The 56,530-nt window shown below is 43.0% G+C and overlaps 4 protein-coding genes across 6 annotated transcripts; 2 read left to right on the top strand and 2 right to left on the bottom strand.

Annotated features, from left to right (window-relative positions):
• Positions 1-6,597: 6,597 nt before the first annotated feature.
• LOC120021217 (ribosome biogenesis protein NSA2 homolog) lies at positions 6,598-11,412 on the bottom strand. The gene is made up of 6 exons (XM_038964878.1): positions 11,272-11,412; positions 10,508-10,695; positions 10,041-10,191; positions 8,714-8,893; positions 8,210-8,402; positions 6,598-7,064 (listed from the first exon to the last, which is right to left on the bottom strand). The coding sequence occupies exons 1-6, from the start codon at positions 11,272-11,274 to the stop codon at positions 6,997-6,999; spliced, it is 783 nt and encodes a 260-aa protein (XP_038820806.1). The 5' UTR covers positions 11,275-11,412; the 3' UTR covers positions 6,598-6,996.
• Positions 11,413-11,672: 260 nt separating this feature from the next.
• On the top strand, positions 11,673-19,977 carry gfm2 (GTP dependent ribosome recycling factor mitochondrial 2). Of its 2 annotated transcripts, XM_038964565.1 has the most exons (21): positions 11,673-11,984; positions 12,103-12,181; positions 12,280-12,325; positions 12,438-12,535; positions 12,690-12,815; positions 12,948-13,036; positions 13,243-13,331; positions 13,461-13,521; positions 13,644-13,829; positions 13,982-14,062; positions 14,276-14,424; positions 14,755-14,895; positions 15,155-15,254; positions 15,664-15,847; positions 16,005-16,081; positions 16,247-16,385; positions 16,500-16,691; positions 16,833-16,948; positions 17,791-17,973; positions 18,267-18,433; positions 18,935-19,977. In XM_038964565.1, exons 1-20 carry the CDS (start codon positions 11,925-11,927, stop codon positions 18,393-18,395), a joined length of 2,325 nt encoding a protein of 774 aa, XP_038820493.1. In that variant the 5' UTR covers positions 11,673-11,924; the 3' UTR covers positions 18,396-18,433; positions 18,935-19,977. The 2 variants fall into 2 exon arrangements, with proteins under 2 accessions (XP_038820493.1, XP_038820492.1); XM_038964564.1 differs by lacking the exon at positions 18,935-19,977 and having other exon boundaries at positions 18,267-18,555.
• A 304-nt stretch (positions 19,978-20,281) lies between these two features.
• LOC120020927 (beta-hexosaminidase subunit beta-like) lies at positions 20,282-30,956 on the bottom strand. 2 transcript variants are annotated; one of them, XM_038964567.1, is made up of 14 exons: positions 30,647-30,956; positions 30,206-30,354; positions 29,446-29,511; positions 28,964-29,010; positions 28,543-28,653; positions 28,281-28,382; positions 27,802-27,934; positions 27,419-27,599; positions 26,961-27,047; positions 26,722-26,794; positions 24,448-24,622; positions 22,518-22,608; positions 22,288-22,392; positions 20,282-20,628 (listed from the first exon to the last, which is right to left on the bottom strand). In XM_038964567.1, exons 1-14 carry the CDS (start codon positions 30,898-30,900, stop codon positions 20,565-20,567), a joined length of 1,638 nt encoding a protein of 545 aa, XP_038820495.1. In that variant the 5' UTR covers positions 30,901-30,956; the 3' UTR covers positions 20,282-20,564. The 2 variants fall into 2 exon arrangements, with proteins under 2 accessions (XP_038820495.1, XP_038820494.1); XM_038964566.1 differs by lacking the exon at positions 24,448-24,622 and adding an exon at positions 23,158-23,338.
• A 3,691-nt stretch (positions 30,957-34,647) lies between these two features.
• On the top strand, positions 34,648-51,015 carry LOC120021771 (ectoderm-neural cortex protein 1). The gene is made up of 4 exons (XM_038965620.1): positions 34,648-34,988; positions 41,478-41,705; positions 41,859-43,468; positions 47,355-51,015. Exons 2-3 carry the CDS (start codon positions 41,484-41,486, stop codon positions 43,410-43,412), a joined length of 1,776 nt encoding a protein of 591 aa, XP_038821548.1. The 5' UTR covers positions 34,648-34,988; positions 41,478-41,483; the 3' UTR covers positions 43,413-43,468; positions 47,355-51,015.
• The last annotated feature ends 5,515 nt before the right edge of the window (positions 51,016-56,530 follow it).

The following is a 56,530-nucleotide window of genomic DNA, read 5'->3' as shown; positions in this document are numbered from 1 at the left end:
TATTTAGAACCAAATACTTTTAGACTTTTACTCAAGTAGTATTTTACTGGATGACTCTCACTTTTACTTGAGTAACTTTCTATTTAGGTATCTATACTTTTACTCAAGTATGACAAATGGATACTTTTTTTTTTTTTTACCCCCGGATACATGAAATATCAAAAAGGTTAAAGGAAATGTAAGAACTCCTACTCTCTTCTTCCACCTGGTGGTCTTGAAGAACGGGACTGTAATGATGTTGGTCATCACTAACATCTGCAGCACTACTACCAGTCTGATGGTAAAAGATGTCAGAGGATTGGTTGCAATAGAAACACAAAATGAGGGGATTGATCATCAGAAAAACTGATCCTAGGTCAGCACTCATTATCAGCAAAACATCCTATTTCCTAATTAAAGCGTCTCTTGAGTAGGAGTGCATATTGAATAAGATTACATGGGCCGTGGGGACCTAATCTTAGATAAGTCTCCTACTCTTAGACTCTATGAAAATGGGCCCAGATCTAAGCATCTGTGGAAATCTGACAATGTTGACAAAGTCAAAAGTTAGTTCCATGTTCAGTTTACCTGTGACAATGAGGGAGTGGAACTCACTGTGAGAGAAGTTATGACGGAAAAAGTAATTCTTATTAACACAGGTGTAGTTCCTTTGGTGGAAGTAATCTGTAGCAGGGAAGAGGAAGGCAGCAGAGTGATTGACAGCTAGCTGGGTCTGGGTTCTGTTGTAGCCGGGGAATGTGAGGAGGAAGGCGACTCCTGGGTAATGTGGAGCAGGTGATGTTGAAGCTGTGGCCCCATAACACCGTTGGCCCCTGGAGCCCCCTCCCACTGGGGCAGTCAGGGCATTATTAGGCTGTAGCAGTAGATCTGAGCAGATCACCTCAGCATAGGATGCTACTGAACCAAAATCAATTACTTGGCGTCCTTTCTACATATGTGGACAATACTCTATTGCCAATTTAGAGGGTGCTGAGGAATATTTTTTGCTCTGCTCAGCCTAGGATTTATTTTCTCCACTCATACAGAAGTAATAAAGGCATAGTTCACATGAGAGATTTATCAGGGGGTCCTGCAACACCCTCAGCACCCCGAATTCCAGAGGCTATGTGCTTGTGTAAAGTACAAAACAATTAACTAGTTTTGTCACATACACATTATAGGTGCAGTAAAATGTGTTGTTTTACAGGGTCACCCATAGAAGTACAGTGCCCCTGGATCAAATTAGGGTTAAGTGCCTTGCCCAAAGGCACATTGAAAGATTTTTCACCTTGTCAGCTCGGGTATTCGAACCAGCAACCTTTCGGTTACTGTCAGAACACTCACCCCTGGCCCAACGCTCCTTTAACTGTTAGCTCCGAGGGTATTGTCTGTAATAATCATATGCACATAGAATTGAATTCCATTGTTTGCACTGAAACTGTCTGCCTTAGAAAGAAGCCCACTGTGGGCAGCCCACTCAGTACCACTGACTCAAATGTAAATGTCACTGACATGTCTACCTAGGATTAGCCTCACAGAATAGCACTAAAAACAAACGAGCAACCCAGAAAAGGACTAAAAATAGCCCATGTGAACATATGTAGCCTGAGAAACAAGGTTAATGAAATCGAAAAGTTATTAACATCAGAAAACATTCATATTCTCTCTGAAACACACTTAGATAATTGCTTTGATGATGCAGTAGTAGCTATACATGGTTATAGAATATATACATCATGCGCCGAATACAACTGCGAAATGCTTACTTAGGAAAGATATAAATGCAAATGGGGGAGGTGTTGCCATGTATGTCCAGAGTCATATTGCTGTTAGGCTGAGAGAGGATCTCATGTCAGATGATGTGGAAGTAATATTGATACAGGTTCATCTGCCTCACCTAAAGCCTATTCTCGTATGAAGTTGCTATATAACACCAAGTGCTAAAAGTCAGTATTTGAACTATATGTGTGAAATGTTGGATATTATACAACAGGTGGGTCTAATCCTGAATGCTGATTGGTTAAAAGCGCATTCCAGCCGGTGTCTATTCCACAAGTTACCACCGGCTAAATCTATGACGTTATAATGCCCATTCACTCTGTTCCATCTGACTGCGCAATCCACTGTCAGCCCAGCCAGGTAAATTATAAACTTGATCTCCACTATAAAAAGTGTCTAGACATTCTCACATTTCTTTTAGACTAACATTTAGTTTTCAACAGCAGAGATTTGTATAAACCTCAATCTCCAACTGTCCCATAGTAGTGAACATGTAGGGGTCGGGACGAGACAGGTAGGAAGCGTTTCTTATCCAGTCGAAATCATGAATCGGCTGGCATAATTTTTATGGATACAGTGCCTTGCAAAAGTATTCATCCCCTTTGTGTTTTTCCTATTTTGTTGCATTACAACCTGTAATTTAAATGGATTTTTATTCTAAGTTCATGTAATGGACATAAACAAAATAGTCCAAATTGGTGAAGTGAAATGAAAAAAATAACTTGTTTCAAAAAAATTCTCAAAAATAAAACACTGAAAAGTGGTGTGTGCATATGTATTCACCCCCTTTGATATGAAGCCCCTAAATAAGATCTGGTGCAACCAATTACCTTCAGAAGTCACATAATTAGTTAAATAAAGTCCACCTGTGTGCAATCTAAGTGTCACATGATCTCAGTATATATACACCTGTTCTGAAAGTTCCCAAAGTCTGCAACACCACCAAGCAAGCGGCACCATGAAGACCAAGGAGCTCTCCAAACAGGTCAGGGACAAAGTTGTGGAGAAGTACAGATCAGGGTTGGGTTATAAAAAAATATCAGAAACTTTGAACATCTCACGGAGCGCCATTAAATCCATTATTAAAACATTTAAAGAATATGGCACCAGAACAAACCTGCCAAGAGAGGGCTGCCCACCAAAACTCACAGACCAGGCAAGGAGGGCATTCATCAGAGGCAACAAAGAGACCAAAGGTCACCCTGAAGGAGCTGCAAAGCTCCACAACGGAGATTGGAGTATCTGTCCATAGGACCACTTTAAGCCGTAGAGCTGGGTTTTACGGAAGAGTGGCCTGAAAGAGCCATTGCTTAAAAAAAAAAAAAGAACAAGTTTGGTGTTCGCCAAAAGGCACGTGGGAGACTCCCCAAACATATGGAAGAAAGTACTCTGGTCAGATGAGACTAAAATTGAGCTTTTTGGCCATCAAGGAGAACACCATCCCTACAGTGAAGCATGGTGGTGGCAGCATCATGCTGTGGGGATGTTTTTCCATCGGCAGGGCATGGGAAACGGGTCAGAATTGAAGGAATGATGGATGGCGCGAAATACAGGGAAATTCTTGAGGGAAACCTGTTTCAGTTTTCCAGAGGTTTGAGACTGGGACAGAGGTTCACCTTCCAACAGGACAATGACCCTAAGCATACTGCTAAAGCAACACTCGAGTGGTTTAAGGTGAAACATTTGAATGTCTTGGAATGGCCTAGTCAAAGCCTAGACCTCAATCCAATTGAGAATCTGTGGTATGACTTAAAGATTGCTGTACACCAGCAGAACCCATCCAACTTGAAGAAGCTGGAGCAGTTTTGCCTTGAAGAATGGGCAAAAATCCCAGTGGCTAGATGTGCCAAGCTTATAGAGACATACCCCAAGAGACTTGCAGCTGTAATTGCTGCAAAAGGTGTCTCTACAAAGTATTGACTTTGTGGGGGGTGAAGTAGTTACGCATGTGCAAGTTTTCTGTGTTTTTTTTTGTCTTATTTCTTGTTTGTTTCACAAGAAAAAATATTTTGCATCTTCAAAGTGGTAGGCATGTTGTGTAAATCAAATGATACAAACCCTCAAAAAATTAATTTTAATTCCAGGTTGTAAAGGCAAAAAAATAGGAAAAATGCCAAGGGGGATGAATACTTTCATAAGCCACAGTATGCCACTAAGGAACATTCAATGTTGTCTTGGTAAGCAACTCCAGTGTATATGTGGCCTTGTGTATTCAGTTATTGATCTGCTGAAAGGTGAATTTGTCTCCCAGTGTCTGTTGAAAACCAGACTAAACCATGTTTTCCTCTAGGATTTTGCCTGTGCTTAGCTCTATTCTATTTCCCTAGTCCTCGCCGATGACAAGCATACACATAACATGATGTAGCCAGCACCATGCTTGAATATATGAAAAGTGGTACTTGGTGATGTGTTTTGTTGGATCTGCCCCAAACATAACACTTTGTATTCAGGACAAAGTTAATTTCTTTGCCACATTTTCAGTTTTACTTTAGTGCCTTATTGCAAACAGGATGCATGTTTTGTCATATTTTAATTCTGTACGGGATTTCTTCTTTTCACTCTGTTGTTTAGGTTAGTATTGTGGAGTAACTACAACGTTGTTGTTCCATCCTCAGTTTTCTCCTATCACAGCCATTACACTCTGTTTTAAACTCACCATAGGCCTCATGGTTAAATCCATGAGCTGTTTCCTTCCTCTTCGACAACTGAGTTAGGAAAAAAGCCTGTATCTTTGTAGTGACTGGGTGTATTGATACACCATCTATGTGTCATTTCACCATGGGATATTCAATGTCTGCTTATTTAATTTTTACCCAACTACCAATAGGTTCTTGGCAAGGCATTGGAAAACCTCCCTGGTCTTTGTGGTTGAATCAGTATTTTAAATTCACTGCTTGACTGAGGGACCTTACAGATCATTTTATTTGTGGGGTACAGAGATGAGGTAGTCATTCTAAAAATCATGTCAAAGACTATTATTGCATACATAAGAGTGAGTCCATGAAACTTGTGACTTAGGCACATTTTTACTCCTGAACTAATTTAGGCTTGCCGTAACAAAGGGTTTGAAAACTTGACTCGCGACATTTCAGCTTTTCATTTTTTATTAATTTGTTTAAAAAAATCTAAAAACATAATACCACTTTGACGTTATGGGGTATTGTGTGTAGGCCAGTGACATCTCAATTTAATCAATTTTAAATTCAGGCTGTAACAACAAAATGTGGAAAAAGTATCTGGGGAAGGGTACAAAACCATTTCTAGAGTGCAGTTTCCAAGAGCACAGTCGTCTCCTTCATTGGGATATTGAAAATATTGAAAAAGCATGGAACTACCCAGACTCTGCCTACAGCTGGCCGTCCGACCCAACTGAGAAACTGGGCAAGGACCTTGGTCAGGGAGGTGGCAAAAAACCCAACAGTCTCTACAGCACTTCACCAATCTGGGCTTTATGGGAGAGTGGCCAGATGGAAGCCACTCATGAGAAACATGACAGCAAACCTGGAATTTGCAAAAAAGCACGTGAAAGATGGAGAAAAAAAGCTAAAGATTCTGTTGTCCGAAGAGACAAAAATTGAACTCTTTGGACTGAATGCAAATCACTATGTCTGGCGAAAACCAGGCACAGCTCATCACCCGTCTAACACTATCTCTTACATGAAGCATGGTGGTGGCAGCATCATGCTATGGGGGTGCTTTTCAGCCGCAGGGACTGATAGACTGGCAAGGATAGAGGGAACAATGAAGAGAGCCAAATACAGGCAAATCCTGGATGAGACCCAGCTTCAGAATGCAAACGACCTTGGACTGGGGGCGAAAATGTACGTTCCAACAGGATAATGACCACAGGCATACAGCCAAAGCAACGCTGGAATGGCTTCAGAACAAGAATGTGAACGTATTGAGTGGCCCAGCCAAAGCCCAGACTTGAATCCCATTGAAAATCTTGAATGTAATGTAAATGTAAAATCTGTGGAAAGACTTGTAGATTGCTGTTGACCACCGCTCCCCATCTAATTTAACAGAGCGTAAGAAAATATGCAAGGAAGAAAATACTCAAATCCTGAAGTGCAAAGCTGATACAGACATACCAAAAACAACAAAGCTGTAATCGCCGCCAAAGGCGCTTCTACAAAGTATTGACAGCACGCCTGTGAATACTTATGTAAATTAGATATTTCTGTATATCATTTTCAATACATTTGCAAAAATAATTTTTTCACTTTGTCATTATGGGGTAGTGTGTGTAGATGGGTCTGGGGAAATAAAGAATTTAGACTGCAACAAAATGTGGAATAAGTCGAGGGGTATGAATACTTTCTGAAGGCACCAACACAGTCCCACATGCAGTAACACAGCTATATATCAGTTTAACACTGTACATTTCAGCACAAATACATGTGTATATAAGTGTAAAAGAGCCCTACATGCACTAAAAACAGCTGTATTACATTTAAGTAATTTAGCAGACGCTCTTATGGTAAAGTGCCTTGCTCAACAGCAGGTACCTAGTTGGCTCGGGGATTTGAACCAGCAACCTCTTGGTAACTGGCCCAACGCTCTTAAACGCTAGGCTACCTGCCGCCCTGTATATTAGCGTAGCACAGCCCTACATACAATACAGGTGTATAAGACCTGTACTCCAGTAGATGAGCATCAGTATCACTGCAGGTATCACATCTGTCTCAAACTGTGGCTCCACTGTGTTGGCCTGCTCTGAGTTGTGGAGGGGACCCCTTTCTCACATTAATAGCGCCATAATTTTTCATGTTTACTGCTCTTTCAAGTAATCTGATCAGTTTTGACCCCTCCCCCCTAAAAAACACTGGAAACTTCTCAGAGCAGTCAAAAACAATCAGAAAACTATTTATATAACAAATTTATGACAAAAGCACAACCCCCTTATATTTAGAGCATGTTTTAGTATTTAGTTACAAGACACCTTGTTGCAAAATACTGCATCTGATCTTTTCTGTGTTTTCTTGATTTTCTCCACGGCTGAACACACATGGTTTATACCCAGAGGTTTCAGTGTTCCTGGTCTGGTCTGTTATACCATGGCAGCCATAGCTCTGGCTGTATGTTACAGGCACAGTCTGTATTGATGGGGTCGTTTCCCGGACACAGATTAAGTCTAGTCCCGGACTATAAAAACACTGGAAAATCTCCATTAAATTATTTTTAGTCCAGGATTTGGCTTCATCTGTGTCCAGGGAACCGTCCCATAGAGTTCTTAATTTACACCAGCAGTACAGCATTAATGCAGCCATCGTTCTCTGGGTTATTCGTCACCTGGGCGTATTTACCTGAAGAGAAGAGAAATAAATGACATTTTAAATCACTACACTTCAGAAGGTGAATAAGGCTGTGTCTACACTTGACACTTACATGTGACTTCTGCTATCAGAATACAAAGATCACATTGAAAAGACATGTCTACATTTACATGACATTTAAGTCATTTAGCAGACGCTCTTATCCAGAGCGACTTACAAATTGGTGCATTCACCTTATGATATCCAGTGGAACAACACCTTTACAATAGTGCATCTAAATCTTTTAAGGGGGGGGGGGGGGGGGGGGGGTTAGAAGGATTACTTTATCCTATCCTAGGTATTCCTAGGTAGTCTAGACACACAAAAGTCGCTTTGTGGTCTGACTGTGTTCAGATCGAGCTGACCACTTCAGAAGATGGTCAGAGATGCATTGTGTGTGGATTTCTCCTCAGTCTGGATGCAATCAGGCTTCTGAAAAAGCATAACGTGGGCAACGTCATCAGCACTCCTCCCACAAGTCTCCAGAAAACGTGTGTTTTGGGACCGAGAGGCGCCCTTTCAATATAACGTTGGAGGAAAAATGCGTTCCTAGCGTGTAAGGAACGCGTTTGCTGGCCTCATAAATGCTAGGAAAAGCAGCCAAAAAATGCTCAGCATATGTGGGAACTCCTTCAAGACTGTTGGAAAATCATTCATCATAATATGCCAAGAGTGTGCAAAGCTGTCATCAAGGCAAAGGGTGTCTACTTTGAAGAATCTCAAATATAATATATTTTGTTTAACACTTTTTTTGGTTACTACATGTTTCCATGTGTTCTTTCATAGTTTTTATGTCTTCCCTATTATTCTACAATGTAGAAAATAGTAAAAATAAAGAAAAACCCTGGAATGAGTAGGTGTGTCCAAACGTTTGACTGGTACTGTGTACACAGTTGTAGCCTAGTAGTGTACTAATTTGTATTTATTTTGAACCTTTATTTAACTATGCAAGTCAGTTAAGAACAAATTCTTATTTACAATGACATCCTACTAAGAAGCATGTTTAATGGAGAATCTCCACAGAAAGTGCTTTTTAGTCTAGGACTAGGCTTAATCTGTGGCCGGGAAACTGTCCCATACTGATCCAGATGACTATCAATAGACATAGACATTTGAGAGGATAGGAGATATCTCACCCCAGATGACCTTTCCCCCCTGCGTGACCAGGCCCAGCTCGCTGACGTTGACCTCTACCACGGTTCCCTTGGTGATGACCCCCAGAGTGGTGTAAAGGGGTGACGAGGGATTCTTCTTCACCCCCAGAATAGGCAGACAGAACGTGGCCTTCAGCTCCGGGTGGGTCACATGGGCCTTCTTGAACCGTAGACCCTGGAGAGAGGGAAGGGCAGACGATGGTGGGACATTTATTTCAGGTAATTTAAGTTGTTTACCTCCTCAAACCCGCAGGAGGAAGTTTGTGAATGACCTATGCTCCCCAAAGTCAATTTAGGTTGTTTTACCTAATTTAGTTGATTTCACTGGTTGTAACTAAGTCTCTCTAGATAGTCTGCTAAATGACAAAAATGTAGTCAGTTAAACTGATGTTCACAGCGATAACGAGGGTGTTTACATATCAGAGTTTCAATCCAACACTGCTATATACACTGTATGCTAGTGAGTCGTGTTTCTTTCCTCCTTACCATGGGTCTGATGAAGCGTTCATATTTGGGAGGCTTGCGGGTGAAGTTGTCGCCTACGAAGCACACTTTGGTGACCATCCTCTTCCAGGCCTTCTTCTGCCTCTTGCCCGTACGGATGACTTTGAGCACCTCCGTCTCCCCTTGGGCTCGAACCTTGGGCAGGGGCACCTCCCATTTACCCTACAGGGAGAAACACAAGATTAGATCAGAGAATATAGCAGGACACCTGTTTTTAACTAAACTGGCTTGGTGCTTTGCACACTTAGGGCCGATTTCATTGAAAGTGCATGTTAATCCAGGACTAGTTTTAATGGGAGTGCGGGAAAACAGTCTACAGTATTACATTGACATTTTAAACAATTCATCTGACAATAGCAGACATGCCAACCTTGAATCATTTTTATGAGTACCATTTCAACGCCGCAGTGGCAATCCCGGCCCTGCGGACCTCACGCGTGCAACACTGCTCAAATCATAGGCAAATGCACCTTTGTTTTGCCTAATAATGACGTTGGCAGAAGACTGGCTCAGTAGGAATGGCAGGCTATAGACTGTTATAGGTCCGGATGGGGTCAGTCAACTCCCCCCTCAGGAAGTTGGAGCAATTGGCTGTATTTTTTTATTTATTTTAACTGTAACTGCCATTTCCTGAAACCTAGAGATCAAGAACGGATGAATTAACGTAGGTCTACAAATCTGTAACAGTCTAACATAACTCTGTGAAAGACGGCATTAGCGGAACAACTCTCCCTGCCATGTCTGTTTACATCCACGCAGCGACGCGCACTGAACTACCGCAACACTGCACATTTCGTTGCACGTCAATGCGCTCGCACCTACTACCGTTGCGGAGATCATAGCATGTGCAGGCAAGAAAGTGTTCTCGCTAAATGTTGTAGCTAACTACCTTAGTCACAATGATGCCTTAGCTAAGGAGCTAACTACGAAATAATAGTGCTTGACTAATACACCATTTTCCCTACCCTTTTTCCTCACACATCAGTGGTACCAACGGAAAAAGTGGAGATCTGCCATCCAGCTCGAGGGAGGAAAATAGTACTACGACTACGGGGGACGGGCCGGAGCAGAGAACTAGAGATTTTTCCCTCCTAGCCCAAGTTCTCTTGAATGGCTCAGTTTTTCATACCAGAGTACTTTGACCTCAAATTGTTTGCATGGTGCGCAAAATGCATGCAGGTTGGCAATAGATGAACCTAGGTGTTGTTCCCTTTTATATGTGATCATATGGCCAGACACTATTACCTGTCTTCAGTGAGACATGGTGGCGAAAACACAAACAAGTAAAAGAAAGGCATTGAATACTCACAGCCTTCTCCTTCCTCTTCTGTTTGATCATGTTGGAGAGGATCTTGGCGCGGGACTGTCCCTCTCTGTCGAGCAGGTAGGCTGGTACTGCTCCCTCAGGAGTCTTGTCATCGTTCTTCTGCTTGGTCTTCCTCTGCTCGTGCATCTTGAGGCTGTGGTAAGACAAGTGGTGTTGGCACCAATAGGTCAACAAACATTTTGGATTGGTGGCAATGGCATATGCCATTTCAATCAACATTTTGACAATAGCAGTTACTAGACGATGTCTTAATTACAATGTCATAACCAAGGAGTTCATTTAAAAATAGGGCATTAAACCTGTTATATCTATCATGTCCCTGAACCTAAATCCTAAGAGTCAATACTCTGCACTCTATAAAAGGAGACCATTGGTTGATCTACTGTAGTGTGCTACACTACTATACTACTGTAGTGTGTACTACTCATCTATGTTTATACTGTACTTACGTCTTTTTCATCTGGATCTTCTCAGAGTGCCTCTGTTTGTGGTAGAGTTTGGCCTTCAGACCAATCATCTTACGGGCTTTGTGTGAGCGCTCGTGGGCCTCACGGCTCTCCTTCTTCCTCTTCCTCTCCTGGTGGTCCAGGCGTTGGCCATGGCGCTTGCGATGTAACTCAATGTGCTCGTTCTGGGGCTGAGGTAGGAGGCACATTTTAATAGTTTCTTTAAGGCTTTCTGAACGTATTAAGTCAACAAACATCAGAAATAATGAATGATTTCTGAACATTCATTTCCAAGGTGGGCTTGAAATCTAATGTATCAAACATCCTTAAAATATGTTTGGCATGACAGGGCGAACATACGTGGGACCAATCAAATATATAGCTGACAGATTAGCCAGCTACGTAAACTAAGGTAATATCAAAACAATTCAGACCAGCGGGCGTATTCTTAATAATTTCGGTCAAATAAATGAACTATAACGTTAATTTATTGGCCATTATGTACTTGAAACAATTCCGTGGTTTTAAATCCAGAGCAGTTTGACCAACATAACGAATTCTAGACACTGCATGTGGTCGGATAGATGCAATTCAACCAATAATTGTCTTTTGACAGGTCTCCCATCACAATGTCAAAAGACAATTCTTGGTTGAATAGCAGCTAGTAGTCGGATGTCTGCCACATGTTGCTAGCCAACTTCGTATGCTAGAATGTTTCCATATCAAATTATGTGTTATAAAGAACGTGAAATATGTGGATATCTTACCATTTTGTGTATTGAATGTTACGTATTCAGATACAATACTTATTTGATCGAATTTGTTGTTTCAAATTTGGATTATTTTCGTTGTTTTTGCTAGAGGCTTGGGTCGTTGGTGTTGTTTTCCGAAGCCAATATTTTAGAGGAAGTATGTAATAGGAGTGTCCGCTTAAACAAATTCCGGAATGAAACCAGGTACGAGAGTTCCTGAGCAGTCCCGGTGCATATTTATTAGTAATTCGTAGTAAGTTGATCAAATCATTATCAAAACAAATCAGCACGGTTTTACTATTTTTTTAAATAGTCAGAACTATTAAACTATAAATACACATGTATTTTAAAAGTCAAAGCCGGAACTTAAATTCAGATAGGACTGCTGCTTGGGGTGTATTTTGAAGATGCACTTTATAAGGAAAGCGTGAATCGATGTGGATACATGTTATTATAATTTTCTGTTGATAATTTGAGATAATTAATACGTTATACGTTATACACATTTAGAGAATGTGTTTACCTTATTTGACAGCCAGTTCAATGCCAACAGGGTTTATGGTTGATGAATGACATTCACACAGAGCAGTCGACATTGCCCTGTCCATGTCAAGACTGTCTACAATATTTTCACTGGAATACGTTTGTAAGCCCGAAGCAGGTTGAAGATGCGACTTCGGGCTGTCCTGGGAATAGGCATTGGGACGTTCAATGTCCTGGTTGGGGGGGTAAGATTTACATTTCAGGGACAAACGTGGTTAAAAGGCTGTGTACTGTTGGCTATTTGTCACTAGTCGCTACTGTTGTCTATGGATAATGTGTATTGCTCTGTGTTGGGTTGCGTAGGGTAAAAGTATACTGAAGAATGGACCACAGACGTGCAAGTGGAGATTACAAGGAAGAAGACAGTACAGCTTTTTGCCAGGTATATCACATGTCCCATTCCCATATTAGACTGAACTTTGATGATCTCTCAGTGCTTTTGTAATACAAATTCGTAAGTTCTTATTTAATATCCTATAGATGATGTCAAATCCCCACGAGCTGTGGTCAATCCAGATATATCGAAGTAAGTGGTAAAACTAGCTCCAGCCCAGGTTTATTACTACTCTATAGCCTACTTCATGGTCCTTGGTAGCCCCTTAATATCAGATGTAATAATCACTATCGTTTGTCTTCAGAATCCGGAACATTGGCATCATGGCACACATAGATGCAGGGAAGACCACCACCACCGAGAGAATGCTGTATTACTCTGGATACACCAGGGCCTTGGGAGGTGTGTAGGAGGGGATTGGGATAGACATGGGGGATGCGCGGGTTGGGGTCAGTAATTCAATTTCAATTCCATGTCCTCTGCTAGCTTTTTCCTGCATTGTTTAACAGAGTCCCAAGCTAGCAACTCAATTTATCTCTCTTTTCTTGTTTCCCAGATGTTGATGACGGGGACACTGTGACAGACTTCATGGTTCAGGAGAGGGAGCGGGGAATCACCATACAGTCTGCTGCAGTCACCTTCGACTGGAAAAAGCACAGGATCAACCTCATAGATACGCCAGGTACAGAGCCAGTCCCATTCAATAAATCGTGCAAAAACACAAACACGAATCCTATAGACAGGCAACCCTGGCACAAAATCAACCCATAGACCCTCCATAGTACAACACTGTGTGTGTGGGTGGGTGTTTCAGGACATGTTGACTTTACTCTGGAGGTGGAGCGAGCCCTGCGTGTGTTGGATGGGGCGGTGGCTGTGTTTGATGCCTCTGCTGGCGTTGAGGTGAGTCAAGCCCTGATACCATGCCATGTTCCCACCCTGTACTGAAATAGGCCTATGCATCTCTGTTTTTCTGACTATTGTCTGTAGAAAAAGATAGTAATTGAACTGACCTAGAATTCGAGGTGTTGATTGTATTGTAAATGTGTGTGTGTGTTAGTGACTCAGTATGGCTGTGTGTTCTGTGTTGTGTCTTGCGATATCACCAGGCTCAGACTCTGACAGTGTGGCGGCAGGCTGAGAAACATCATGTACCCTGTATCTGTTTCCTGAACAAGATGGACAAGCCTGGGGCCAGGTAAAACAACCAGCATCACATAGTGACTCCCTTCTGTTGTAACCAGACATATATCTTCATGCTTGCTGTTAGGATGTGGGACTACAGTGTTCATTTTGATAAAATTGTATTTTCTTTTGTTCTATATAGTTTACACTTTTCCATTGAGAGCATAAAGAAGAAACTGAAAGCCAATCCTGTGCTCCTCCAGGTAGACAACATTCTCAATAGGCCTTCTATGTATTTTACATTGTTCAGCTTCCCTGCTGTGATAATGCCTCCATATCAAATGACATACATTGCAGTATAAATGAGAAACAACCGGTTACACAGATTCCAATTGGCAGCGGGAAGAGCTTCACAGGATTGATTGACTTGATTACCAACCAGCAAATGACGTGGCGGGTGAAATCCAGAGCAGAGGATGGCCGTGTCTTTGAGACCAAATCCCTCAGCCAATCAGATGACCCGGAACTTCTTCAGGACGCTATGGAGGCCAGAGCAGCTCTGATAGAACAGGTAAAGGAAATGACATCATCATGGCAACTGTCATCGAGTGCTTATTTTTATGCTATTGTTGATAGCTTAGATCGCTATAAAAACACAAGTATAGTAAAAACATGTGTAAATGCTATGTGTCATAGTTGGCGTTTGCATTTTTTCCTTGACAGGTTGCTGATCTGGATGATGAGTTTGCGGAGCTGTTACTTGGAGGTTACGGTGAAAATTTTGATGCGGTACCTCCTGCCAAAGTAAGCAAGATTTATCTGAGGAAAATATCATTATACCACACAGCAAGGGCCAACATCTTACCAGAAACCACTCTATGGAAAGAGGAAGCGCAGCAGGAGGAAGTGGTATTTGACCCAGGCTTGTGTTCACAATTTGATCTTTGTGTTTTAGCAGTAGGACTGGGTTCTGCATGTGGTATTGTGTGTGTATCTGGTGTATTGTGTATTCTCCAGCTCCAGGAGGCAGTGCGGAGGGTGACTCTGGCACGTAAAGGAGTCCCTGTGCTTTGTGGGAGCTCTCTGAGGAACAAAGGTGTTCAGCCTCTCATGGACGCCATCACAGCCTACCTCCCTGCCCCCAACGAGAGGCACCACGACCTAGTGTGAGTACATCCCCCAACCTCTACCCCTAACCAGAACTCCATCACAGCCTATCTCCTCGCCCCAAACAGGAGGCACCATGGTGTGAGTAACATTTAACCTTTACCTTGTAGAGTCAACAATATGTGTTATCCGTAATAGCCCACTCTGCTCTAACCCCAATAGGACTTTTCTATAACATTATTTTGTGGGATACCTAACCAAGATGTAATTCAATCTGATCCATATCATTGGGCTGAAGCCACTACTCTTTTCTACCACATATATCAGTCAGGGATTTATTCTTGAATCAGACCCAGTTTGATTCGGTTTGGTCTATTCCCTTCACACAGGCGTTGGTACCAGGATGACCTGTGTGCCCTGGCCTTCAAGGTGGTGCATGACAAGCAGCGAGGTCCTCTGGTGTTTGTGAGGATCTACTCTGGGACCATGAAGCCCCAGTCTGCTGTCCTCAACATCAACAGGAACAACACGTACGTAGGTCCATCACCATCCCACTACTACCCAATACCTGCTTACTGCTACAGCAGCTTGCTGAATGGGATTCAATTAATGCTAATCAATGAATTAACTCTGTATCTCTTAAGGTTTTGTTGCATTGGGTATAACTCAGTCGGAGCCCTCTAAAATGGTGCATCTTACAAATTCTCAGGCTGTGCCAATAAACTCAAGTACTGTTAGTTTTCTAATTACTGTGCTTGTCACTTTGAATTCCACTGTTCTCCACTGTAGAGAGAGGATGAGTCGGCTGCTGCTGCCATTTGCTGACCAGCATGTGGAGATACCTTCTCTGACTGCAGGAAACATTGCACTCTGTGTGGGCCTCAAGCAGGTAGGCCTCTTTGAGAGAATACCTGTTTTGGATTTTTTTGAACCTTTATTTAACTTGGCAAGTCAGTTAAGAACAAATTCTTATTTACAATGACGGCCTAGGAACAGTGGGTTAACTGCCTTGTTCAGGGGCAGAACGACAGATTTTTACCTTGTCAGCTCGGGGATTCAATCTAGCAACTTTCCGTTTACTAGTTCAACGCTCTAACCACTAGGCTACCTGCCGCACCATAAATTGGAATTGAAAACACATCCATTCTCAGTAAAGAGCAATATGTTTTTGAAACTGAAACATTGTTTTGAATCTGTTGGGTGACAGTGGCTTGACAATTAAACCAAACACTTTCACTTCCAAGCAATCTTTCATTATGTTTACAAAAAATCCCTCTCTCACTCCCTCTCTCTCTCAGACAGTGACAGGGGACACTATTGTGTCCTCCAAGGCCTCGGCAGCGGCCGCGGTCCGGCGGGCCCAGAAGGAGGGGGAGGGGAAGATGGGTGGAGAGCAGGCCAGTCTGGTGCTGGCTGGAGTGGAGGTCCCCGAGCCTGTCTTCTTCTGCTCCATAGAACCCCCCACTATGTCTAAACAGGCAGGTCAGTGTCCCTGCAGCCATTACTAAGCATGGGATCCCTGCTCAAATCCCCTCATACCATGCACTGTTCTACAGGCTTGTTTGAGCCACCTGGCCTAAAACTCTTGTAACACTGTTATAACAACCTATGAATGTTATTATCCTCTGTTTTCTATTAGATCTGGAGAATGCCCTGACCTGCCTCCAGAGAGAAGACCCTAGCCTGAAGGTCAGGGTAGATTCAGACTCTGGACAGGTAATACCACCTGTACAGGAGGAACATGTATGATTGATTAATTGCTTGGTTGAAAGTGTTGATTGATTGAATGAATGTTAGCTAGCTAGCATATAATATTAGACTAATAAAATATGCAACATCTGTTTTAATGGTTTTAATTTAACCTACCGTCTCCTCCGCCAGACCATTCTGTGCGGAATGGGAGAGCTGCACATTGAGATCCTCCATGATCGGATCAGGAGAGAGTACGGCATCGAGACCCACCTGGGACCTCTACAGGTGGCCTACAGGGAGACCATCCTCCAATCAGTGGCCACCACAGGTATAGTATGCCAATCAGTACGGAGGAGGAAACCATATTTTCCAATCAGTGTAGATCGTACTGATTCTCCTTATTCTGATTCCTGATTGTGCTTCCTGCTTGTGTGTGTTTCAGACACGCTGGACCGTACAGTTGGGGAGAGGAGACACATGGTGACTGTGAGCGTGGCGGTCTGCCCCATCATGGACTCCTCCTCCTCCTCGCTCACTTCCTGTGAAATCACCTACGATGAGGAAGTGGAGGAGCAGCTGTCCCCTGACGTCAGGGACGCCGTGGAGAACGGAGTAAACAGCTCTTATCTCCAAGGTAACGACATCACACCGACCAGATTATGGAAGAAGGAACTCGACCAGATTATGGAAGAAGACCCCCATTTCCGATGAGTCTTGTACTGTTACAGCCCCTATTCTGATACTCAATAAGTGCATTATGTGCTCACTCTCCCAGGTCCGTTGCTTGGTTACCCGGTCCAGGGCGTGTCCACTATGATCCAGAGTGTGAGCATGGAGCCGGGGACGTCTCTAGCTATGTTGTCTGCCTGCGTGTCCCGCTGTATGCTCAAGGTACATCAACACCTGCACATGATAGTGTTGTGTACACAATGTGAGTTTCGATAGAAGGAGAAAGGCATTAGCGATATGGGTTTCTTTACGCTGCTGCTACTCGCTCTATGCATAGTCTCTTTACCCCTACTTACATGTACATATTACCTCGACTAACCTGTACCACCGCACATTGACTCGGCACCAGTATACCCTGTCTATAGCCTCGTTATTGTTATTTTATTGTTACTATTTTATTTTTGTATTTGTTATTTATTCAATATTTTCTTAACTGCACTGTTGGTTAAGGACTTTTAAATAAGCATTTCACGGTAAGTTCTACACCTGTTGTATTCGGCGGATGTGACAAATAACATTTGATTTAATTTTATAGTAATACTACGCTAGTAACAGTGGCCCTATTACTCTTACTATTACTAATACTATGCTAGTAACATTGTCCCTATTACTCTTACTATTACTAATACTATGCTAGTAACATTGTCCCTATTACTCTTACTAATACTACGCTAGTAACTTTGTCCCTATTACTCTTACTATAACTAATACTATGCTAGTAACATTGTCCCTATTACTCTTACTAATACTACACTAGTAACAGTGTCCCTATTTCTCATATTATTACTAATACTACGCTAGTAACAGTGACCCTATTTCTCATATTATTACTAATACTACGCTAGTAACAGTGACCCTATTTCTCATATTATTACTAATACTACGCTAGTAACAGTGTCCCTATTTCTCATATTATTACTTATACTACGCCAGTAACAGTGACCCTGTTTCTCATATTATTACTAATACTACGCTAGTAACAGTGTTGTCTCTGTCCCCTGTAGGCTCTGAGGCAGGCGGGGGGGCAGGTGCTGGAGCCTGTGATGTCACTGGAGGTGACGGTGGGGGAGGAGCACCTGAGCTCTGTGCTGGGTGACCTGGCTCAGAGACGAGGGGCCATCCGGGACATCCAGAGTCGCCATGACAGCAAGGTGCTGCTGGCAACCGCGCCCCTGGCTGAGATGATGGTAGGTTGGTTCAATGTTGCCGTGGAAACCTCCTGTAGTGACAGGGCAGACAACACCACCAATATAGTATAAAAGTGCATTTTTTAAAATTAGTTTCGCTATTTCTGTTTTGTACATTTCTCATCGTCTTGTTGCTAGCGAATCAAGTCCGCTGCTAGTGAATGGCGCATAATTTTCAGCATATTCTAAATGCATCTTAGCTGAATAATATACTGTATCAGAGTCAAAAAGTGACACTGCAGTATCCCTCCTTTACCAGATTGTAATGGATCTAATCTTTCCTCCTGTTTCAGGGCTACTCCACCGCCCTGCGAACTCTGACCTCTGGCAACGCCACCTTCTCCCTCCAGCTGGACATCTATGAGGCCATGAACCCCCAACACCAGAATGCCCTGCTCAACAAGATGGCTGGCCTCGCCTGATGACATCACGCAGAGACGGAAGAGGAATTCTGGGAAATGTAAGCCAGCAGGAATGTCCATTTACAGTGTCTTCAGAAACTATTCATGTTGTAACAGACTGAATTCAAAATGGATTAAATATATTTTTCTCTCACCCATCTACATACAATACACCATAATGACAAAGTGAAAACATGTTTTTAGAAATTTTAGTTAATTTATTGAAAAATAAATACAGGAATATCTGATTTACATAAGTATTCACACCTGTAAGTCAATACTTTGTAGAATTACCTTTGGCAGCGATTACAGCTGTGAGTCTTTCTGGGTAAGTCTCTTAAGAGCTTTCCAAAGCTGGATTGTGCAACATTTGCCCATTATTCTTTTCAAAATTCTTCAAGCTCTGTCAAATTGGTTGTTCATCATTGCTAAACAACCATTTTCAGGTCTTGCCATAGATTTTCAAGTAGATTTAAGTCAAACCCGTAACTCGGCCACTCAGGAACATTCACTGTCTTCTTGGTAAGCAACCCCAGTGTCGATTTGGCCTTGTTTTTTAGGTTATTGTCCTGCTGAAAGGTGAATTCATCTCCCAGTGTCTGCTGGAAAGCAGACGGAACCAAGTTTTCCTCTATGCTTGAAGAAAATGGACAGTGGTACTCAGTATGTGTTGTATTGGACTTGCCGCAAACATAACACGTTGTATTCAGGACAAAAGCCGTGCCACATTTTTTGCAGTATTACTTTAGTGAGGGTTTCTTAAATATTTATTTATAACGTGCACCCAGGGGGGGCCCCAGGACCGAGTTTGGGAAACCCTAATTTCGTGCCTTGTTGCAAATGTTTCCTTTTCACTTTTGTCAGTTAGGTTAGTATTGTGGTTTAACAACAATGATGTTGAGCCGTCCTCAGTTTTCACCCATCAAACGCTTAACTGTTTTTATGTCACCATTGGCCTTAATGGTGAAATTAGTGGTTTCCTTCTTCTCCGGCAACCGAGTTAGGAAGGACGCCTGTATCTTTGTAGTGACTGGGTGTATTGATACACCATCCAAAGTCTAATTAATAACTTGCTCAGAGGGAGCAAATGGATATTTGTCTGCTTTTGAAAAAATACATGTCCTACTCTGCAAGGCATTGGAAAACCTCCCTGGTCTTTGTGGTTAAATCTGTTTGAAATTCACTGCTTGACTGAGGAATTACAGATAATTATATGTGTGGGGTATAGAGATGGGGTAGTCATTCAAAAACTGTTAAACGGGCTCCTGAGTGACACAGTGCAAGAGGCGTCACTACAGTCCCTGGTTTGAATCCAGGCTGTATCACATCCGGTCGCGATTGGGAGTCCCATAGGGCGGTGCACAATTCGCCCAGCATCATCCGGGTTTAGCAGTCATTGTAAATAAGAATTGGTTCTTAACCGACTTGCCTACTTCAAGGTTAAATGAAAACACTATTGCACACGGAGTCCATGCAACATATGAAAATCTTTCCTCCTGAACTTTAGGCTTGCCATAACAAATGGGGTTGAATCAAGACATTTCATATTTTAATTTCAAAAAACATAATTCCACTTTGACATTATGGGCCAGTGACATCTCAATTTAATCAATTTTAAATGCAGGCTGTGATACAATGTGGAAAAAGTTTATGAATACTTTCTGAAGGCACTATATATATATATATATATATATACACACACACTCCTGTGAGGGTGTTTGCTGTGCAAACATGAAAATCGGGTCAAGAACATGCATGTGGGCATTCAGTACTTCTGTTGAACATATTGTAGAAGTGGCGGTATCAGTCATTAAATGTATATCAATTGTATAAAAGATGATATTGTGATGAAATGTGTAATTTCCATGAATCGGTAAACTGCGTCGCACTTCGGGTGTCCATCACTATAGTGTTTACACACACACACAATTCTGCAAGTTTATTTTAATTCATACAAACATTAATATAAAAAGGTGTTCCTACACACAATCAATTTGTGACATTGATTGGAATGAGGATTGTTTTAAGAAACAATTTTTTTAAAAGGCAGAATTTGGCTCATATCAGTGCATCAATAAAGTCATGAAGACAATCAAGTTTGATTTGTGTTCAAATTTAGATTATTTCTCTCTCTCCCATTGCTCCCATTAACGCTGCTTCTCAGGTTGTAGCCCCACAGTGGCTGTCAGCTCATACCCCTTTGTACTCATGTGCACAGTAACCTGTAAACAGAGGCTCAGCTGGTATACCACGCCTAGTAGAGCAAGAGAAGACAGAGATGGAGTGAGAGGGGAGAGAAAAGACAGGAAGAAAAAGAGGGTGTTACCATATTGTAGTCATGGCCAAAAGCTTTGAGAATGACACAAATATAAACTTTCAAAGTCTGCTGCCTCAGTTTGTATGATGGCAATTTGGAATGTTATGAGTGATCATATGAATTACAATTAATTGTGAAGTCCCTCTTTGCCATGCAAATGAACTGAATCCCCCCAAAAACATTTCCACTGCATTTCAGCCCTGCCACAAAAGGAACAGCTGACATGTCAGTGATTCACTCATTAACACAAGTGTGAGTGTTGACAAGGACAAGGCTGGAGATCACTCTGTCATGCTGATTGAGTTTGAATAACAGACTGGAAGCTTCAAAAGGAGGGTGGTGCTTGGAATCATTGTTCTTACTCTATCAAACATGGTTACCTGCAAGGAAACACGTGCCGTCATCATTGCTTTGCACAAAAAGGGCTTCACAGGCAAGGATATTTCTGCCAGCAAGAATACACCTAAATCAACCATTTATCGGATCATCAAGAACTTCAAGGAGAGCAGTTCAATTGTTGTGAAGAAGGCTTCAGGGTGCCCAAGAAAGTCCAGTAAGCGCCAGAACCGTCTCCTAAAGTTGATTCAGCTGCGGGCTCGGGGCACCACCAGTACAGAGCTTGCTCAGGAATGGCAGCAGGCAGGTGTGAGTGCATCTGCACGCACAGTGAGGCGAAGACTTTTGGAGGATGGCCTGGTGTCAAGAAGGGCAGCAAAGAAGCCACATTCTCTCCAGGAAAAACATCAGTGACAGACTGATATTCTGCAAAAGGTACAGGGATTGGACTGCTGAGGATTGGGGTAAAGTCATTTTCTCTGATGAATCCCCTTTCCGATTGTTTGGGGCATCCGAGGGAAAAAAAGCTTGTCCGGAGAAGACAAGGGGAGCGCTACCATCAGTCCTGTGTCATGCCAACAGTAAAGCAACCTGAGACCATTCATGTGTGGGGTTGCTTCTCAGCCAAGGGAGTGGGCTCACTCACAATTTTGCCCAAAGAACACAGCCATGAATAAAGAATGGTATCAACACATCCTTCGAGAGCAACTTCTTCCAACCATCCAGGAACAGTTTGGTGACGAACAATGCCTTTTCCAGCATGATGGAGCACCTTGCCATAAGGCAAAAGTGATAACTAAGCGGCTCGGGGAACAAAACATCGATATTTTGGGTCCATGGCCAGGAAACTCCCTAGACCTTAATCCCATTGAGAACTTGTGGTCAATCCTCAAGAGGCGGGTGGACAAACAAAAACCCACAAATTCTGACAAACTCCAAGCATTGATTATGCAAGAATAAGCTGCCATCAGTCAGGATGTGGCCCAGAAGTTAATTGACAGCCTGCCAGGGCGGATTGCAGAGCCTTTGACACTTATGAAATGCTTGTAATTATACTTCAGTATTCCATAGTAACATCTGACAAAAATATCTAAAGACACTGAAGAAGCAAACTTTGTGGAAATTAATATTTGTGTCATTCTCAAAACTTTTGGCCACGACAGTATACTTGAGTCAAGAGATTTTTTGCACCAATTCTTATAAGGGGGGCGCACCACAGAATGAAATAGAACAGTACGTTTCTCTATGGGGGCGACTTACTGGACCATGCGACAGCGGTGCTGGATCAGACGACTATAAGCATCGTTTATGTCTTTCACCTCCTTGCCACTCCACAACCGCTCCCCCACAGCACTGGCACGGGGCCTGGGGATAGGAGAGAAACATCTTCACAGACTAATATTACAGACAGTGCAGTGTAAAATGGATGGAGAGGAAAGGTATCCTCTAAAAAATTTTTTTTTTAACATTTGGGTTTGTCTGCAGCGTACCAGAGTCTGGGGGTCAGGTTGGTAGCGTCCACGTATTCCCCCCACAGACAGGCCTCTCCCCCGACCACCAGCTTCTTCTGAGCATCTGTGCCTGGGTTCACAAGGTCAAATGTAATTCAGGGGTCAGGAGGCAATCACATGGAAAGGTTTCTGTATGTGCATTTAATCTTTAAAATGATGGGAATGGAGTTATTCTGTGTTATTCATTCTACTACTTCAGTCAACAGGGTTGCACTTATAGTAAGTTGCACAGAAATAAAAAACGCATGACCATCGGATCACAAGACAGAAGTGGATGGCTTTTGGCACGGAAGGCGTTTTCCCTGTTCGGGCTCAGAGCAGGTGGGTTGGACCTTAGACCTGTGTTATACGAGTCAGCTATGAATTTAGAACAGCATGGGCAGGGCAAAGTCTTCCTTTATCACAAACAATAAAAAGTCAATGTATTGGTCCTTGCTGCCCTAATGTAAATATACAGTGACGTATCGCGATAAGCGTCGCGACCAGTCGATGTAAAATAAAAAAATAAAAACATGAAACTCCAACCTTAAAAAAAAAAAAAAAAAAATCACACAGCAAAGAGTAGTATTTTTTTCAGAAATAAAGCATCTGTCTAAAGTGGCCAGATAGAGACACACACCATTAAAGTCCTGTGGGTCTGCCTTGTAAGCGGCCTGCCAGTCTTGGCCGTAGGAGATGCGGTTCAGGTACCAGGGTGTGGAGAGCAGGGCCTGATAGCCTGATGCTGTGACCCTTGCCATCTCAGCCTGGTACTGCTGCTGGTTGCCTTTCCACACGTGGATTAGCGTGTCAGCCTTCAGCTACATACAGTAGACACACATCACATACTGTAGATACACATGCAACATGTGATTGAGGAGTATCCTTAGTATTTAGGTGTATTAGTACTACTTAGTGTAGAGTAGTATTTTTGGGGGGAGGGAGGGGGGGGGGTGAAGATACTTAAAAAGAAGAAAGAATATGCCACAGGAGAGCCCTCCGTGGATAAGCGTGCCTCCGGGTACATTCAAGACGCAAAACGTTGTAGAGAAGAAATTGAAGTTGTCCCCTTGCAAGATGCTTCCAGCGAGGTGGTTTTCAACGCATGGGTGTTTCTCTCTTCATGGTGGGGCATCACAAAACAAAATGGAGTAAAGTTCTGAAGTTGGCTGCATATGTAAGGTTTCACGTCAACTTCTTGCTTACAAATGTTCAACATGTTACAGTGTTGCTGATCTTGAATGTACCCCGAAATAAGAGCAGCGCTGTGAAGCCATGAATCATGTACGCCAAGTGAGCATGCAAGAGTTGTCAGGGCTAGTATCTGGAAGGCCTAACGCGCTGCAGCAAGCAACAATAATCAAATCAAGAAGTTCAATGTTACAGTACAAACGAGACAGACATAGGCCTCAACCTAGACCAGAACCAAAATGAATACCAAGCAAAAGGCAATGTACAGCCCTAACTGGTTTACCCAACAACAACAATCTCTATCTCTACCATGAACCAAAGCTGGATACAAAAAAGTAGTTTGTCAGGTTTCCCGTGTGTTGGTCAAAAAAAAAAAAACACCTTCCAACAAGAACCATGTCTCTGTACACTACGACTTTGGTCCAGAGAGCAGATGTTTCAATATGATACAGCTGTGCAATATTCAAGTGCAGACCTGTTGAATGAAGTCATTCAAATTTGAAAGGACAATTTTTGCATTTTCAACCGTGGCATGTTAGGCCAAAACTCAGAGCTATTCCAGATCTCCTAGAACCCGGTCCTCTTTTTTTTCTTTTCTTTTTTTAACACGATGTGATTATTAAAACACTATTTGATGATTACATATTTTTTTATTAAGATCCCCATTAGCCAACGCCATAACGTCAGCTAATCTTACTGGGGCCCAACAAAAGGGAGGTGTCTGATGAAGACAACTGACCATTGAAGCTGAGCGGCTCGACCTTGTAGTACTTCTGCCAGTCCTGTCCGTAACTAATGTAATCTAGGTACCAGGGGGCGGAGAGGATGGTGGTGAAGCCCGCCTCCGTCACCTTCTGAAGCTCCTCTTCAAACTTGTTCCCCATCCACACATGCACTACTGTGTTTGACTTCAGCTGCAAGTATTACACTGATTTGTTACTCAGAAAACATGTTTATTATTTGCAGATGTGGTGGTCAGACATTGGTTAGAAATAATTGATTCTAATACTTTGAGCGCTTGCTTGAGTCTGCCTGGAGTGCCAGATGGGCGGGATTTGCAGTTCTGGGACTTTTCTATTGGTTTATTAAGCCAGGCAAGCTCAAACAGGCACAGATAAATACATTTTTTCAGTATTTGAAACCCAGGTCTGGTGGTGGTTAGGAGATAGTATTAGCTTTTACTTTGTTACTCTAACATATATATATATATATATATATATATAGATAGGAGCCAAGCCATGAAGCCACATGCACTACTAAGTAAATAGCAGGTAAGAAGTGAATAAGGTACAGTTGCAGTCGGAAGTTCACATACACCCTAGCCAAATACATTTAAACTCAGTTTTTCACAATTCCTGACTTTTAATCCTAGTTAAAATTCCCTGTCTTAGGTCAGTTAGGATCACCACTTTATTTTAAGAATGTGAAGTGTCAGAATAATAGTAGAGAGAACGATTTATTTCAGCTTTTATTTCTTTCATCACATTCCCAGTGGGTCAGAAGTTTACATACACTTAATTAGTATTTCGTAGTGTTGCCTTTAAATTGTTTAACTTGGGTCAAACGTTTCGGATAGCCTTCCACAAGCTTCCCACAATAAGTTGGGTGAATTTTGGCCCATTCTTCCTGACAGAGCTGGTGTAACCGAGTCAGGTTTTTAGGCCTCCTTGCTCGCACATGCTTTTTCAGTTCTGCCCACAAATTTTCTATAGGATTGAGGTCAGGGCTTTGTGATGGCCATTCCAATACCTTGACTTTGTTGTCCTTAAGCCAATTTGTCATTGTCCATTTGGAAGACCCATTTGCGACCAAGCTTTAACTTCCTGACTGATGTCTTGAGATGTTGCTTCAATATATCCACAATTTTACTTCTTCATGATGCCATCTATTTTGTGAAGTACAGCAGTCCCTCCTGCAGCAAAGAACCCCCACAACATGATTCTGCCAGCAACGTGCTTCACGGTTGGGATGGTGTTCTTGGGCTTGCAAGCCTCCCCCTTTTTCCTCCAAACATAACAATGGTCATTATGGCCAAACAGTTCTATTTTTATTTCATCAGACCAGAGGACATTTCTCCAAAAAGTACAATATTTGTCCCCATGTAAAGTGGCAAACCGTAGTCTGGCTTTTTTATGGCGGTTTTGGAGCAGTGGCTTCTTCCTTGCTGAGTGGCCTTTCAGGTTATGTCGATATAGGACTCGTTTTACTGTGGATATAGATACTTTTGTACCTGTTTCCTCCAGCATCTTCACAAGGTCCTTTGCTGTTCTGGGATTGATTTGCACTTTTCGCACCAAAGTGCGTTCATCTCTAGGAGACAGAACGCAACTCCTTCCAGAGCGGTATGACGGCTGCGTGGTCCCATGGTGTTTATACTTGCGTACTATTGTTTGTACAGATGAACGTGGTACCTTCAGGCGTTTTGAAATTGCTCCCAAGGATGAACCAGACTTGTGGTCTACAATTTGTTTTCTGAGGTCTTGGCTGATTTCTTTTGATTTTCCCATAATGTCAAGCAAAGAAGCACTGAGTTTGAAGGTAAGGCCTTGAAATACATCCACACCTCCAATCGACTCAAATTATGTCAATTAGCGTATCAGAAGCTTCTAAAGCCATGACATCATTTTCTGGAATTTTCCAAGCTGTTTAAAGGCACATTCAACTTACTTTATGTAAACTTCTGACCCACTGGAATTGTGATACAGTGAATTATAAGAGAAATAATCTGTCTTTAAACAATTGTTGGAAAAATTACTTGTGTCATGCACAAAGTAGATGTCCTAACCGACTTGCCAAAACTATAGTTTGTTAACAGGAAATTTGTGGTGTGGTTGAAAAACGAGTTTTAATGACTCCAACCTAAGTGTATGTAACCTTCGACTTAAACTATAACTGAAGATATTTTGAACATAGAAATATGAGAATTTCACTTCAGAAAATGTGTCTGATTTCTAAATATCAGAGAGGCTGCTTTTCTCTCTGCCTGTGCTAATAAATGCTGCAGCTCTGTTACCTTAACTCCATTGTCAATCACCTCCTGCCAGATCATGTAGCCCTTGTTAGTAGTGGTGACAATATCCAAGAGCCTATCATGTGACAGAAAGTAACCACATGAAAATATGAATAATTAATCTTCGGACAATGGTGTGGGACATTTGTAGAATATGCGGAAGTTACTGTGTTTTTTTTAGGTTGGCCGAATGACTTAATATTTTTTTCACTTTAAGGCCATGTCTAACTGAAGCCACACACCTCTGAATGTAGAAAGACTCCAGCTTGCTGTAGTCGGTCCCAAAGCCTTGCTGCGCCATGAACTTCTGGATGTCTGGGTTGGACTTCCTGTGGATCACAGAGGCATAAAGTAGAGTGTTCTTATTGATGTGCTTGATGTTGGCGGAGACAGCCTGCAGTACTATTTTGATTTCATTTCCATTGACTGTCAAACAAGCCAGAGTCACATGGCTGTTGACAATTGTGGTCATATACTGTACCTTTGTAGTGGATAAGGAGTCTGTGGGTCAGTTGGTACTGAATATTTAGACTTTGATTAAGTCACTTTTGAAAGAAATATCTGCTAGGGTCTACTAGCAATGACTTACATGTGGTTGTTTCTCCCTGCTAAACGTAGTTGTTATATGCACCGATTGCCAGTCACCCTGGATAAGAGTGTCTGCTAAATGACAAATGTAAAATGTCCATAAGCCTCTCACCAGCAGCTGAAGTCAACCTCGTCTCCTCCTAGATGGATGTAGGCATCAGGGAACACTGTGCTGACCTCCTTGAAGAACATGGCCATGAAGTCATAGGTGGTGTTGAGGATAGGGTTGACCGGTCCAAACGAGCCAGAGGGGCTGGCTCCAGAGTAACAGGGGGTCAGTAGGTCCTTCTGGCCTGGAAAGGGGGCATGAGAGAGGAGCAGATAAAACCAAGGCAATATCAGGTAGCTGCATATTTCACTTAAATTCTTACAAAAATATTATGAAAATGTGCATGTCTCAAAGGACAGAAGACTACCCTGACCCCCTAGAAATGAACCCCTTGATACAGCCAGACGACTTTCATCTGAAATACCCCTAAGTGACCCCACACTCACCTTTGCCCCATGACTGAGTGTGTCCAGGGGTGTCGAACTCAGAGACGACACGAATGCCCCTGAGGCGAGCAAACTCAATGATCATCTTCACGTCAGAGGGCGTGTACACATGCGTGTACGGGTGGTATGCTCCCTGCAGAACAACGATACATCAAAACAAAAGCTGTCATACACAAAGGGAATCATTATATACATATGGATATGCATTGAGTAGTTTGAGCCTTTACACTGGCCCTTACACGTTTACAACTTTGAAATGACTGATTTGGTGTAAGCAATACGGTGATAGATCCACCAAGACCACAAGGCTTGTGACGCTCCCACCATATACTTTTCAGCATATACTTTTCAGCGTATCATTTCTGCCATGTCACCTTTGCCCATCTGGTCTTTTCAGGTGTGTGAAAGCTGTAGGTATAGCAGCTGAAATGGGACTAGGCTATTGATAACAACGTCTGCCTGCCTGCCTACCCACTCACCTGCTGGCTCAGCTGGGGGAAGGTACGGCTCATGTAGGGGAAGGATTGGTCATCTACTATGTGCCAGTGGAACACATTGAATTTGTTCCAGGCCATTGCTTCCTGCGTGTGGGTAAGGGGAGAATGAGGTTATGATGACATTATGTTATGTAATGTTATGCCATTAATATACATATTATTTTATCATATGGCCAAAGCAAACATTTAACCATAACAACAAAGTGAACTGAAATCAGAAATCGCATGTATCGTCCTCTCTAACCAGATTGGCTAAGATGACTTTGATGGGCAGGAAGTGACGAGAGCTGTCCAATAAGAGGCCTCGATGTGCAAACCGTGGAAAGTCCTGAATCTCTGTCCTATTGATGCTTTTCTGTGAAAATAAAACAAAGAAATCGAAAATGATCCATTCAAAAAAAAAAATAGAAGTATCATTGAATTATTTCTACAATTGAATCAATTTGATGAATACGGAGTCACTGAGGCAAAAACCACAATGTGGAATTGAAAATAGCTTGCTAAGTTGCTGGGAACTGAATTGCGAAATGCATTAGAATGACTTGGAATAGAGCTACAGTAAGTAAGTAAGGTAGGCTACTTCCTCAATCATGTGACTGGTGTTCAGACATGGGCGAGGCCTCCTTGTTTAACAAACTATTCATATGGCACTCATGTCAACTTACTGCTCCATATTCATCCTCATACACCAACTGGCTAAAAGTCTCCAGACCTGGTAATAAAAAGTGAGACACATAGACAATGATTAATCAACAGAATCACAACAGGATTGTAAACACATGCTTTACAACACACTGTCAACCTCTTGGATATGTATATAGTCTCAAATCTAATCAAATCAAAGCTTATTGTAATCTGCATAGGATACAGTGTAGTGTTGTACACAGCACAATGAAATGCTTGCAAGCTTTCCTCTCAGTACGTAGGTATGAATTACAATATTTCCTGTAGCTTTCAAGATCTAGACACAAGATGCTATGCAACGCAACCACAGAAGTTGCACAAGCGTTATGAAAACAAGTGAAACGTTATAACAATATAGGTATGTAAATAGAGGAAGGCCTCACAGGTGTGACCAAACTTCTTTCACCAATATAAACATAGCAAAAAAAGTGTGTGTGTATAGCATAAAAGCCATGACCCCTACCTCTCAGCGCGCCCCACACCTTAGGTGCTTTCAGCACAGCAACAGGAGAGTCCACCGAGAGTTCGTCTGTGAACAGGCAGAAGAAAGAAGACTGTCAATCCTATGTTGTTCTTAAAAAAAAAAAAAATTGTACATCCGATAATGCCCACTGATTTAAAATGCATGCATATGTCACTGTTACCCATCTAGGTAAGTGGCTGTTTCTTCTTTGATGAGTAAGTAAATGCATGTTAGTTTCTCTTTTTTTTTTGTTTGGGGCCTTAAGACACAGCTAAGACCAAACTTGCATGTGTACTACTGGTGTGCATTCATGAAACAGTAGCTTAGTGTCTTTACAACAATGATCCGGTGGTCTTATGCCTACGGACCTATTATCTTCCAAGACATTCTAGGTAATCTTTCTCTCTCTGTCTACTACTGACGTAAGCTATACTGGCAGAATACCTTAATACCTTCCTAAACACTGATGTAGGATGACGAGACCCGGGCCTCAATCCCACTGGGAAGGCCCCTCAACTATACTTGTGAAGACTCTGCTATTTGTGTTTACCCTGCTAGAGTCCCAACCTTGCAAACTTGGGTCTGAATTCAGAGAAAAAGCGCTGATCTCGGAGCAGGTCTCCCTGTACATATAATCGTATTCATTATGATCTAAAAGGGAAATCTGATCCTATATCAGCATACTCCGAGATGCTTTGTGAATACAGAACCTGGCGTAGAGCACCAACAAGGAAGACAAACATCATGTCAGGGCACTCACATGATTCGTCAGATGTCACACTGGGGTAGCTGTCACACTCTGAGTCAGCTGATGTGATCCACACCTGTAACTCAGACACATCAGAGGCAAATGCCTTCTTTTTGTTTTGCCCTTGCATTCTGGAAATGGGGAATATGTATTCGTCATACCTGCAGGACAAGGAAGAAGGAACAAACCAGTTCATGTGACTATGTGGGGGAAAAAATGGGTGAATTTCTATGCATAAAACACATTCAACAGTCACAGCTCTATTCAGCACATAGCCTACTTATGAAAAACGTTTTGACTTTTAAACTGTATTCAAATAAAAAATTAACTAAAACGTGAATGATTTCAAATCTAACAGAGTCAACGCTAAACGAACATTGACATTGCAGAATGCTGATGTAGGCTTGTCTTTGAAAATACGTAGGCGGCAATTCATTCACAATCACATATTACCTTCGATATGCATTTTGAAGAAGGCTGCAGCTCGCACCGGAAGACGATTCTTTCGCGTCAACTATCTGGAAACTAGCACCGCTGAGTTTGAATGCTACCGTTGACATTTTGACTTTCTGAGGCAACGGCCAGAGAGATCCATACTGAGAATCGCCCAGAGTAGGCTCCTCGACATCATTATAACCATAATCTTGCGTTGCCCGGCAGACAACAACAGCAAGTAATAATGTTGTACACTTCAGCGTCGCGATCATGATGTACTACTGTATTGCCAACTACCAGTCAGCTGACAACTGGCGAGACAGTGGGGGTGTTTTGGTAATATAGCCTGGAGGGGGCGGGGCTTAAATCAATGCGGAAATGTTATCTAACAAATCAGAACATCTCATATTTATTTTTTATTGAGCCTAAACCGTAAAACAATATATCATGTGATGTATTCTTGAACGCATGTGTAATTGTTTGTTAAATTCATATATGCATAAAGCAATTTATTCGTGTTATTTCTGAGAGTTAATAATGTCTTCAGTCAGATACCGAGGCTATTTATTGTAAATACTTACTAATGTCGAGAATATCTGCAGAAACACACCACTTTTTTAAAAACTAGGCAAGTCAGTTAAGACCAAAATCTTATTTTCAATGACGGCCTAGAAACAGTGGGTTAACTGCCTGTTCAGGGGCAGAAAGACAGCTCGGGGATTTGAACTTGCAATCTTTCGGTTTCTAGTCCAACGCTCTAACCACTAGGATTCCCTGCCTAGGCGATGTTAATTTTCATAATTCTCTCATTCTCACCAGATGGACCGAAGACTTAGTGCCACATAAATAAATTAGGGAACAACAACAATAAGCAAATGGACAAAATACACAAGAAGCAGGTTGAAAGGTAATCTTATGACGGTTCTTATGGTCACATATTACCGGCTGCCTAAACAAACGAATGCTCGATTTTCAGCTATAAAGACGTTTGACTCATTGCTCTTTGAACTTTGTAGGATCAACCCTCAAGCGTGAATTTTGGCCAACAAGTGGCGCTGTTGTCATTTAAATAAGTGATTCACAAAATCATTGGCGATGATGAAGTTTCCGTCTCATTTAGTTTTTCATTCATCATCGATATCTCTTCATTCAAAGACTCAATCATGGACACTCTTAATGACAGTTGTGGCTGCTTGCGTGATGTAAAAGTCTCTACCTTCTTGTCCTTTGTGCTGTTGTCTGTGCCCAATAATTTTTGTACCATGTTTGGTGCTGCTAACATGTTGTGTTTCTACCATGTTGTTATCATGTGTTGCTGCCTTGCTATGTTGTTGTCGTAGGTTTCTCTTTATGTAGTGTTGTGTTGTCTCTCTTGTCGTGATGTGTGTTTTGTCCTATATTTATATCTAATATATTTTTTTTTTAAATCCCAGCCCCCGTCCCGCAGGAGACCTTTTGCCTTTTGGTAGGCCGTCATTGTAAATAATAATTTGTTCTTAACTGACTTGCCTAGTTAAATAAAGGTTAAATAATAAATAAATGAAAATAAAATCTCCACATTTCACCATTTCTAACTTGATTAGTGATTTAGGAGAATTTGATCAGACAAGATCTTTCTACAGTTAAGCTTTATAAATGTTGCCAATGTTGCATGCCAAGTAATGTACAGTATATACATCTAAATCATATTGTGCTGTGGTGTCTGTACAATTTCACAAATATGAACTAATTTATGTTGTAAGGCCCAGGCATGCAAAATGTATATTCCACTTAAAGTAGCTGTCCAGTGTTTCAAGATTTCTATGAAATATGATCTATAACTAATTACAATATGAGTGAAATGGTTTTCCTTCCCCAAAAATGTAATTATTCTAAAAGAGCCAACGCTAAACAAACATTATTTACAATTAACAATTCTGATATATTTCATATTTTCAATGATATGTACGATATTTAACTTGTCTTAAACTTCTATTTTGTGTGTCTACGATATTGAAGTGCATCAACATCAACATCTCGCAATATAATATGTTTGGAATATTACATTACTCCTGGATGCATACCCAGGTGTTTGTACTTTGATACTGATTATAAGATGTCTTTCATTTTGCTTACAGAAAGAACTCTGATGGCCATGAACATAGTCTAACATGTATTTGTTAGGACACTGCAGAATATTGCATCACCTCATATTTGAATTTCTGATGCAAGGACATGTTCTTGTTTTCATGCTTTTGAGGGTTGATTCTACAAAGTTCAAAGAGGAAGGTGTCAAAAGCAGTTTTTCTGTGTTTGAATGGTGTTGGCATACCTCAACAACAGAATGTTGTGGGTGTATACTGGTCCATAAAAAATATAAACGACAAGTAAACAGGTGATTGGCCAGCTCAGCCAATGAGATGTCTCGACAAAAAAACATGATGTTCATTATTTATGAGGAAATAGCAGCATTTTTTTTAAACATCTGTTTGAGATGCAAGTTTGAGGTGGGGTTTTTGAAGAGTTTCTTTTCTAATTTATACTTTGGCCACAAATGCAAATATAGAACGAGTCAACAACATTAGTTGGGAGTTAACAGATTATAAGCTTTTAAGAGTGAGATTTTCACGGGACACTTACCCACACCCCACCCCAAAACCACCTTCTGCGGCTATGCACAGGTATGGAGTGCATTCAGTCAAAGAGAGGACTTTATGAAAAAAAAGCGTTATTCTTATCGTCCTCACCGTGTACACCTTTGATATGTGCCTACGGTAATTACATTTATCTGTATGGAAATCTTGCCATTATTTTATATTTGCTGCTATGGGCAAAGGACCCCACCAAAGATCGACATATGAAAAGTGCAGGTCAACATTTGCAATCCCACACCTGTGCTACTCTTTCATGGACAGATTCAGTGTGTTAATTGAGGAGCTGACCAATTACACAAGACTTAAATTCTGGGTTAACCCGAGATTACACCTGTGCTAAAGTGGCTATTAGGAATTTATGATGGCAAGCCACTAGGCCCTGCATACAAAATGTTGATGATGAAACGCATCAATACTCCATGAGGAAGTTATAAAAAATGTATGGAAATGGACTTCCTGGAATTCAAATGAAGCCTCATGTAAATAATATCTGGTGCATTTTATCCAGTAGTATACGATGCAAAAAATATGAACACATAAAAGCCTACATTACAGAGTGTATAGGCCTGTCCCAAGAATGTACTGTTAAGGAGTTAACCTTACGTGTTATGTTCAGAGACAAACTGGCTCTGGAAGCCAAAACAGCCAAATACTCCATCTAAACGTGAATTGATTCTAAGTTGTGGTATGGTTCTAGAAACATAAAGCCCTCTTCTTTCATATCACATCAAAATCATTTCACAAATGCTAAATATACACATACTCTACACTGTTTTAACTTGCTTTAACAGCAACCAAAAGTATTTTTCAGTTACAATACGTTTTGTTTTTTGAAAATTCTTTCTTGCTGATATGAAAGTTAAGTTCCAAATGTTTCTAAAAACATATCTCAAACAAGTCATATAAAGGTTTAGAAAGAGCTTCGGTTCAGCGTTGGATGTGGAATGAGCCACTGCTTACGATTGGAGTCATGAGAAGTGCTAGTATAGGCCTACTGATGTACCATGATCCAATTTGTCTGTCAAACTTCCGTTTGTAATAAAGTTCTGCAGGTGAGTAAATATTCACACTCTTGGATGTGAGTCGGCAGTTGGGCTCTCTCCCTGGCTTTCACACTAGTTTACTGTTTTATTACCTCCCCCTTGCCTTCTGATCAACAGAGGGCCCGACCTCCAGGTCTTGCGTTCTCATTCCATCGCCTCTACCTCTGCTGCTGCTTGGTTCCCACCACAACACAAAGCTATTTTGCATACCCCTCCCACTCGCTTCCTCGACACGAGGACGGTCCTCCCCCTTTCTCACTATAAACACACCCCATTGACTTTACCTAGGGAAGACCCGACTCACCGAGCGCACGACACGCACTAGCTGGCGACATAGAACTGCTATAGGATCAGACGCAAGTCTGGAGTCAGTCCGCTAGCGCAAATCCTTTTCCTTATTTTGTATTTATTGGTCCTTATTTTAACCTGGACAGAACGATGAATTTAGAACTGGAGATCTAATCACTGAACTAAACATTTGGATGATTAGAGTCCATTGACATTTCTATAGGGATAGAAATAGTGTTCAGGTCCTCCCCAAATATAGCTATTCCTTACTGAGGAACCCAAGACGCGCATTCTCACAAGCACAAGTGGCTTGCTTGAACCAGCATCGTGGCTACTCTTCCAGCAGTGGCATGTTCGAGGGATAAAGCGGACAAAATTGAACTCCCACCTAAGGAGGTATGTATGGCACATAGCCTACTTGTATTTTCCACATTAGAGAATTGTTAATTGTCATTATTGTAATGATATAGGTCCATGCATGGAGTAGCTGAGCATTCTCATTCTCTCACTATCCATTGAGATGTGGCGTCGTGGACTACATAATTCATGGAGAAGCTCAATCATTCTTGTGCCATATTTTGGGGAAACGCGTAATTTATGAACATAGCCTGAAGACACATTGTTTTAATGCATTTTGCAGCATGACATTTAAAGCAATTCATCATACATCGGTCTATATGAGATCAGATGCCAAATTATAACAGTTTAGAGGACAATATTCATAGGGAGCTTTATTTTGTTTAACGTTTGAATTATCATGTTATTATTCTAGGCTGCATGTATTCTAGCCTGACTCAAGGAGAGAAGCAAGACAAAGCAAGGATTGTGATCATATAAAATGTGCTATTTTTAGGGCATGTAGGTAGGCTATGAGGAGTTTTAGCCTATGCAGGCTATGTCGTTTAAATACAATATTTGATTGCTCGTCTTCAAGCCAGTCCCATCTAGACAACACACCAAATGAGGCTATTGGCTAGTTGTAAACCGAAGAAATCATCCCTTGCAAATGTAACCCTTTCATTTTAGAATACCCTTTATATTGTGTTCTCTTATCATTGATTGCACCCGGTCTGTTCTAAGTAGTCTCTCCGCGTGCCCTTTTACAGCTGCTCCCGGTGTAACCGTATTAATGGGGGCATCAGGTGCGACATGGCTCCAACATAGCTGCTGATGTGTCATTTATGTTTCTAATTTGGTTAAATTCGGCAAAAACCACAATTTTAGTCCCATTGAGCGTTGGGCTTAAACACAATTAACCTCTCGTGCAGAGATGGTGACACCCGGTTGGGGACCGCGCTGCTTATATCGGTTACATGACAATTAGGACAGATTATGTTAAATATACACTGCAGATGAGCATATGGTGGCAGTTTACACTGACGGGTTTTGTTGACATCTTGCCCGGTGACAGGGTTAATTTTTCCTGCAGCGATTGAACAGTTATAAGATATAGCCTACACTCTTAGAAGTAAAGGTGCCTGGAAGAACCTTTTGTGTTGTCACACTGGCAGAACCTTTGAGAAACCCTTCTGAAAAGGGTGCTTGAGGAACCCCTGTGTAAAGGTTCAAACTGGGATCTTTTTTGTGAGGGAGGGGTTCAATTTTGAACCTTTTTAATAATATATTGTAGATTGGATAACAGATTGGAGGCGCAGTTTATTGGAGGTGTGGCTTTCAGATAGTTCATTTTGGCCACCCGTTGGCATTAATGTCATTCCGTTCATCGTGTTAAGTTTGTACACTGAAAATAAAAATGTCCTTTCAATAGTTATGCATATGACATATTCTTAAATATAATATTAATATTAACATTGCTAATATTTTATTTCACCTTTATTTAACTAGGCAAGTCAGTTAAGAACAAATTCTTATTTACAATGACGGCCTACCCCAGTCAAACCCAGACGACGCTGGGCCAATTGTGCGCCGCACTATGGGACTCCCAATAACGGCCGGATGTGATACAGCCTGGACTGTAGTGACACCTCTTGCACTGAGTGCCTTAGACCGCTGCGCCACTCGTAATAAAGTGGTAACTTTTCCAACTTTGAGATTAGCACAGGCTTTTGAGGAACTCATACACCTCTTTAAGCTTTGTTGAAGCTACAAAACTGTCTGTGTTCAACTTTAATGGGGAAGAAGTGAAAACAGTAGCCTAGCATTACAGATTAGTTATACGAAGTAAACAGCAACCTACAAACATGTCTGACGACAAAATACTTGTGAGTGAGGAAGAAAACTACCGGAGGGCCACAGATGTTAATAATCTGTCATATATTTTCCATGGCAATGGGGCTAAAAGTAATTATATTGTTAGGATACTCATGGCCACTATCGACAGGGGGAGGTGGGGGTTACGAATGCACAATAGACCAGACTACATGCAACCAAATAGGCCTACCCCAGGTGGTTCCTGGGACCATGTATTTCCCGCAAGGCTATACAGTTGTTAAAAGCATGAAATGTTGTCATGCAAATAAACCATGGCTAGCCAACACATCAGGCATTGGTGATTATTATTATGAAAAAAATTAGTAGAGCTGATACTAAGTCAATTGCCCTTTCCTGCAGTCAATGACCAAAGGTGCCCTCTTTGGCCTCATGGCTGGAATTTTATTAAATGTTTTACAATTTCATAATTAATATTTATGTTAAAAACATTTTTTATTGAAAATCCGCATTTTTTATGTCAAACAGTTTTTTTAAAATTATATTTTATATATTTAAAAAAAGTGTATTTTCAAATATTTTTGGGGGATTATTTTTATTATTATTATTTTAAGTTTTACCCCTTTTTCTCCGCAATTTTGTGGTGTCCAATTGGTAGTTACAGTCTTGTCTCATCGCTGCAACTCCCGTACAGACTCGGGAGAGGCGAAGGTCGAGAGCCGTGCGTCCTCCGAAACACAACCCAACCAAGCCGCACTGCTTCTTGACACAATGCCCACTTAGCCCGGAAGCCAGCCGCACCAATGTGTCGGAGGAAACACCGTACACCTGGCGACCGTGTCAGCGTGCACTGCGCCCGGCCCGCCACAGGAGTCCCTAGTGTGCGATGGGACAAGGAGATCCCTGCCGGCCAAACCCTCCCCTAACCCGCACGACGCTGGGCCAATTGTGCGCCGCCCCATGTGTCTCCCAGTCGCGGCCGGCTGCGATCTATGTCAAACAGTTTTGTTATATTTCACATATTACATATTCTGTGATGTATATAAAGTGTAATATTGGGATGTAAGTTCTCAGTGTAATACATTTCAACTATATACCTGACATGATGCAGGTGTTTTTTTTTTAAGGCCACAATCATGTGTGTGAGGTGTATACTTTTGTTTCAAAGTAGATTTGTTTAAGACTACCAATAAACACTGTAAGCCCACTGTAGTAAAAGGTTTTCAAATGCAGCAACACCTTTCATTTTTATTCTGTCCATTCTGCAATATGACATGACACAATTTACTGTCTATTACGATGTAAGGCGACACAATTACGGTGTATTATCTCCTCAACGTATGCTAACCAGTACAGCGCCTATGCTACAACACTATAAGATCAACTCGAACTGCGATGACCAGACTACATACTTCCGCACGCTCGCTTTGACGGTTTCTCTTCTCAAAAGCGCCTCTGTATTTTTGCACGGCGCCAGATCCAATCCATGGGAATACAGAAGGTACAGCTCTGTCTTTGCGTTTTTCTTCTGTGTTTTGTTACCATCGTTTCTGATTGTATATCGCTCTCATAGTCATCATCAATTAAGTGCTTACTAAACACATAGATTTGCAAGATTGGCTGTAGTGGTGTTTTGTTCGTATTTCCACTCTTTTATCGCTACTGGCCATCTTCTGCACCTGTCTGTATCTTTCAACGGAAGACAGTGACATTTTGTGCCTTCTTCCATAAAACTCACATCTGTGACGTCAAACTCCAAATAAGGGCATACAGTGCATTCAGAAAGTATTCAGACCCCTTGACTTTTTCCAAATGTTGTTACGTTACAGCCTTATTCTGAAATGGATTCAATCGTTTTTTTCTACACACACAACACCCCAAAATTCCGACGCAAAAACAGATTTTTAGAAATGTGTGCAAAAAAAATCACATTACGTAAGTATTCAGACCCTTTACTCAGTACTTTGTTAAAGCACCTTTGGCAGTGATAACCGCCTCGAGTCTTCTTGGAATTTGACGCTACAAGCTTAGTACATCTGTATTTGGGGAGTTTCTCCCATTCTTCTCTGCAGATCATCTCAAGCTCTATCAGGTTGGATGGGGAGCGTCACTGCACAGCTATTTTCAAGTCTCCAGCGATGTTGAATAGAATTCAATTCTGGGCTCTGGCTGGGCCTCTCAAGGACATTCAGAGACTTGTCCCGAAGTCAATACTGCATTGTCTTGGCTGTGTGCTTAGGGTCGTTGTTGGAAGGTGAACCTTCGCCCCAGTCTGAGGTCCTGAGCGCTCTGGAGCAGATTTTCATCAAGGATCTCTCTGTACTTTGCTCCGTTAATCTTTCCCTCGATCCTGACTGGTCTCCCAGTCCCTGCTGCTGAAAAACATGTCCACAGCATAATGCTGCCATCACCGTGCTTCACCGTAAAGATGGTGCCAGGTTTCCTCCAGACGTGACGCTTGGCATCCATGCCAAAGAGTTCAATCTTGGTTTCATCAGACCAGAGAATCTTGTTTCTCATGGTCTGAGAGTCCTTTAGGTGCCTTTAGGAAAACTCCAAGCAGGCTGATTGGTGGAGTGCTGCAGAGATGGTTGTCGTTCTGGAAGGTTCTCCCATCTCCACAGAGGAGATAGAGCTCTGTCAGAGTGACGATCGGGTTCTTGGTCACCTCCCTGACCAAGGCCCTTCTCCCCCAATTGCTCAGTTTGGCTTGGGTGGCCAGCTTTAGGAAGAGTCTTGGTGGTTCCAAACTTCTTCCATTTAAGAATGATGGAGGCCACTGTGTGAGGCCACTCGACACAATCCTCTCTCAGAGCTCTACGGACAATTTCTTCGACCTCATGGCTTGGTTTTTGCTCTGACATACACTGTCAACTGTGGGACCTTATATCGACAGGTATGTGCCTTTCCAAATCATGTCCAATCAATTGAATTTACCACAGGTGGACTCCAATCAAGTTGTAGAAACATCTCAAGGATGATCAATCTAAACAGGATGCACCTGAGCTCAATTTTGAGTCTCATACATACGTTTTCGGGTCTGAAAACTTATGTAAGTAAGGTATTTTATTTTTATACATTTGCAAACATGTCTAAAAACCTGTGTTCGCTTTGTCATTATGGGGTATTGTGTGCAGGTGAAGAATCCGGATGTGGAGGTACTGGGCTGGCATGGTTACACGTGGTCTGCGGTTGTGAGGCCAGTTGGACATACTTCCAAATTCTCTAAAACGACATTGGATGAATCTTATGGTAGAGAAATTAACATTAAATTCTCTGGCAACAGCTCTGGTAGACATTCCTGCAGTCAGCATGCCAATTGCATGCTCCCTCAACTTGAGACATCTGTGGCATTGTGTTGTGTGACAAAACTGCACATTTTAAAGTGGACCTTTTATTGTCCCCATCACAAGGTGCACCTGTGTAAAGATCATGCTGTTTAATTAGCTTCTTGATATGCTACACCTGTCAGGTGGATGGATTATCTTGGCAAAGGAGAAATGGGATATAAACAAATTTAGTGCTCACACATTTTAGAGAAGTAAGCTTTTTGTGCGTATGGAACATTTCTGGGATTTTTTTATTTCAGAACATGAAACACGGGACCAAAACTTTACATGTTGCATTTACATTTTTGTTCAGTATAGTTGGAATCACTTGAGAAATTTTTGATTTTAGATCAACTTTAACGTGTGATGACAATTCAACAGAACAGATGAACAGGACTGACATTTACTCTTAACGGGGCACCAAAAAAAGCCACACTCCTACTAAACCACGCTTCCACTCCAGTGTTCCTCCAGGAACCCAGTGCTACATTGAACCAAAAAGGTTCCTCCAAGAACCCCTCAACTAACCGAAGGTGCAAATATGAACCATTGGCTAGCATTGGTTCCTTACGGAACTCTGGGGTGTACATGCCTTGCTGTTTACTTTTGAACGTTTTCTCCCCCTAGCCAACCCTTACAAGGCATCTAAAAAGTAGTAAGTCGTTGCAATGTTGCTGAAGTTGTCAGTAACGAAATTCGAACACGCAACATTTTGGGTTGCTAGACGTTCACTTTATACAGCTACCCATCCACCCTGACCCACCTGACCCACATTTCATTTTCCCCTTAAGTTACCTTCTGTCTTATGTAACGATACCAAATGTAGCATATCATACTAATTTGAGTGTTCTGGATTTTCGTTTACTATGTTAAGTCTTGTCTATGAGACCAGCCTGTCCTAGCCCAGTGAGCGACCCTGCTGATATTGATCATATCAGACACCTGTCCCTGGAATCAAAATGTGACTGAGGCTGCATCCCAAATGGCATTCTATTCCCTATATAGTGCACTACTTTTGACAAGGGCCCATATGGTTATATAAGGAATAGGGTGCCAATTGGGAAGCACCCTGAGACTGAGATGGTGACTCAGTACCCTTCCCTAGGACTGTGTAGAGATGAGTTATGCACTCTAACAGGGTTTTAGCTTGGACTAGCTTTCATTTATATTCTGGTTTTCTGGTCAGAAAAGGGACTTTGAACTGTAGGCTATGTCCCCATGCTTTGAATTTCTTATCATGCATTTTTCTGTTTCCATATATATATGGGTATATATGGGCTACTGGTTTTCATTTTGTGAATCACTCATGCCAACGGCTGTGTGTTTTACTTTGTTATGATACGTTATGTATTCTAAATCCAATTTCTGGTTTTGTTCTCTTTCCCAGGATTCAATGAAAATGTCTGTCTGCGTCCACGAGAACCGCAAGTCGCGTGCCAGCACCGGCTCCATGAACATCTACCTGTTCCACAAGTCATCGTATGCCGACAGCGTCCTCATGCACCTGAACACACTGCGGCAGCAGCGTCTCTTCACCGACGTCCTCCTCCATGCCGGGAGTCGCTCCTTCCCCTGCCACCGTGCTGTGCTGGCTGCCTGCAGCCGCTACTTTGAGGTAAAGACACTTATTACCAAGAGAGGGAACCGTTAGCATTTCCCATAAGAAAACATGCATGTTTAGCCACCATGCTAACACTAGCTGGGCTAAAAGTTTTACGAGCTAATTAGCTAACTCTCTTGGTTTCCCATCCTCTTTGTTCTCTGACAGGCCATGTTCTCTGGCGGGCTGAAGGAGAGCCAGGCCAGCGAGGTGGACTTCAGGGACTCCATCCACCCGGAGGTCCTGGAGCTCTTATTAGACTATGCTTACACGTCCCGGGTTGTCATCAATGAGGAGAATGCAGAGTCCCTCCTTGAGGCAGGGGACATGCTGGAGTTCCAGGACATTCGGGACGCCTGCGCCGAGTTCCTGGAGAGGAACCTGCACCCGTCCAACTGCCTGGGCATGCTGCTGCTGTCCGACGCCCACCAGTGTACGAAGCTGTCTGAGCTCTCCTGGGGCATGTGCCTCAGCAACTTCCCCACCATCTGCAAGACAGAGGATTTCCTCCAGCTTCCCAAAGACATGGTGGTGCAGCTCCTGTCCCACGAGGAGCTGGAGACAGAGGATGAGAGGCTGGTCTACGAGGCTGCCCTTAACTGGGTCAACTACGACTTGGAGAGGAGGCACTGCAACCTGCCTGAGCTGCTGCAGACCGTCCGCCTGGCTCTACTCCCTGCCATCTTCCTCATGGAGAATGTGTCCACAGAGGAGCTGATCAATGACCAGTTGAAGAGCAAAGAGCTGGTGGACGAGGCTATCCACTGCAAGCTGAAGATCCTTCAGAACGATGGTGTGGTGAAAAGCCCCTGCGCCCGGCCCAGGAAGACCAGCCACGCCCTGTTCCTGCTGGGAGGACAGACCTTTATGTGTGACAAGCTGTACCTGGTGGACCAGAAGGCCAAGGAGATCATCCCCAAGGCAGACATCCCCAGCCCCAGGAAGGAGTTCAGCGCCTGCGCCATCGGCTGTAATGTCTATGTGACTGGCGGGAGAGGCTCAGAGAACGGCGTGTCCAAAGACGTGTGGGTCTACGACACCTTGCACGAGGAGTGGTCCAAGGCGGCGCCCATGCTCATCGCTCGCTTCGGCCACGGCTCGGCCGAGCTGAAACACTGCCTCTACGTAGTTGGAGGACACACGGCCGGCACCGGCTGCCTCCCCGCCTCGCCCTCAGTGTCCCTGAAACAGGTGGAGCAGTTCGACCCGGTGGCCAATAAATGGACCATGGTGGCGCCGCTGAGGGAGGGCGTGAGCAACGCAGCGGTGGTCAGCGTCAAGCTGAAACTCTTTGCCTTCGGAGGCACAAGCGTCACCCACGACAAACTACCCAAGGTGCAGTGCTATGACCCGCAGGAGAACCGCTGGACGGTGCCCGCCTCCTGCCCACAGCCTTGGCGCTACACTGCCGCCGCTGTCCTTGGAAACCAGATATTTGTGATGGGTGGGGACACGGAGTTCTCAGCGTGCTCAGCCTATAAGTTCAGCAGCGACACGTACCAGTGGACTAAAGTGGGAGACGTGACAGCCAAGAGAATGAGCTGCCAGGCCGTGGCGTCAGGTAACAAACTGTACGTGGTGGGGGGCTACTTTGGCACGCAGCGGTGTAAGACTCTGGACTGTTATGATCCGACGCTGGACGCGTGGAACAGCATAACTACCGTACCCTACTCCCTCATCCCAACGGCCTTCGTCAGCACCTGGAAACATCTCCCTGCCTGAGCTGCAAGGGATCCTGGGATAGCCTGACACCTCCATCCCAACCCCCTTCCCATGAGGTACGGAGACAAGTCTCTCTGTCTCTGTCTTTGTCTCTCTCGCTCTCTGTGTTGCTGTCTGTTTGTTACTGTGGGGGAGAGAGATGGAAAGCATAACGTATAAGTGATATTCTGGAGAGTCCAAACTGGAGAGTTTCACAGCCGAGCTGAGTGCATGAGTTTCTTGTTGTCAGTTTTTCTTATTCAGTCACTCAGTCATATATCTATTAGGGCTGTGTTTTGGAACATTCACATACTGTAACTTCAATTCCCAGCTCATAGGTTAAACACAGCTGTCTTCATTCAGTAGCCGTCTCTCTTTTACAAGGACAAGGACAAATATCCCGATTGAATCGAGGACAAATTGACTATTGATAGACTAATTATATTGCCACGAGAATTTGGCCAAGGCTGAACTGCATGTTTTGAATACTAACCAAGCAGCCGCTACTATTTGACTTCTTTATTTATTTCCTAGTCTTGTCGTCTGGTTTTCAGCCCCGAGCAGACAGTATGTGTGGCTTGCTGACTGTCTGTCTGGCACTACTAAAATAATGTGTAGGCAGAGCCAACAGCAATACAGCATGTAATGGATAGACATATTTTCCACATACAGTATGTATGTTTGACATGATATGTATGTACAGTTACATTTCAGGAGAATCTACTCCTTGACAGACACAGATCTCTCCCACGATGACGCTATAGCCAGTAGGTGATTGCTCAGTGATTCAGCAGCAGAGCTGGATTTGCTATGTCTGGCTACTGAGGAGATGGAGAGAGAGAAGGAGATGCCCATTGGGAAAGGAGAGAAGAGGAGGATGGTAGACTAAAGCGTATTGTTTTTGAATAAGCAACATCTTCACACAGCCTCCATTGTCTGAGTACTGAGTGTGTTTTGAGTGGTTGTGTCTGTCGACACCACGGAAAACCACAGATACAGGGATAAACAAAATGCATCCCACCACATGTTTCACCATAGCTGGACATCCCTTTGTGTTTGAGCGTGTGTGTGGGGGACCATGTAGAGAGAGGGGTGGGAGGGCTAGGATAGAGGATAGGGGATTGTATGGGTAGGTTAAGTGAGTTTTGAGGCCGCAGGGTTGGGGTGAGGGAGGAGGGACAGAGGGGTAATTGAAACAGAATAGAATACTTTTATTGTCCCTGTGGGGGAAATTTGTCTGAGAGGAGTGAGCGGAGGGGAGGCCAATTAAACAATCTACATGCAGGCAGGCAGGCTACCACAGCCTGGTGAGGCTAATCCACTCTCAATCGCCTCCTTTTTATGGGTTTATGGTGTGTTGCTGGGCGGGAGAGAGGGAGGGAGGGAGGGAGGAAGGAAGGAAGGAAGGAAGGAAGGAAGGAAGGAAGGAAGGAAGGAAGGAAGGAAGGAAGGAAGGAAGGAAGGAAGGAAGGAAGGAAGGAAGGAAGGAAGGAAGGAAGGAAGGAAGGAAGGAAGGAGAGAGAGAGAGAGATAGGGGTAAGGGAGAGAGGGAGGGAGGCAGACTAGCGACTCAGGGAGGCAGACTGCTGCTCTTCAGTTGCTGTCTGGGGTGGTCGTAGGGAGGAGTGGGGAAGGAGTAAGGCTTTGGCGCCTGTCTTTTCGAGAAAACACGGCTGCACAGCCATACAGATGAGAAAAACACACAGCCCGCACGCACACACATAGACATACACATATACCATGCCCTGACAAATAACAGTGCCTAGCCTGGAGGTGAGTGTTCACTGTTGGCCTGAGCAGCCTCAGTCTTCCCCACTTCTCCCCTATGCCCTGTGTCAATTTGTACGCCCATATAGTAACCTCTCTCGGCCTCAGTGACGATAAGCAGGCCAGACGGATGTAGAGCACAGACCATTGGCAACCCTGCTCATTCTGAACACTGGAGACCCTGGTGTCATAATCCGACTTTCACACTCATACACGAATGCATAAAGGCAGACATACACACACGCAAACAGGCAGTCGTGCACACACGTGCATGCACACACACATTTGGCGGACCTTATTTCGCAGACCTGGGTGAAATGGCTGCATGCTCTCAGCTCATAAGAGATGGGAGCCAAAGAGAGGGCGAGAGAAACAGGAAAGAGTGAGAGAGACAGAGAGAGAGAGAGAGAGAGAGAGAGAGAGTGAGAGACCGAGAGAGAGGGACAGAGAAAGAGAGAGAAATAGATAGCGAGAGAGACAGAGAGAGCAAAAGAGAGAGAGAGAGAGTGAGAGACCAAGAGAGAGGGACAGAGAAAGAGAGAGATAGATAGCGAGAGAGACAGAGAGAGCAAAAGAGAGATAGAGAGGAGATGTATGATTGGGCTGCAACTGTCCAGCATGCTCCAGTCTCCTGTTTGGTAATGCCAGGGAGTGGCTAGGAGTAGCCTCACTGCTCTGTCTGGGATGCTGATATGCCTCTCCTCTCTGCTCTGCTCTCCTTGGATGAAATGCTCCCTGACTTAGAAGGGGCCCTTTTTCTTCAGTGACTCATCTCTGAAACAGAGTCTGCAGTGAAGGCTTTAAACCTCTCTAGACCAATGCAAAACTACTGATTTTGGTTGTACAATTATTTCAGATGGAAGTCAGTCACTGAGTTAGTGTAAGTGTTGACTGCACAGAGACACAGTGACAGGGATATATTACTGTCTACCAAATAGTGGGAGGGGAGGAGAGGGGGAAGAAGAGAGGAGAGAAGGGTCTCTACTCAACACTTTTCACAGGGACTCTACTCTACTTTCCCCTCTCTCTTCCTCCCTTCCGTTTCTTAGGTATGTTCCTTCCTGATGGTTAAAGCCACAAAGGAATCTGGTTTCGAGCAAATCCATGTTTTTATTCAGAGATCTCCTTTAGTCTCGCAAGAGTGCCAATACTGATAAAATCAAATGTGTTATCGTTCCATTTCGTAACTTCCAAGGTTGGTAAAGACTAGCGAACTCCAGTTTATAGAACCCCCCCCCAAAAAATCTCAAATGAGGTTTCTTTTATCAGTCAGATTGCTCACTCCACTGATGCGTTGGAGAGGATACAGACGTTTGCTTATTGTTATTCCTCCTTCGCTATGCTATGACCTCCCGGCGGATCTGCCCATCGTTAGGCGAGTATACCTAGAGCTTCTCAAAGCCAAAATGAGAAACCTCTTCTGGGAGGAAGAGTTGGCTGCTTGCACTGGATGTACGGGGGCTACCGTTATTTGTGTGCCTGGGTGTGCACGTGTGTGTGCCTGTGTGTGTGTGTGTGTCCTCTAGATACCACAGCCATTTGTAAGATCGGCTCCCCCCCCCCGGCCCTCTAGTTAGGGCCACAGGGAAGAAGGCGAGACAGATGGAGGGGGTGGATATCTTTAAAATTGATATGGGGTGTTCCCTAGGCTATAAATCATTGGTGGCGTAATGCTGGAAAAATAAAGATATGCGCTTTTAAAAGGAAAGGTCCGAATGAGATGCAGAGCCAGAGCTGGTCAGATGTGAAATATCTAGCTGGATTTAGAGTTGGGGGAATGATACAAAAAATAAAAGCCTAACTGTTTTGGGGGATGGAATGGGAGGAAAGTGGATAACGTTCACAGAGGAGGGAATTAGCCTTTTAGCTCTAATACTTGATATCGCTGACACACGTCTGCAGAGAAACAGGTGCAAATGCCAGGCCAGGGCAGGCAGTGGCTGTTTTGTTTTTACCGAGGGGAGAAGAAAAATGAATGAGGGGGTATGGTAAAATAGTGAAGATAGGATCCGGAGCCTATCTGAGTGATTTTTCCATCCCTGAACTAGTGACTCTTACATTTTTTTTGCAGGCGTGAAAGGAGAGAAACTTCCCATGACCTCTTAAACACCGTTTGCCTTCCTGCTTTCATTCACACAAGTCCTCTGTCCGTGTTCTTTGTCTAATGCTTTCTCTCTCTCTCTTATTTTTCCTCAGATTTCCCTGTTTTGCATCATCCACTGGATTGGAACTTCCTGTCTGTGCAAAAAACAAAAACAAAAAAAAACAATCCATAAATAGACCTCAACCATGGTGTGAGTGTGAAAACACACCTTGATCCCATCCTGATGATGCTGTGAGTACACCGACGTTTAAAGAACCATCAATGCTCCTGGGAGGACCTTGTACACAGAACGACGTCACCATGTCAATGATGTCATATCGTTTCTGAGAGGGAGGTTTGGATGTTGTCCATGCGATCACGCTCAACAAACTGCTGCTTGCGCTGTAAGATAACAACAACCCCTTCATCCCAGTGTACTATTGGCAAATGGCGCCGTTGCTTCGCAGCCTTTCATAAAATAACCATCAACATACCGGTCAGTCACACAGCCTCTTCATTTCTTTCCATTCAATCGTGAAAGACTCGTATTGCTATGTCGTTGCGCTTCTCACTCTGATAATTCTGTGAAATGAAACGAAAAAATCAAATAAAAAACAAGCCCTCTGCACACGGACTTTAATATAATGGCATGAAGAATACCTGGGTGGACATAGGATACATATGAAGAGAGAGGAGAGTGGAGAGTCAGTGATCAGCATGTGTGTGACCAGACCAGAGAACGGGACAAAGACAAAACCCTTCAGCTTGTTTATAACCAGCTGATCCACAAACTGATCCAGGATATGCACAGTGAAGGAACAACAACATCCCCTCTCTCTCCTCTCCTCCACTCTTTACTCTTCCGTTCTGTTAGTTGCCTCCGTTGTGTATCTGATACATTAGACTCTTTGCTTTCCATCTGGGAGAGATTATATTGCTCTATTGGCCACCAGTCCTTCTGCACTAGCCAAAGAGGAGAGAGAGAGAAAAAGAGAGAGAGAACCTCCTCCCTTCCTCTTCCCGTCCCCATCACCTAGTGGGCGTTTGGGGTTTAAAACATTGTAATGGGCGTTGGGAGTTCCTGTTTGGCAGTTTTGTGTGAGACCTGGCTCTAGCTGTAACTACATGTCCTGGGGACTTTAGGTGCCGGCACCAGCTGAGCCTGAGAGGGGGGTTGGCGGAGGAGGTGACATGACTACTGATGTGAAGAACCCCAAAGGAAAACCATTTTGGCTGTAGGCTACTACACTCTCCCCATGCAAAATAACACACATCCAAGAACAGTAAAGGACAATGCAACGCAGAACTGAAGAAAATGCTCATTCAAGCTCAGTAGTACTACACAAAATACTGTTTAGTCTTGGACACTATTTACTGATCGTTCTGATGTTATTCCAATGAGAAGTATTGTTTTGTTGGAGTACTGATGGATTGATCTTCCGCTTTGCCTAAACGGTGATACTGAATTCTTCAGAACATCTGGGGGACTCATCTCACGGGGACTCGATACGGTTGGCATGAACTTATCTGGTCAAGAGAATCTTGTCAATTTGCTTACCCAAACTGAAACGTAAAATATTCATTTTCTGATCTTGCTGCAATGTATTATGTTTCAGAAGTCTTCATTTATAAGAAAATGACTTTACTTTATTCGTTTATGTAAAATAATGCTTAATCCTATATATTGTTTCTCTGCCTGCATTCATACATGAATAAGTGAATGAATGTTTATCGTTTAACGGGGTATATCATGCATGGCCCAAGTTAAAGCTGCTCTATTTTTTATTTCATTTGGGCTGCTTTTTTTTGCACAGTTCAGTTTCTCCCAATGTGGAACCTTATCTTTTTAAAGTGGGGTGTACAGATCAGAGGTTAGAGGTCAGGGGTTAGGGGTCAGAGTAGGGATGGACATGGGGAGGATGGACGTCGCTCAGATTACCCAGAGTGCAGGTGGCCGGGTCAGAGGATCAATAAGGCCTTGCGTAGATAATATTTTGTTTTAGCGGTGGACTCTGGGTAGTGTAATATCTCACATTTTAATGTTGACTTCTATGAGGCATATCTGCTTAATTTGATGGAATTTAACTAACAGACTCTGGTCAAACTGGGGCCTAAAGCGCTACACCAAATGGCCTTGTTGTTGTGTCAACAGAGACACTGCTAGAGGAAAACAACAACAACAATGGTAACGACAAAAACAAGCAGGCTGTGAGAATTTGTATGTGTTAGAAGCTAGCGGCAGAGGCATGCAGTAACTGTCAGGAAAATCAGCACAGTGACACACGCACACACACGCACACACACACAAACACACACCCTGTGACCCTGACACCGCTAGCCAGGCCCTGTGTAGTTATGTGAGGAATGTGAAGGGGCAGCTGTCCTTGGAACAGCTGGGGGACTGACTGTGTCACATCTACCCTGGACTCAACCCCTTCAGGCGTTACTCTAGGTCCCCTCACTAGGTCCCCTCTGAGTCCCTCTTGAGTCCCTGGGCCCTTTAAGTCCCACACTCAAATATGAAATATTCCGACTTGAGATGAGTGTATGTAAATCAGACTTTCTTGTAAATAATTTATTAATATCAACGGGAGACTTGCATGACAATTTGAGCATGTAGATCTCAAGTCAGAATACTTCCCGTTTAGTGTAGTGTGAGAGTGAAAATGAGGGGGATGAGGAAGAGGATGGGTTAGTTGAATCCTGTAATCTTGGTGTGTTGGTGTTGATAAGGGCAGGCGGACACCGCTGTGCTTTTCACAATAGTGTCTGATGTACGGGAGGAAATATGACAGGGGAGAGTTCCTAAGACCAAAAAAGAAAATTCTGGACTTTTTGTCTGTTTTTCTGTCTAGGTGGCCAAAACATTGACATATAGAGTTTAGCATTAATGAAATCATTATGTATGTCAACAAAAAAGCTAACAGTTGTATAGATTTTCCCAGGATGTATAATGGTTGTATTCAGTGAATCGCCTCAACCCTAAGAACTAAATGGGCAACATTCCACATTCCTGTTTGATTGTGTGAGCCACCCACTTCCTAGCCCACCTCCCAGGCCTACAAAAGCAGGAATCGTTTGAGGAATTCTATGGAGACTCATTAGTACCTTGATGTCAACCCCCTAACCAACCCGTTCACAGAACACTGCCCAACTGGCCTCACAAATCAGACAAGCGGGTTACTTAAGTGCTAATGCCCGAGAAGTCGGGGTTTGGAGGATAAATTGGCATGGGTGTTGTTAGGCCCTTGTTGTTAGGCCCTTGATATTGGCAAACCGGGCCAATATATCCTCCAAACACCGGCTTGGAGGGCATTATCTATTTTATACAGGTTACAGGTTACCAACATATTCAAATAATGATTGACATATTTTCATTAAAAACTTTATTTTGATTAATTTATTCATACTATTTAATCCTTCCACAAGATATAGTCCCGACACAAATCTATGGTTGCTAGAGACGCGACCCCATCGTTGCTTGCTAGCTAGCCAAATATGGGTAATTTACAGTCATGTCAAAAAATGCAGCCAGAATAACAGCAAAGTAGCTGCATTTACATTTGTTTAAGCTGTTTTCTAGTGACATTTATTTGGATACATCCATAACAATAAGTTAATGAGGCACGATTTCGCCTGGCATAGAAAATGTGCTCACTCATCAGAGTAGCTAGCCAACAATACAGCTACAGTAACACAATCACTTCAACCTGAAGCTGGAAAGACTGCAAATTTGCTGAGTTTCATTTGACCTTTTTTCAATTGATTTTTTTTTGTATATATGCCAAAAATTATGCCAGCTGATTCATGATTTTGACTGGCTGAGAAACGCTGCCTTGCTGTCTGTCTCGTCCCGACTCATTCATTACTATGGGACAGCAGGAGATCGAATTTGAATATTGAAACAATGTTGCAAATGTCGGAGAGACAGACAGCAAGGTTTATATCTCCAATGTTGAAATCAATATGTTAGTCTAAAATAAATGTGAGATAATGTCCAGATGTTTTTTATAGTGGAGATCAAGCTTATTAAGTGCCTGGCTGGGCTGATGAGACAGTGGATTGCACAGTCAGATGGAACAGGCATTTTAACGTCATAGATTTAGCCGGTGGTAATTTGTGGAATAGACTGTCTGGAATGCAGTTTTAACCAATCAGCATTCAGGATTAGACCTACCCGTAGGATAATCCCTTTTAGAACACAAATGACCCTGGCAACGGTCAACAATGACTGCTCCTCCAATTTAGACGTAATTGTTGAGTGGCATTTTTTCCACCTCTCTCATTTCTCTCTTTGCCCCCTCTCTCTTCCTCCTTTATCGAGATTCAGCTCGGTCACGTGAGAGTGTCTTCTCCCCGGCAGGCTTGCTGTAGGCATTCACCAAAATGATGTAAAATTCAGACAGGATGCATCTTTAAAAGCACTGTCATCAATGTGCATTTGTTTTCATTTCTTTTTCATGTCAAAGTAACATTTTATTTCAATTTTTTTACAACATTGTTTTGTACATGTGACAGATTTTTTTCACAGTGTGAAATTCATAGCAAAATAAACATAAGAGTTTTTCCTCTTGACTGTAATCACTTGCCTTGCCTGTCTTTATTTGCAGTTGAGCTTTTATACAAAATATTACAAACACCTGCTCTTTCCATGGCATACTGACACATTTAATCCAGGTGAAAGCTATGATTCCTTATTGATATCACATTTTAAATCCACTTCAATCAGTGTAGATGAAGGGGAGGATACAGGTTAAAGAAAGATTTTAAGCCTTGAGACATTGAGACATTGTGTACGTGGGCCATTCAGAGGGTGAATGGGCAAGACAACAGATTTAAGTGCCTTTGAACGCGGTATGGTAGTTGTTGGCAGGTGCACCGGTTTGTGTCAACAATTGCAACGCTGCTGGGTTTTTCACGCTCAACAGTTTCCCGTGTGTATCAAGAATGGTCCACCACCCAAAGCACATCCAGCCAACTTGACACAACTGTGGGAAGCATTGGAGTCAACATGGGCCAGCATCCCTGTGGAACGCTTTCGACACCTTCTAGAGCCCATGCCCCGACAAATTGAGGCTGTTTTGGGGGTAAAATGGGGTGCAACTCAATATTAGTGTTCCTAATGTTTGGTATATGTACTGTGTAACTATTTGGTGCACACACACAATAGCCTCTTTAAGATTGGTTTTAACACTACGGTTTTTGCTTAAACCAAAATCCAACATCTTTCCTAGGCTACACACTCAAAGCACCAGCAGCATACCACCCTGCATACCACTGCTGGCTTGCTTCTGAAGCTAAGCAGGGTTAGTCCTGGTCAGTCCCTGGATGGGAGACCAGATGCTGCTGGAAGTGGTGTTGGAGGGCCAGTAGGAGGCAGTCTTTCCTCTGGTCTGAAAAACAAATATCCCAATGCCCCAGGGCAGTGATTGGGGACACTGCCCTGTGTCGGGTGCCGTCTTTCGGATGGGACGTTAAACGGGTGTCCTGACTCTCTGAGGTCATTAAAGATCCCATGGCACTTATTGTAAGAGTAGGGGTGTTAACCCTGGTGTCCTGGCTAAATTCCCAATCTGGCCCTCAAAACCATCACGGTCACCTAATAATCCCCAGTTTACAATTGGCTCATTCATCCCCCTCCTGTCCCCTGTAACTATTCCCCAGGTCGTTGCTGCAAATGAGAATGTGTTCTCAGTCAACTTACCTGGTAAAATAAAGGATAAAAAAAAATATGAAGGTTTTGCATATAGGCTATCTATCATTCCTGAGGCAAACTTCCCCCATGAACCTGCTGCAAATATTTTGGCATGAGGAAATGGTGTGAGGAAAAATACAACACACTCATTCCATCAGGAGCACCATAGCGTTGGGTCGTGAAGGCCTAGCGAGCTCATTACCACATTTTCATACATTTAGGCAGCGTTACAGGGAATGTAGTTCACTTTAATTGTCCCGTGGTATTAAAGCCCAGTGTATTATCCATCCAAACAGCCTTTTGTTCTGTTGGAGGAGAGACTGAAATCATCCTATCTATGCCTCTGGCTTTCCGCTCTGCTCTTCTCTGCTCTCTCTCTCTCTGAGCTGGGCTCCCTGCAGTGCCGGGGCTGGATTGATGAGGTTAAAGAAGCAGGTCTCGGCACCGCTGCTCCTCTGTGATCGCAGCTGGTCACAGTGACGGAGAGGGAGAGAGAGGGTGGATAGGGAAAGGGGAGGAACAAGGAAACTAAACACAACCCAGACACTTTCCCTTTTTTCTGACGAGTCAGCTAGGCAACAGTAACCTTTATCTGATGAAAACAATGGAGGCTGAGATAGAAGGAGATCATGATTTTTTTTTTTAAAGCCTCTATATCGCTTTCTTATTATCTCTTTCTCTCCGCTTTCTCCCTCCCTCATCTCTCACTTCCCACTCCCTCCACTCAATCTTTCCACATGAGACAGAGAATACAGAGAATGCGGAGAATACAGTGCAGAACTGCTTAGCAACTGTCGACTCCATGTGTATGACGTCTCTCTCTAACACGTTTAGCATCCCATTAGTTTGCATACTGCAGAGCAGAGAGCACACAGCACAGCCCAGCTACCAAATGCCACTATTCCCTATTTAGTGCACTACATTTGAGCAGAGCCCTATGGGGTTAGGGTTCTATTTGAGACTCAGCCTATCACTGCATTTCTCAAGCACTGTGGAGTCCAGCTTCTATGCTCTCCTTTCCTCTCCGCTCCACTTGGTGTTTCTGTTTACATTCATTGTTTGAAACAACTCCTAATCGATGATGGCAGGTTGAGAAAAAACTGTTTAACTGGCTCCAGTCCTGACCCTAAATGTAGACAAACACAACACATGCACAGCCTTTCACAGGAAAGCGACTGAAAGAAGCATCAAAGTTTATAGGTTGGACATTCAGCTTCAAACAACAGTTTGTGATGCACAGCCATTTTTGCAGTGAATGCGTGAGAGGATATGAATTTTCCTCCCTCTTTCCTTTCCTCCTCATGGGACAGGGCACAAGCTGTTGCCAAAGACCGACTCAAGATTGTTGCGGCCTTATGTCCCATCCAGGATGACGAGGACTAAGTAAGTACGCTTCTTCTCTCCCAGCGGCAATACTGCATAATAAGGATACACTGACTAGCACATGAGTTGATGTGTGGGTCTGTGTGTGTGGGACTGGGAGGCCCCTCTAGTGCCCCTCTGTGAGTTAATATTCCCTTATTAATCAAGACAGGAAGTTGAATATCATTTCTAGCAGTAAATGGCTCCTATTTCCCTAAACATAACATACCAACGATGACTTGACCTCCAGTGATTACTACAGTAGGAAGTTTGTCCTCACCAAGTTCACTTCAAACCTCTGGTGTGTGTTGCAGATGGATGGATGAATGGATGGATGGAGGGAGGAAGAGAGAGTGAGAGAGAGAGCAATGAAATATATTCAGACTAAGGAAGACTGCATCTAAGCTATAACAGGGACAGAATGATTGCCTACCCAGGTACCCACTTACACACTATCGCCTGGCAACACGTATAGCAGCTCTCTGATTCAGCCTTTACAGTTCACACACACACACACGCCCACCAGCATACACACACACGCACGCACGCACGCACGCACGCACGCACGCACGCACGCACGCACGCACGCACGCACGCACGCACGCACGCACACACACACACACACACACACACACACACACACACACACACACACACCTTTCCTCTGTGAAAGTAGAGTTGAAAAGAGAGAGAGATGTATTAGGGAAATTTGTATTAACCTGTACGTAAATCTGTGACACTCCATTTAGTATTAGTGAAATGGGTTAAGTTTAGACTACAGGTTAGCTAAAAGGCCTCAGTTGTCCCCGACACGACTCGAACATGCACATTTTGGATTGCTAGGCGGTGGCGGATTACACCCGACCAATCTACTTTTGTTTCTCTCTAAAGTAACTAGACCATTTGTAGGTATTATCCCACTGGGTGCAGATGTCAGTTTAACGTCTAGTTTTGATTTACATTTGATTTGTCACGTCCTGACCATAGTTCTTATGTATGTTGCTTGTTTTAGTGTTGGTCAGGACGTGAGCTGGGTGGGCATTCTATGTTGTGTGTCTAGTTTGTCTGTTTCTGTGTTCAGCCTAATATGGTTCTCAATCAGAGGCAGCTGTCAATCGTTGTCCCTGATTGAGAATCATATATAGGTGGCTTGTTTTGTGTTGGGGATTGTGGGTGGTTGTTTCCTGTCTCTGTGTTTGTGTTCTGCACCAGATAGGTCTGTCTCGGTTTTCACATTTGTTATTTTGTATTTTGTATAGTGTTCACGTATTTGTCTCTTTGTTTATTAAATATGTTGAACACTAGCCGCGCTGCATTTTGGTCCTCTCCTTCACCAATGGAAGAAAACCGTTACATGGTTGAGTTGTCAAATAACGTGAATTCAATGTGAAAACAACAAAAAATGTCACGATTTCATTGGATTTAGTTAAAAGTTGGGTGAAAAAAAATGCCTTTTTAGTTGATGACTTTTTGCAAATCCAATCAGTTTTTCATGTTTATTCAACGTCATCACATAGATTTTTCTGGATGAAATGACATGGAAACAACATTGATTCAAACTGTTTTTGCCCAGTGGGATATGTCTTGGAGGTGCTCAGAAATATCTAAAGTACTGTATGTTTTGTATGGCTCTTAGGCCAGGTTATGTTACATCTCAAATGAAAGACAGATAGATCTGCACAGAGACCAGGGAGCTTCAGGCAGACAGAAATCTGTAAAAGTCAGACTGCAAAAGACTGTGTATACCTCTGGAGGGGCTGTAAGTGACAAAGTAAAACATTCTCTTCAAATGTTGGGGCCATTTTCATGTCGAATCTAGGGTCCCATTTAATTTCCAATTGTGCGACAGGGTTGCTGATCTGTGAGGGAGTTGGGAAATGGTCAATAGGATACAGTTGAATTATTAATGAGAGGAAACATAGACCTCTCACACAGTATGTGGTTAGATGTACCGGTTTGAAAGGAGAATCTTTTTCACAACCAAATCTTTTTTTTAAATGTAAATGTCCAGACACTGGACTCCTTTTAGAAATGGAAAAGCTGAACTTTATCCGCAATGTTATATTCCATTATGTTGCGACTCGAGCGATACATCTCTGTCAATTTTAGCAGTAGGCTACACGGATAATGAAACAGCGGAATTGGGGAATAAAGTTCGTAATGACACAATGCGGTTGCGGATAAAGTTTTCACGTGTATAAAATCTAAAGATCTGCATCACTATACTAAGGG

The sequence above is a fragment of the Salvelinus namaycush genome, chromosome 26 (assembly GCF_016432855.1).
Source record: "Salvelinus namaycush isolate Seneca chromosome 26, SaNama_1.0, whole genome shotgun sequence".
Lineage (NCBI taxonomy): Eukaryota > Metazoa > Chordata > Actinopteri > Salmoniformes > Salmonidae > Salvelinus > Salvelinus namaycush.
Note: the sequence above shows the minus strand (reverse complement) of the source record. Positions and strands in the feature narration are given on the sequence as shown.

What these genes read in the sequence shown, in the direction of transcription:
- LOC120021217 (XM_038964878.1), bottom strand. An exon ending in AAGATCCAGATGAAAAAGAC is followed by an intron (nt 10,192 to 10,507) that starts GTAAGTACAGTA and finishes GTCTTACCACAG; the next exon opens with CCTCAAGATGCACGAGCAGA. An exon ending in AGAAGAGGAAGGAGAAGGCT is followed by an intron (nt 8,894 to 10,040) that starts GTGAGTATTCAA and finishes TTCTCCCTGTAG; the next exon opens with GGTAAATGGGAGGTGCCCCT.
- gfm2 (XM_038964565.1), top strand. Translation starts at nt 11,925, where the DNA reads ATGCGACTTCGGGCTGTCCTGGGAATAGGCATTGGGACGTTCAATGTC. An exon ending in GTCAATCCAGATATATCGAA is followed by an intron (nt 12,326 to 12,437) that starts GTAAGTGGTAAA and finishes GTTTGTCTTCAG; the next exon opens with AATCCGGAACATTGGCATCA. An exon ending in GAGAGGCACCACGACCTAGT is followed by an intron (nt 14,425 to 14,754) that starts GTGAGTACATCC and finishes CCCTTCACACAG; the next exon opens with GCGTTGGTACCAGGATGACC.
- LOC120020927 (XM_038964566.1), bottom strand. Translation starts at nt 30,900, where the DNA reads ATGATCGCGACGCTGAAGTGTACAACATTATTACTTGCTGTTGTTGTC. An exon ending in AAGTCATCTTAGCCAATCTG is followed by an intron (nt 28,383 to 28,542) that starts GTTAGAGAGGAC and finishes ACCCACACGCAG; the next exon opens with GAAGCAATGGCCTGGAACAA. An exon ending in GAGGTTGACTTCAGCTGCTG is followed by an intron (nt 27,048 to 27,418) that starts GTGAGAGGCTTA and finishes TGTGATCCACAG; the next exon opens with GAAGTCCAACCCAGACATCC.
- LOC120021771 (XM_038965620.1), top strand. Translation starts at nt 41,484, where the DNA reads ATGAAAATGTCTGTCTGCGTCCACGAGAACCGCAAGTCGCGTGCCAGC. An exon ending in CCTGCAGCCGCTACTTTGAG is followed by an intron (nt 41,706 to 41,858) that starts GTAAAGACACTT and finishes GTTCTCTGACAG; the next exon opens with GCCATGTTCTCTGGCGGGCT.